Source organism: Pipistrellus kuhlii, unplaced genomic scaffold (genome assembly GCF_014108245.1).
Source record: "Pipistrellus kuhlii isolate mPipKuh1 unplaced genomic scaffold, mPipKuh1.p scaffold_m20_p_3, whole genome shotgun sequence".
NCBI classification, from domain to species: domain Eukaryota; kingdom Metazoa; phylum Chordata; class Mammalia; order Chiroptera; family Vespertilionidae; genus Pipistrellus; species Pipistrellus kuhlii.
In genome coordinates, this window is record NW_023425529.1 from 136,989,463 (window position 1) to 137,061,551 (window position 72,089).

Genomic DNA, 72,089 nt, shown 5'->3' on the forward strand with positions numbered 1-72,089 from the left:
TAATTAAACCCAGACCCTGTCAGCAGGCCAAGGCTCTTTCCACTGAGCCAAACCAGCTAGGGCAGGATATGACATTTCTTAGCCCTCCAGCAGCAGACCTGTTTTTTTCTCCCGAAGTGATGGAAAAAGCCTAGATCACCTTTTTGGATTCTTATTACCTACGTTACCAAGAACACTGTGAGGGAGCTTAGCCAATGAGCGGTCAAAACAGGTGTTTCATCTGCAGCTCATGTGCAAAAGCCCCCCCCCCCCCCCCCCTGCATTGTATCCACTGGGGTAGGGGAGTGCTGCCTGCTCAAAGGTCCTCCCTCCCTCCACAGCTGGGGCGTGTGATGCTGGCCTTGTCGCCAGGGGGATAACGCCAGCATCCCACACTGGCTGCTATGGACACAGCCATCTTTTGTGATGGAGTGATGGTTAATTTGCATATTATCCTTTTATTAGATTAGATTGGCATAGTGATTTATGAGTTCTTTTTTTAATGCTTTACTTTCATGATGCAATGTATTAATGAATCTGTGGGAGGTACAGGAGGATGGAGAAGTTAGGGAGGAAGGAAGTTAAAGCATGAGTCATTTAACATTTTATATTAAAATGATTTATGGAAGTTATAAAATGGAAGCAGTTTTACACTGAAAAAATTGGATTTGATAAATGCAATCCAAAGTAAACGTCAAGGAAGCTGATTTTTAAAAGCATATAATGGAAAAAAAGAGCTTTGTCTCCAAGTTTCATCTCTTACACATGACTTTGAATAAGAAACCTTACTTCTATATCTGTTTCTTTAAAATGGGGCTGTGATATCTGCCCTATCAATAGGTTTAAGAGTTTCATGTAATCCTGTCAGTCTCATAGAGAACAATGTTTATAAATATATTAACCCTCAATATATTATACTAGAGGTCTGGTGTATGAAAACTGCACGGGGAGGGTCCCTAGGCCGGCCTGTGGTCAGGGCCAATCAGGTTCCCCGCATCCCAGCATCCCACCCCCACCCCCAACACAATCTTTTCCTCACTGCTGATTGGGGCCTGCCGGCCAGGGGGAGTAGCCACAGGAAGTTTTGATCTCCAGTTTGGAATGTGCAGGAGGCAGCCAATCAATGATTCTCTATCATCATTGATGTTTCTATCTCTATTTCCCTCTCTGAAATCAATCAAATATATATATTTTTACAATGCAAGGTTTTTAGAGGAAGAAAGGTAGGGCAGCTGAAACCGGTTTGGCTCAATGGACAGAGCGTCGGCTTGGGGACTGAAAGGTCCCGGGTTTGATTCCGGTCAAGGGCATGTACCTTGGTTGCGGGCATATCCCCAGTAGGGGGTGTGCAAGAGGCAGCTGATCAATGACTCTCTCTTATTGATGTTTCTAATTCTCTATCTCTCTCCCTTCCTCTCTGTACAAAATCAATAAAATATATTAAAAAAAAAAGAAAAAAGAAAAAGAAAAAAAGAAAGGTAGGGCAAGGAAGCTATTGACAGGGGAGCATTTGAGACCTTGCTCATATTTCAGATAGGATAACATAAAGTGGTCTTCAGTGGGTGACAGGTGAGGAGTGGCAGTGGGTGGAGCAGGGCATATCGGACTGAGGAACAGGCTGCAATGACTGGGAATGTCTGTGACAGTGACACTGAGTGTGTGTTGGGGACATCGCTGGGATCATTCATTCCCAAGAGGTTTTTGATCCCAGACAAGAGGAGAAACATGGAGATCAGCAGCCCTTTCTTAGCCTAGAAGGTGAGGTGGGGATCAGGATTGGGCTGCTCTGCTTCCCTACAAATGTAAAGAGTGTAACTGGACATGGACGTCAGTCTCCCAGCCAAATCAATGCCCTCTCAGCCCTGGAGGCTGTGTCCTGCCACTCTCTGGCTGTGCTATGGCACTATTGGCCAGGGAGGCTGAAGCCACGTCCCCAAGCACACGTAGAATACAAAGGGATGGGCAGAAAGCTGGAAGCCAGAAGCTAGAGCTAACATGGCACGGCCTGGCAGCACTGCGTCCATCATGGAGTGGAACAGGGAACAGCTGTTGGTGCAACTGGCTTTGGAGTCAGAGGGCTGAGCTTCCTGCACTCAGACATCCTTTGAGGGGTGTAGCAGTGCACCAAGTGGCAGGTGGCCAGGAAGGAGCCTGAACCAGGGCCAGAAGCCGCGCAGCTCATGCTCAACCCTGCCGCTGTGCCTGCTGCCACTGCTTGGTAGTGCTGCTGCTGATTGCCAACCATGAGCCTGACTTCTGGCTGAGCAGCTTCCCCCTGGTGGTCAGGGCACATCATAGGGACTGGTCAACCCGTCATTCTGGTCATTCTATTCATTCTGCAGTTGCTGGGCTTTTATATACATAGAGAAAGATAACCATTGGAATTTATATCTCATAAATTATCTGTCTTTAGATAGCTACATCAGACTATGGTAGTTCAGGGGTCATGGATCTGGAAAGCTATCTTTATTACTTTTTTATTTTGTCATTGATTCTCAACAGACATTTCTGAGGTTAACCAATTGCCCAAAATAATGCACAAGCCTGCTATCTGATTCAGACACTTATACAACTTTGCTGTATTTCTGTTTGTACTGGTTGCATCAAAATTTAGGGCTAAGTAAATTTAAAGAGTTGAATGACAATCTTTTCTTCTGTGAAGTACTGTTTACCATCATTCCAAAGTCTTTCTCAGATTCTTTAACTTACTCAATACTTACTAGGTGTACCAGAGAATAATGCGAATCTTTTTCAATATATGTCCATATATATGCAAATTGATATGTATGCTATTTTGTTGTATTGACAGCAAGCTTCAAAATTTCATATGTCAAATTTGCTGAAAATATTAACATAGATATTTTTATGTTTAAGATGTCGAGTTTCATACCAAAAAAGAGCATTTGAGGGAAGATTTAATTCATTACTTTATTTTGAAGAAAAGTTCCCACATACTTCTGAAAGCTTATGGTGAACATGCTCCATCTCAAGATACTCGTGAACACTGGTGTAAACACTTTAAAAGTAATGATTTCTATGTGAAAGACAAAGAACGTCCAGGTCAACCAAAAAAGTTTGAAGACCAACAATTACAGTCATTATTGGATGAAGATGCATGTCAAACTCAAAAACAACTTGCAGAAAAATTAAACGTTGCTCAGCAAACAATTTTTGATCATTTGTAAGCAATAGGGAAGATTTTAAAGGAAGGAAAATGAGTACCATACCAACTGAATGAAAGACAAATGGAAAACCGAAAAATCATCAGTAAAAAGTTGCTTCAATGGCATGAAAGAAAGTCTTTTTTGCATTCAGTTGTCACTGGTGATGAAAAGTGGATTTTTTTTTGAGAATCCTAAATGCTCAGAATCATGGGTTGATCCAGGTCAGCCATCAACATTGACTGACTGCAAGACCAAATTGCTCCAGAAAGAAGACAATGCTCTGTATTTGGTGGAATCAGGAAGGTATGGAGTATTATGAGCCTCTAAAACTAGGGAAAACTGTTAATCCTGATTGCTACCAACAACAAATAATCAATTTCAACCACACTTTGATCAAGAAACAACCAGAATGTGCCAGAAGACAAGTCAAAGTAATTTTGCTTCATGATGACGTACCATCACACACTTCAATACCAATTAAAGACAAGTTAAAAGATCTTGCCTGGGAAATATTAGCCCACCTGCTGTATTCACCAGACCTTGCTCCTTCAGATTACCACTTGTTCTGATCCATAGCACACGTATTTGCTGAAAAGCACTTAAAAACGTACAAAGAAGTGGAAAATTTGGTCTCTGAATGGTTTGCTTCAAAACGAGAAAAGTTCTATAGGGATGTTATCCACAAATTACCTGAAAAATGGGGAAAATGGGTAGCTAGTGATAGACATTACTTTGAATAAAACACTTTTGATGTTTCTCTTGAAATTATTGTGTTTTCTTTTATTACAAAATCCACCATTATTAACCTGTACACCTACCCTGTTTCCCCTAAAATAAGAGTGTCTTATATTAATTTTTGCTCTCAAAGATGCGCTAGGTCTTATTTTCAGGGGATGTCTTATTTTTCCATGTAGAAGAATATAGTACACATTTATTGTTAAGTGAAAATAAAGGAAATTTATTACCTGTATACAGTACGGTAGTACTGTAGTTGTCAACACAAACCAGACAAACTGTGAATACTACAGTATCAAGAATCTACTCATTTATTCAATGACAATCATGTCATCATCTTCTGGAACATAATCATAACAATCCAATTCCTGAATTTCCTGGTGAATTTCTTGTGACTCCATTTCTTTCCAAATCAGTGGACCAAATCTCTCATGTTTAGCAATAGCATTCTAACACAGAGCCTGGGGGAGGCCTTATTTTCAGGGGGATGCCTTATATTTCACTCAGAAGAAAACCTGTAAATAGGTCTTATTTTCGGAGGATGTCTTATTTTCGGGGAAACACGGTAGTACTTCAATATAATACAATACAGTATATATCTAATGTAGACACAATTTCTACCTTTTCTCTCTTTAAAATTTGCGGGCAATGAGAATTTTTTCTACATTCCATAATTGAAAATATCTTGGCCTATAATACTGGTTTTGACTCAGGATCTCAACTAGATATTGAGGAAAAATAAATCCACAATTAAATCATAGAATTTCAGCATTTAAGTGCCCTTGGCAGTCATTTAGTCCAATCTCTTAGCAATGTTTAAATTCTCCAGGTACTAATAGTAACAGTGAGTATCCATTTCTTGAGCAAATATGCAATAATTAAGGCCTGCTGGAGACAAAGCCTTCTAACATGTCATCTAACACACAGGAAATTGTGTGGCATTTTAGAACTTCTTAATTATACCCAACATATGATATGTCTACATGCATATTTCAAAGCTCAGTTGTAATTTGAAATACTTTTCTTAAAGAAACAAAAAATGAACTCGCAAATAGGGTTTACCCATTCATGTCACTAGATCTGACATAATTTCCCATTCTATAAACCTGTAGTCCTGAAAAGCAGACACATAAAGTTTGGAAGAGTATCCTTAATCAAGCTGAGAACCTGGCAAGTGCTTACCCAAAAGAGGCTAATGAATTATCAGGTTTGAAGCATTTGCCATTACATCTTTATAGATTTTTCTTTCTTTTATTATCCACTTGTAATTACATTCACTTGTCCTATCACATTTTTATATGCTCTGTTCAGAGGTTAATTAACTCAACTATTAAGGTAGGATTTTTCAATATTGAAAAAATAATTAAGGTGTTATATATTTTTTTTCTTGAAGATTAATTAAAATGTAGTTAAGTAGGGAAATTATCAGAGGTGTTTTAAGAGATTAAGAAACCCAGCAGTTTTTCTAATGAATGGTCTGAGGACTGCCAGCATCGGATGGCAAGGATGCTTGTTAAAAATGCAGCTCCTGCCGGGCCACTGTGGTTTAGTGGTTAAGCATCAACCTATGAACCAGGAAGTTACCCTTCGATTTCTGATTAAGGCACATACCTGGATTTTGGGCTCAATCCCCAGTAAAGGATGTGCAGAAGGCAGCTGATCAGTGATTCTCCCCTTGCCCCACCTCTTCCTCCTTTCCCTTCCTCTCTGAAATCCATAAAAATATATTTTTTAAATATAAATTAAATAATTAATTAAATATGCAGCTCTTTAGACTGCAAAGTCCATTAAATCAAATTGGGGGATAATATCAGTAATTCCAACTTAATAAGTAAGTATGATTCATAACTGCATTATAGTTTGCAAAGTATTAATTCAATCACAAATATTTGTCGAATGGCTGCTTCATACTAGGCACTGTTCTCAACTGGAGATTATCAAACTATGGCTCAAAGACCAAATTCAGCTTGCCACCTGTTTTAATATAGCCTATAAGCCAAGAATTAGTTTTATATTTTTTAATGATTTTGAAAAATAAAAAGAAGAATATTTTGTAACAAAAAATTATATGAAAGTTAAATTTTGGTATCTATAAAGTTTTATATCCCACTCTACAGTTATTAATTTTCATATTTATGGATGTATTCATCCTATAATGGCATAGTTTAGCAGTTGTAACAGAGTCTGTTGTGGCATACTCATTTGCTTCACGCTGCTGCTAAGCACAGTACAAATAACAACATTTCAAATGTCATGCATATCACTGTACTGCTGGCATTTTTTTTTTTATTACCAGAATAAGTTTGTCATGTCAAAACAAGAAAATAAAATTAAAGTAGTCTTTGTCGCTTTTAATACACAATTGAGTGTGGATTATTTTGTTATGAAATTATATGGCAAAACATTGAGTTTATTATGCTAAAACAATATACTAGTAGCTGTGCTGAAAGAATACAATAGATTTGAATATTTCCAGACCAAGAACTCATCACAGTATTTCCAACTTGCAGGAGAGCAGAAGCCAGGAAAATTCAAAACAAAATATCTTATCATAGCATTTTTTTTTCTCTCACACAAAATAAAATAAATAAAATGGGTCTAAAACAAAAAAAAAAATTGTATTTGTTAACCATTCTAGGAAATCTATTTAATTAAATCGTGTTTGATATAATAGCCAAACAAACATGCTGAGAGGAAAAAAATTTAATGCTAGCCTATTGCTGAGGATACTTAGTCAAAGAATTGAGGACCTTAAGAACAGATTCAATAGCCAATTAAAATACAAAGCAAATTATTTTGAATAATTTTCCGTGGTTCTTGATGAATTGTTATCACCCAAAGAAAGAGTTGTATTTTTCTCATTAGTAGGCCTGTATAACAAAAATCATATTTTATTATTGTTATTTAAAATTTTATCAATACAATATTTGAAAATCTTACTCTTTTATACAATGTCAGAGAGGAAGGGAGAGGGAGAGAAAGATAGAAACATCAATGATGAAACAACCAGTGATCAGCTGCCTCTTGCATGCCACCCACCAGGGATGGAGCCCTCAACCCTGTCCTGTGCCCTGACCAGGAATCTAAGGGTGACTTTCTGGTTCATAGGTCAATTCTCAACAACTGAGTGACACTTGCCAGGCCATAATATCTTTGATTTTAGCTCTTCTCCCAGAAAGCCTAAAATATTTATTATATGACCCTTTGGAAAAAAAAAAAAAAAGGTTTGACCTCTTCTCTGAATCCTCAACTGAAGATTGGAGGAAAGGACAGAACCCTAGAAATTTTTGCTCCCCACTCAGTGACCAAAACAATTTTTACTTCTCAATGAGTGATGATAACTCATAATTATACAGAGCCTTTCAGTGAATTGAGAAAGGGCTCCTTTGATTGTTATGATGACGATAATTATTATGATTTTGATATAATGTTATGAAGATGTTGTTCTCTTTAATTTTTTTTAGAAATAAATTCAAGATAGATAAATGACTAATCAAAGCAATGACAAGCATTTCAATCAAGTTAATTCTGCCAACTTCTCCATAAAGAAGAGAATCAGTCAACATAAGGGACATGGAGATAACATATAGATTCTGATTTTGTTTGTTTTATACAAAGGAAAATCCTTTTCATCAAACTTAACTTTAACTTTGCACTTTAAAAAGGCTTATTTGTGACATATGTTTATGTTTCTAATGGAATATTGTATTTCAAAAATGAAAGTAACGAAATCACATTAAATAATGTCATTTCTATACATTAAATTTACATAATTGAGCAGGCACAATGAAGATATCTGAAGTACTTATAAATTATTCCTTTTCTTCCTCTATCTTACCTATTTATCTCACTATTGTATAACTTTTTCCATGCCCAGCCCTACTTCCACTGTCTTTTTTTTTTTCTTGCTCTCCACCCCCCCCCCCCCCCTCCTGGAATTGGTCTCTGAATCATTGATTGTGCTCAAGAAATATTTATTAAATATTCAATGACCAAATCAAAATGTGGTCACTTTTGCAACTACAATTATCAGGTTGGTCTCCTTAACCTCATTAACTTTACTCTCAATAACATCTATTTTAGCAATATTTTATTTGTAGAGGTCTCTTTGGGTGAGGCAACAAAAGTAAAAGTAAAGAAATGGGACTTTTTCTAGTTGTTTGCTTTTTTCATTCTATTAATAGACATTGCTGTTAAAAACATATAGTTTTCATAAGTCTTTAAGATTTAATTTCTAAATCTGAGAATAGCTTTTAAATACAGTTACATTCTTGAGCATAATACCTGAAAACAAGAACACTTAATTTATATTTTGAGGATTTAGACTGGCACATATTCTACTTAAGACTTCTTTTAGATCACAATATTGTATCATTTTATCTGAAAAAAAAATGTATTTAAGGCATTACCAAATCTGCTTAAAATGGCCAAAATAGAAAATGTTTATTCGGATTTCTACAGAAAGTATTGAGTTTTCAGCTACTTGTTATTAGCTACTGTGATGGTTTGCATATTACACTTATTTAAGATTATGTCCTTGCTGAAACGTAAATGAGTTTTATGATTTGTGTGTGAGTGTGTTATTTATCTTTACCACTCCCAGCTTCAACCACTGAACTAAATCAAGTCATCAAAAATTGGTTCCTTTTTTCTTTTTTGAGCAAGAACTATAGAACTTATATGTGATGAAAGGGTTTTAACTACTGTTAAAGAGAAAAAGAAATTGTGTGGGTTTATTTTTAAAGTGTGCACTTACACACACACACAAAGTTGTAGAGTTGAAAGGAGAGAAAAAAGTAAAAGTTCATTGGAACCCTGTGATTTATAGGGAAAGGCTCACTGAGCTCATAAAAACCAAAGGGGGAAGTGGTCGGACATTGGGTCAAATCTCCATTCACATGTTGTGTAATAAAAGGCTGACTGTAGCCTTTCAGCCTTGCTTCTAGGCATAGACAATGGCAATTGCAGAGCAAGACTAATAACAGGATTTAGCATAAATCCACCACAGGAAGTGAACAGTTGTACTGGCAAATAATTAGCCAGGAAACATTTTATAGCAGCATCAGGATGCGTCCGTGAGCTTTCAAACTCTCAATGCATTTGGGATCATGAAAACATAATTAGTTCTCAGTGATTGTAATTTTCGTGTGTGTTTGTTGTAGGGCAGTTCTTAGGCCCCCCCTCCCCTTTCTTTTCACAAGCAGGCCTTATTTTTCTTGTCCTAATTTAGCAGCCCCAGTGAGGGTTTTGAAGTCTCAAGGGAGGGATGTAGCATGTTCTCTTTTTCCTCCTGCTGATGCTTTTTTATTGCAAGGTGGATGGTGTTTATTTTGCACAGCTAACAAGTGAGTTCAAAGCAACACATTGCTCTTGAACTCCTGCCAGATTCGGAGAGCTGAAAGCCATCAAAGCCTGACTGATTTGCAAAGGAATGTCAAAATGACCAATGCACCGCGTTTTCTACCGCCCATTTCATTTGACACTTAAAGGAAAGTTAAGTGGGAGTGTAAAAGGAAGGAAATTTACTTAAGGCAGCCCACCCTGTAATGTGAATTCATTTCATTAAAAAAAAAAAAAAAAAATGGGAGCTGTTCACTGCGTACTTCCCATTTTCACCCTCTTTGCTTTCTTTCTGTTACTGTCTTGGTAAAGGCTGCTTATAAACATTATGTTTCTATTCTCAAGTCATCCATATTAAGAATACATGCTGTCATTAGACTTGGCTCTGAAATTCTTGGTGTCAAAGTGTCTGCTTCATCGGATATAGTCACATCAGTTGAAGAGTGGTCCCTGAAGACAAATGCTCAGTCCAGGCCAATATGTTTCTCTTTTCAACACTTGGGGGGGGGGGGGGGGGAATTTCAATCAGAGCCAACAGATCTATGTTTATGAACAAATATAAATTATTGTTGGAGGAAACAAGACTGGTAAAACAAAGTCACAGAGTCAATACAATCAAACATAAGACTTTGATATGATTTAATTTCTGTGTTCTAATCACATTTTATAATCTCAAACTTTATTTAAAACTTATATTGAAAATAGGACATTGACTTATTTTCCCAGAGTAAGATCATCTGCAAATTATTTCCCAAGGCATTGATCCTAAAGCTTCATTCAGATTCCTAATTCTTTTTTTTACCAGTAAGTTTGTGTGATTTATATAAATAGCTATCATCATCATCTAAGTTGAACAATAACCTCACCTTCAAAGATTGTCTCCCTTGGTTGAGTTTTTACCATACATTTCTCTCTACTGCCACCTTCTACCTAAAACTGAACTCCATTTCTCCACATGCTATTGGCCGTTAAAAGTGTACCTTATCTCTGCTATCAGAGTATAAGGTCATCTGAAGGTAAGATTTCTGGCAGTGCCTAGATGCTTGGAAGTGAACTGCTGAGATATGATCACGCTGTAACTATCTAAAAAAGTAAATTCATGTTAAACTGAGTACCATGCTGGAATGGCTGGAGTCAGATGCATCCAGATTTGGAATACAGCTGAAGCACTGACTAGTTTTGAGGCCAAGACTAACTAACTTTCCAAACCTTAGCTTCCTCTTGTATACTATGAAGCTAATAATAGCATCTACATTGTGGTTTATTTTGCTCGGTACTATGCATGTCAAATAGTAAGCACTCAATATGTTAGCTATTGAAAAATCATAGCAGTTTGGAAACAGCATGCTTCGAGAATCAGGAATTTCCTCAAGTGGGCTTAAAAATCAGAAACACCTTGTCTCATAGAACAGGAATCTAGAAGGCAGCCAGGCTCCAAGTTTGGTATGATAAAGTCCTGTTTGGTCTCAGCAATGCTCTTGATACTCTTCTTTGGGTGAATTTTATCATCAGGCTGGCTCCCCTGATGGTTACAAAATAGCTGCCAGCAACAACTGGGATAGCTCTCTTTTGTGTTAAAGGCCAGCAGAAGAGATAAGAAAGGAAAATGCTTTGAGATGAAACTACATGAAGAGTGACTGAGACAACCTAAGCTCTGTGCCCATTTAATGTGAAATGGTGGCATCACTATGTACCCTAATTATCTTACGCTTAGTTTCCTGGGCCAGTTTATAACGAGGGGAGAAGACTTCCATGATTGCTCTGTGCCAACGAGGATCATACTCTGGAGCTGTCTCCCCCCAAGTCACATGGGTGGGAGGCACAAGGGTGGTTGTATAGAGAGTTGAAGTTCTGTTAGAAAAGCCAAAAGGAATGATCAGGTCTATCAGTTAGAGTCCTAGCGGACAGAAATGGTATACTCAAAAAGGAATTTAGTAATAAAGTTCTAATTAAAAGATCTAAGGTAAAAACAAGGTCTTTCTTTCAGTTACCAGGAGCTGTTTCCATCTCTAAATCTGAAAAGAGGAGGGAAAGAAGTAGTACTGGAACCCAGTATAACAAAGGCTGGGTGGATAGGCCCACCAATAGGAGTGTGACCTTTATCAAGGGACTCAGGCAGCTCTCACTCATCCTAAACAACCTTGCAGGAGGTACTTGCCAGAATTGCTGTGGTGTTCCTCTCCTTCAACCCTCATCAATTCTCTAGCAATCATATGTAAATCACATTTGTAAAAATGAGCTCCATTTTACAGATGAGAAAACTAAACCTTAGAGATTCCAATAACTTGCCAATGGTCCTACAGCTCCTAGGTGTAAAGAATGAATTTAAACCGAGTTGCATCTGTCTAATTCTAGAGTCCACGTGCAGTCATTGTTTTTCTATTATTACAAGGAATCTTGTTATTGGGACTCTTAGGAGGCTAGTGCTGACCTTTGCCATAGTGCTTTTTTTTGGAGCATTACAAATGAAGCCTAAGGTATATTGGTTAAAAAGAAGTGAAGAAGTTAACACAGTGACTGATTTTAATAACTACCAAATGGAAACATCACAAATGTTCAGAATAAGAAAAATTTTCAATAAATTTAGTAATAACAGTGTGATGAAATATTGCAAAGCCTTTAAATTTAGGGTGATTTCTTAAAGATTATTAACTGGGATCATACACATTGTAATACCAAATTTTAAAGGTATTAAAAAAGACAGATGTGATATAACTCTAGTTATTAAAAAATACATGAAATATTTTTATGTAAAGGAAATTCAGAGATGTGTTTAAAATGGTCATTTACTCTGGATGTTATAATTTTCATTTTCTTTAAACCTGCTCATAATTTCTAATTTTTCTGCAGTGAATATGAATAATTTTATAACTAGAGAGGATGATGAACATAATTTGTAAAGATTGTTTGTATTTACTTGAACTTCCCTGTGTTCTTTTTCTCTAACATTGTGTGCATGCACATTTACAAGCTTATTCTATACTATATTTCTGATCCTTGTAAAGATGGCCCAGATTTAATTTGGGGCAAATTTTTCTACTTAGTTTATGAGGAATAAAAAGTAACTAATGCTCTTTTAAGAGACATTTATTTCAGGAAATTGTTAAGATTATTTAAAATCACCAGTTACAAGTTAAGCTTCAATTATGTTTAAAGATAATATAGGTGAAAAGCTCATCTTTGCAATGCAGGCTAAAGTGTGATATAACAGTGGATAATGGGTGAAGTATAATTTCACAGTCTCACACCAATTAATTTTGATTGGCCCAAGTGCACTCTGTGATAAAAATTGAATATACAGTTGTGTTGTTTTCCCAGCCCCCTCCTTATTTTATCCCTACTTTTCCCTTTAGACCATTTTAGGAGCAATTTCTCTCCAGATTTGGGGGAGGGGAAATTAACATTTTTGTATGCACTTCTAATAATCAGGTACTAAATTGCTCTCCTTATAGCAATCAAATACCTAACTTGCTGATTTTTTTTTCATACTTTTATCCACAGAATTTTATTGAATTTATTTTTGCTGTATTCGATATAATAAGCAATTATTAGATGCCTTTTATGTGCTAGCAATGGGATAGCAAGATGAAAAAGACAATGCAATTATCTTTGAAGAGCTCACAAACAAGAATAAATGTGAATGTGTGTAGATGCTCACACATGCGTGTGCCTGCATGCCCATGCGCACACACACACACAGGGCTGATTTGGTAATAGAATAATATTCAGGAGTCAGGGAAAAGTTCAGAACACATAATGGCAAGGGATGGTTTTGAAGGCTGAGTAATAGCTCAAAAGGGACATTTTGGTGAGTACCAAGAATTTAAACAAGGATGTAGAAGCACAAAAATACATGATGTGTGTGGGAGATGGTGGTAAGTTTTGTGAGGACTTGAGCCCATGTGAGTTAAGCTCCCCTTATATTTTACATTACAAACTGGGGCTTCTACACTATAATCAGTGAAAAGCCAGGACCAGTCTCAGTCACCAAATCAAATTATTGCAGATAAGATTTTTGTTACAGAAAGGAAATTCTGGTGGCCTGAGAGGAGGAAGCTGAGGAAGAGAAGAGCTGTCAGGAAACTCTCTGAGAAAGAGAGTAAGGGCCTGACTCAGGATCCTGGCATGCAGTAATGTAATAAAGGGGATCTCTCTGAAAGATGTCACTAGGTGAACAAACAAATAAAGGTAATGGAGAAGTTAAGGTGGCACTGCTGTCTCACTCAATCCATGCTTTATAAGAGATATTCTCCAATCATGGGGTCAGCTGTCACATACCTGTTTATATCGCTTAGACTTAAATCTTCAGCATCTGTTATAACCACCTGAATGTCTGTCCCATAAGCACTTCAAAGTTAGCAGATTGGATTAAAGCAGAAATTGTAAATTTCTCATCTTAACATTTCTTAGCTATATACAGTTTGCTGAGAAGGTGGTATCGCCCTGGAGTCCTTTCATTTATCTCCTGTCATCCACTTAATCACCAAGGCTGACTGATTTGTGCTCTCGATTTTCCCCTCTCCCAAATCTGTCCTTGCCTTTCTGCCATTACTATCACTATCTCTGAGTCATCCATTTCCTTAAATACCACTTCTATCTTTTTTTACTCTATCCCATTTATCAAAAACTCCGGCCAATTTTTATCTTCTAAATATTCTATTTAAATCCTACTTGGTTCAGGCCATCATCATATCTCCATTTTATTATTTATGGCTTTGTACTCACCTTACCAGTTCAATTCTTCAACAATTTTTCACCAGGCCTATTAAGGCATTCATAACTGGCTTCTCTGCTTCCCAATCAGTCCATTTTCCACCCTCCTCCAAGCGAATCAACCAAAACTCCTCTGCTCACAACTTTTCACTGTCTCTGTCACCCATGCAGGCCTAGATCTTTAGCAGGACTGACAAAGTCCTCTGAACCTCCACCTTCTTCTCCCACCATCAATTCCTACCACTTCTGATTTCACTATGTACTTTCTAGTTACATATGCTAACAGAGCCAGAAATACAAGTTACCAAAACCAAGGCTATTCAGTCATTTCCTGTTCTTTTATGTGCAACTGTGGTTCTTCAATACCTCTAATTATTAAATTAGAATATATTACAACTCTCTCTAGAAAGCACAGTAGTCAAAGTATTCTTGGATAATAATTACAAATGTAGCTCTAAGACTTTGTCTTTAAGATATTTAAGCTTTAACAATATTTCCACAATTGAGTTATAGAGCAATTACTGTCTCAAGCTAATCTGGTTTATTTTCAATCCTGACAAATGATGATGATCATGATGATGATAGCTACAATTGATGCAAGAAATCTCCAAATGTATAGAGAATTTTTATAAGTTTACTTGAGCCAAGCAATTGCCAATTACTGGGAAGCAAAGGTATCAATGGATTGAGAGATGCTCCTGAGAATATCAGTTTTTCAGCTTATTTTATACATTAGAATACAAGGAGACATAAGGTAGATTACATGAAACCCATTAGTGGTAGATTAAGGGGGCAGGGTAAAGCAAAGTAGGGAAATCTCTCTCTGGGATTGGATAAAAAGGCAAAGTGGAGAACCACATACTTTGTATTACACTGTCAGGTATAAGAGCATTAATAGCTAACATTTACAGCACATAGAAATGGTATGTGGAAAGCAAGATACCAAGAAGGGGTCCTGGGGTCACTTTCTCTAATGCCAATGGTTGTGCCTTTGGGAGTCTGGAAAATATTACTCTGACATTTCAAAGGTGTGTTATCTTACAAGCAAAAAAGACAATAAACAAGCTCATTTAAAGTAAAGATAAAACTTTGTCAAGGCAGATACAGGCCAAGGAGGTGACTACCTGCCATGACCCACTTTTATTTAGGAATTTTTTATGTTTAGACTCTCCTATGTGGTTACTTTTGGTCTCTGAGTTTGTAGGGCCCACCATTCAGGCCTCCCCTGAACCTGTCAGGTTTAGTATGTGGCCCCTTTTTCATCCACACCAGCATGTAAAGGCCAGCAGTGCACCAGCTATTGGTAGATTACTTCATCTATAGTATCAACAGTTCTCAAAATATGTATCATTGTCCCTTTTTACAGATGAATAGACTAATTCTCAAGGAGTCTCCAGTTGTTTTCCAAAACAGTAATAGTGACGATCAATCCCAAAACTCTGTGATTTCAAGTCTCATTCTCTTGCCACCATGAGATGCTACTTAATAAAAGTTATTTAAGGTGTTATAAACAATATTAGGAGAAGCACAATGACTAACACAAGGTGTTATAAACAATATTAGGAGAAGTACAATGATTAACAATCTTATGATGTAAAATAGTGTATGGTCAATTTGATCACTATAGGTTTGGAGTTCTCTTTAAGATAACATTCATTTTGATCTTTCATATAACTTTTCCAGATTTCTACACTCATGAGATAAAGTGCCTTTGCCATCACAACTCTCCAACCTACAATTCCTGGCTTGGCTGATGTATAAGGTGAAACTAGAGAAGAGTGTGGTCAAAATATCATACAGGAGGCATCACATCCTCTAAGTGGTGCTTTAGTTTAACGCATGGCTGTTGAGAATGGTGCGTGTGCAGCAGGTCTTACTTTCTTTACTTGAAAAACTAGCCAGTCGTGAATTTTTAAAAATCTCATGAAATCCAGTAATATAATTTTTAACGTGTACGTTTTTATCATAATGCATACACCAATAATTTTAGGGAAAAGCTTGTGAAGAGCATGAGGTTCTCGTGTGGAAAATTTATTGTCACATTCAAAACCACAATATCGTGTACAATCTTCAGAGAGTGAGTTGTTTGCCAGGGTTTCAGCTGACTTATCTTTATATTGTCTGATTGCCTATTGTAGTAGCCAGGCTCCCAGATAACCCCCAGTGATCTTTACCTATCAGTGGTCACACCCATATGTAGTCCCATCCCTGACTACAGTACCAAAGTAAGTCTGGGTGATGAGCAGCATACAGCAGAGGTAATGGTATGTCACTCTGGTATTAGGTTATAAAAAAGACTGTAGCTTCTGTCTTGGATGAGGAGTTTGTCTCTTTCTGTCTCTGTTGCCCTGTCTTCTTTACACCCCTCTCTCCTATTCTCTTTTCCTTTCCCTCTCCCCTCTCTAATCATCCTCCTCTTCCTCCTCCTTCTCTTCCTCCATCTCCTTCTCTTTCTCCTCCTCCTCCTCCTCCTCTTCCTCCTTCTTCCCCTTCTTCTCCTCTTCCTCATTCTCCCTCTCCCTCTCCCTCTCCTTCACCCTCTCTCCCTCTCCTTCCTTTTTTTCTCCTTTCCCTTCTCCCTCTCCTCCTCCTCCTCCTCCTCCTCCTCCTCATTCTTCCCCTTCCTCCTCCTCCTCCTCTTCCTCCTCCTCCTCCTCCTCCTTCTTCTCCTCCTCTCCTCTCCTCTCCCCTCCCCTCCTCTCCTCTCCTCTCCTCTCCCCTCCCCTCTTCTCTCTCTCTCTCTCTCTCTCTCTCTCTCATCACCTGATCTGAAATGAACTGTTTGCCATTAACATTGAATTTCCATATGATGAGGCCCAAATGGTAAAAAAAATAAAATTTATGGCAAAAGACAGTGGAAAAAAGTAAAGCCTATTAATAACCATAGCTAGGATAGGTAATCAAGTCTTATGGTGACTGCAGTCCAAGCCAACATCTTGACTGTAACCCCTAGAGAGACCCTAAGCCAGAACAAAGCAGATAAGCTGCTTCCATATTCCAAACTCAAAAATTGTGAGATAATAAATGTTTTAAGCTGCTAAGGTTAAGAATAATTTCTTAGGCCCTACCTCAGAAAATTCTTATGAGAGTAAAATAAGAGAAAATTCTTAGAAAAATTATAATAAAAGTACAATTCAATGGTCAACATATCATCATATGTAATTCTATTTTCCATTAGGCAGAATGGCTCAGGTGTCAAAGGGAGACTTCAATGTAACAAATTCATCTTTGAAATTTTTTTTTCAAGCATTAGTAAAATATAATATCTCTGAAATATCATAAGCAGTGTTCACTATTATGACCAACCTAAAATTCACTTTTTTTTTCTGCTTTCACAATGAAAACTGAGGTATAGTAATTTTTTCATAAGAAATAATAAAAGCAATGTTTACTTTTCCTCACTAAGGAGATATTATTATTCTTTAGCACTAATAAGATAATAATCCTGCTGGGACTTTAAAAAATCAACATTACATAAATAATTTGAGCACACACATTAAAATACTGTAGATCCAGTGTGTGACCATCACATATATGTAACCAGAGATATCCCCCAGGAAATATGTATTTATTAAAAATGTTAGCATCTTCCAAATTGAAACTCATATCTCTAATAGCCAATCTATTGAAGGAGAATATAGGGGGCAACCTGGAGGGAAGGGGGTATGTGGGCTAGAAGTCTGACTCTGAACCTAGTTATCCAGTGTTCTACTGCACATTCTTGTTAGCCTATAATTAAGCCACTGTCCCTTCCTTGGGCAATAATCTGTTTTCCTAAACTCTCCCAGTTTATAAGGGCCACAAACCAATAATTTAACAGCTTAGCCAGAGGGGAGGTCACTGGCACCACCCAGGCCAGGCCTTTAGCTGTAATCTCACTTCCATATCCAATCTAACTTAGGTAGGACTGCAAAAGCCTGGAAGTTAGGAAACAAAGAATTTTAGGAATATATATAAGGAGTAATCTCATTGTATAAAATGTTCAGGCTTTAGATCTTTGAATTCCCTGAGCCAGCAGTGCTGCTTTGAATAAAGGTTTCTTTTTTCTTTTTTTCCCCCTGAGTACTCGTTGTATATTTTCTAGTCACCTGGTAAATTCTGCAACACTAAGAAAAAGAAAAAAAAATCATACCATTATGTAAACTAACTTTAGGATGAAAAATTATGATAACTAACAGCAGCTCATGTTTCATAACTTTAAATTCTAAGATTAATGTATTTCAGAAATGATTTAAACTCAAGGATTAATAAAATTCTGAAAGGAGTTAAAAGAAAACTATTTCTGGTAATACATAATCTACAATATGTATTAATATATTCCCCATTGATGACTCATTTTACACATGAAAAACAGTTTTTACAAATCCATTTAGAAGAACCAAAATGTAATAAATAAACCAAAGCAATAAAAGTGCTTTATAAAACTGTAAAATACCACATAAATAATACGTATTATAATACTGATAATGTTATTATTAAAGCAAACCATGAAATGGCATTCAGGGGGAAATGTGGATAGTGAGAAAATAAAAGCTACAGAAAAGAATCAGGGAGGAAATTTAGACTCAGTTATGTCAAGAGCAATGTCCTTCCTAACCACTAAAAAAAAGCATTTCCATTAGAACAGATTTAAGTGGTTTAATGTAGGAAGACCATAATCTGATGGACGGAAATCTATGAAAAGATATGTGAATAATAAAGGAATTAAAAATAGAATGAAGGGCGGAGGGAGGACAAGAAAGAAAAAAAAATGAGTGAAAAGATTCTTCTTAACAATATAATTCAAATTTAAAACTCAAAACATCTGCTTTTTATAAAAATCTGAGGGAATTAACTTACAATAAAGGAATATGAAAAATCTTCAATTGCAAGAAAGAAAAAGAAAAAAGATTATAGGGGAAAAATAAAAAACACCAGCTCAAAAACAATAAAGTTTTCTCTCATTAAAAAGGAGAGCTTCTTTAGACCAGTAAAAGCTGTATGTGCATCTTTCAAAGGGCAACCTTCTGAAAGAATTTAAATCAGACAGTCAATTCATTTGGGATAATAAGAAATTGTATCTATAAAACAATGTTGTTCTACATTTGATTCCCCCTGCCCTAATCCTACCATCATTTAAGAACTTTGCACAATAAAAAGAAAGATTTCTTCTCTTTAAAAACTTAATTTTTTAAATCAATAGGCTTTCTACATGGATTGTTAGAAATACTTAATCTTTTTAATTAGAAAAAAAATCTAGATCCTGAAGTTTTTCAACCTTTCAGTTTTATTTTTTCACTCAAGGCAACAAATTCTTCTTTTGTTAATAATTGCTAATGCAATATTTCCTTTCTGTAAAGGCACCTTTTAAACTGTATTTTCTGGGAATGGTGTCATTTATTTTTTATTAATTTCTGATAATAAAATACATTACTATAAACTTCTTTAGGTTCTGGGGGGAAAAATACCTGATATAACATTTATTTCCTGAGAATATGGTTTCCCCCTCTTGATGTAGCAAAATTCTATTACCTTCACATTCTTAATGGTTTTTTATATCTAGTTATATTTATCTTTGATTTTGCATCTAATAAAAGTATTATTTTCTAACTTGGTTTTACAAATCACTATGTTTATAATATATCTGCATCCCCTTCTGTATCTCCTATGGTATAAAAAAGCAATAATCTTTTCTAAGTTTAAATATTTTGTGACCACAGTATTTCTCATAAGAGTCAGGTTAGCATAACCTGGTTGGGGAAAGAATCATACTAGAAGGAGACTGCAGGAAAAGAGGGTCCATCCAGAGCAATCTAACCCATCAGTCACAGGTGTATAAAGGTTTTGCAGTTCTTTGCTGCCATCATTCCAGACAGGCCTACAAACTTTCAGCTATCTCCAGTACCACAAGGGCTTGAATTGTCTTCTTTACCATCCAAATGGCTGGCTACAACTTTGCTTTAGAAAGTGCTCCTTAAGTGAAGTGAAAAGTTGAGACAATTATTGAAATAATTCAGTTCTAAAAAATGGATTGAGGAAGATCAGCCTTTTTTTTTACTTTATCAAGATTGGTATTACCTACATGGATGAAGCTCATTGCACAATTGCTGTATTGCGCCACCAAATACACACATTCTTTGTGTACTAGACCTGACTTCAGCCTGCTATCTAATACTGACCAGTTCTGGATTTCAGAGGGGTATCTATGTTAACACACAACCGAGATGACTTTTCTATTATCTACATAACTCATTGTAAAGTATTTGGTGAAATGATGTTTTGGAAACTTGGTTGATCATGGCAAAGATTAGTTAGTATATTTACATTAAATAAAAATCATCTATATCCCTTTGTAAGAGTATTTAATATTCTATCTAAATTTTTGGAGATATTCTTGCCTGGCTGGCATGGGTCAGTGTTTGAGCATCAACCTATGACCAGGAGGTCATGGTTTGATTCCCAGTCAGCTATATGCCAAGTTGCGGGCTCCATCTCCATTGTGAGGTGTGCAGGAGGCAAATGATCAATGATTCTCTCTCATCATGAATGTTTCTATCTCTCTCTCTCCCTCTCTCTTCCTCTCTGAAATCAATAACAATATTTTTAAATGTATACATATATATATTGATATTCTGAATATTTACATGTGTCTTCAGAGAGATAAAATTGATGTTTCTCCTCCAAGCTCTATTTTTATCAATGAAAGAAAGTCAAATATTGTTTAGACATGAAAACTGTCTAGCTGTCTCAATGATTTTATAAACATAAAAATAAACTGGAAATAGAATGGCATAACTAAAATAGGGGTATAAGTATTCCATGTAAGTCTCCCAGGGAATATATTAGCCAATCATTGTCTTCAGAAAGGTGTTAGTTTTCCAAAAACTATTTATTGTATAAATTGAATGTTTTTTAGATTTCAGTTCACATAACTGATCTTATTCTATGCTTATGTATAATGTAAATCCTCACAATCTACAAAGTAAGAGCTATTATCACCCCATTCTTATCAAATATAGTTTAGGTTTTCCATAAACATTTCCTGTTTCTGCAATATTGATGTCTCCATAGAGACCTATTATTTCACTTCATTGTCACAACCACTCTGTGATCTACATATGATAGGGATTAGTTTCTCCCACTATTAGTGAGAAAACTTAGGCATGTGATGAGCTCAAGGTCACAGTAGAATTCAAGAGAGATTCAAGGTCATTGGTACTAACACACCATGTGATACCCAATATTAAAAGGCTACATGTTTCTGGATGGGACAGATATGTTTTATTGCTAGGTCATTCATGATGCCAATGTAACTTAATGTGCTATTAAGCAGTCTCTTTTAGAATGAGAAAAACACTCAAACCAGTTATTTACTAAAGTCTAGTTGTTTGAGTGATTTGACTAATTCAGTACAAATAGTACTGTGTCATCTTTATAAAATACATAGACCCTCCTTCCTAAACTGTCCCTAAAATAGTTTCATGGCTCAAAAGTTCAGATTCAATAAAAATGCTCCAAATTAAATGTAAATTTATGGGACACTTGAGGTCTGAGCCTGATGATGTGATATTGTTAGTTTTATTTCCTTGCTGATTTCACTTTCTTCACTGTTTTCCAGGGCATACATTATCTTGGTTTTTCTCGTTCAGAGTTGCATCTTCTGTTTTCTTTGCTAGTTATGTTTCATCTTTCTAACCCTTAAATATTATATGGTCCCAAGCCTCAGCCCTAGAATATCTTTTTATTTCTCTCTGCAGCATTCTCTATCTGATCTCTATTCTCATGGCATTCAATACTATACAGAGGCTCATAAATCTCAACTGTAATCTCAGTCATACCCCTTAACTTCATATTCACATATCCAATCACCTACTCATCGTTTGCATGTTTAACAGGAATCTCAAAATCAAAATGTAAAAAACTCAAATTTCTGATTTCCTGCCAACCCTGCTCCTCCTATTATATGTTTCTTTTTTTCTCCAGTTGTCTCAAGCCAAAGCCTTTGGAGTGAGCTTTTACTGTCTTCTTTTGTACCTTATATTCAAAATATCAGGGGATCCTATTGTTACATTTTACAAATAAAGCCAACATCCCACCATTTCTTATAACCTCGTTATTTTCCTCCTCTGCCACTTGGAGCCACTTTTTCTGTCACTTGGATATCTGTAATCATCCCTTAACTCCTTGCTGAACATGGGCATGGTTTCACCTGGGAGTTATTTTCCTCCTCTGCCACTTGGAGCCACTTTTTCTGTCACTTGGATGTCTGTAATCATCCCTTAACTCCTTGCTGAACATGGGCATGGTTTCACCTGGGAGTTTGTTAGAAATGCTGAATCTCAGTCTACTTCCTAGATTTACTGAAGCAGAATCTGCATTCTAACACAGAGAACCTGCATTCCCCGTGATTTGTATGCACTCTAAAGTGTAAAAAATTTCATCATTACTGATCTGCATCTCTTCCCCATAAACTCTACAGTCCATTTTTCAACACAGCCACAGCCAAAGTAATCCTTTTAAAATGAAAGTGATGTATGTTTCTTTCACCACTCAATACCCTTTAGATCTTCCTATCTTACTACAAGTAATAGCCAAGTCCTCACAGGGACCAACATAGATACCTGCACCAACAAACCTCCTACCATTTGGCCCTCAACACCTACAAATTGCATCATTTCCATATCCAATCAACACGTTTGCAAATAATTGGGTATGGAAAGTTTCTAAATCTTCTGGGCAGCAATTTTAAACATCTCACATTATATCTTTCTTCTACAGACATATAACTTTATTCTTAACATTGAATTTGTGCTGACTTCAGTTTTCACTCAGAGAGTACCTTTAATTTCTAGAAAACACCAACAGAATTTCTGAACACTAAGTACATTCTTCTAAATGTTTTAAGATGTATATTTTTAAAGAATCTTTACCTTCTACAGAGATATTGAAATACATATAGATGTAACTATATAATGAGTGGAATTTGCATTGAAATAATGTGAGAGGAGGAGAAGCAAATCCTATCCAATAAAAGAGTAATATGCAAATTGACCATCACTTCACACACAAGATGGCCACCTACATGTGGTAAAAGATGACTGCCCCATGTGGACACAAGATGGCCTCCACAAGATGGCCAGCAGGGGAGGGCAGTTAGGGGTGACCAGGCCTGCAGGAGAGGGCAGTTAGGGGTGATCAGGCCTGTAGGGAAGAGCAATTAGGTGCAAACAGGCTGGCAGGGGAGCAGTTAGGCATCAATCAGGCTGGCGGGTAAGTGATTAGGAGGTGAAGGGGATAGAGGCAATCAGGAAAGCAGTCAGGGGAACAATTGGGAACCAGAAGTCTTGGACTGTAAGAGGGATGTCCAACTATCAGGATCGGGCCTAAATGGGCAGTTGGACATCCCTCAAGGGTTCCCAGATTGAAGAGGGTGCAGGCTGGGCTGGGGGACATACACCAGGCCTCTAGTACAGGTATAAATGAAATAAGATTGGTCAAAATGGGAGTTGCTTGATAGGTATAGGAAGATTACTTATATTTTCCTATCAATTTTTGTATATGTTTGAAATTTGTCAAAAATGTTCTTAATGAAAATACAAAATTAGTAAAATACTTTTCTTCTTTTTCCTGATAACAATACAATTATATGATGTCCGAGTTTAACTTTTGTGGTAACAATGAACAAATATGCCAAAATAATACCCGAATAATTGTTGTCCTCTGTGCTTATGATTTTTTTCTCTCTCAAGGTCTGTCTAGATCATATCTCCTTGATAAAGGTTGTTCCAATTAGCTTTCTAACAGCATATCATTTTAATGCAAAATTCTTTCCCCGTGGAATTAAAAATAATAATAATTGTAACTACCTTGAACAGCATTAAACATTGAGGCAAATTACTGTTATAATTTGTGGAAGAATAATGATATCCTATTTAATTGAGAGCACTGGATTTTCTAATGCATATATTTAACTGTTTTCCAGGCACAAAATGTGCACATAGTAGGCAGTCACCAAGAGTTAGCTGACTAAATGATTAAGCACATTAATACTGATGGCTGTCAAAATTGTATTGGGCAAAATTGCATTTTTCTCAAATGATCACATCACTAAAAGAATGTATATTTCTCACCTTGGAATGGCAATCCAATGTTTGTTTCACATTGCACTCAGGATAACAGATTTTACAATGTTGATTTATGTGCAGGAGGTTTATTGGAATGTACATGAGAGAAAAACACCTGTAAAAGTGAGGGAAGCAGGATTGGGCCAAAGGAGAAATGGCAGAGACCTCAACCCATCCTACCTGGAGCTTTGGAGTTGGGTGGCCCCTCAGTTCTCCCAAATCAAGACAGGGAATCAGATCTTTGTACCCTTGCAGAGAGCAGCATAGAGCAGTGATGACTTGCAGACTTCACCTGGGCTCTCTACCAAGGGCAATGCCTAGAGAAGGAGCTAGCTGTGATATACCAGCAGTCAAGCTACAAGGCCCAATATAATATGCATTTTGCATTTGTATTTGAAGTTTCATGGCAAAAACTATTCTATAATTCTTGTCTTTTCACTTATTTCTTAACATGACCTATGCCCCAACCATATACAGAATAATTTTTGTTTAGAATAATATTGAACTATTTCTTAAAACTTTTTTCCTTTCTTAAATATATGCGATCTACTTTTCCTTCTCCTTAGGTATCTTGTTCCTTAACCCTATTTGTTCTTTTGTTCTGTTTTGTTTTCATTTTATTTTAGAACTTTTTTATTGTGTTTAAATATATGTATATAACCATGTTTATCATTTTAATCATTTGTAAGTACATGATTCAGTCATATTAAACACATTCAAAATATTATGTAATTATTATCATTATCTATACCCAAAACATTTTCATCAATTTCAACAAAAACTCTGTACTCATTAAATAATAATGCTTCCTTCTCATTGCCTTTCAGCCCCTCATGATCTCTATTCTACTAATTGACTAAGAATTTGCTTATCCTAAGTACCTCATATAAGTGGTATCATACAATATGTGTCCTTCCATATCTGGCTTATTTCACTAAGTATGACGTCAATACATCAATGGTGGAGCATATATTGGAGCAAAATTTCTTAAAACTAATAATATTCCATGATCACATACACCACATTTTGTCTATCTGTTCATCCATTGCTGGATAGCTGAATTATTTGTCTTTTGGCTATTATGAATAATGCTTCTATGAATTTGAGCATACAAATATCTGTATAAGTTCCTGCTTTCAAATGGAAGGGAGGGAGGAAGAAAGGAAGAGAGAAAGAAGAGAGAGAGAGAGAAAGGAGAGAGAGAGAGAGAGAGAGAGAGAGAGAGAGAGAGAGAGAGAGAGAGAGAGAGAGAGAGAGGAACATTTTGTGAGAGAGATACATTCATTGGTTGCCTCCCACATGCACCCCAACTACCAGGGCTGTCCCTTTCCTTTTGAGAAACCACCAAACTGTTTTCCACAAGAGTCATATAAGCAAAAACACTGCTATGAAAGATGTCTCCAATTGTACTGCCTATGTTTCTTCTAGAATTTTTATGGTTTTGTGAATTACATTTAAGTCTTTTATCCATTTTTAGTTTATTCTTGTGTATGGTGCAAGTTGGTGGTCTAGTTTCATTTTTTTTTTTTTTTTTTTGCATGTACCTGTCTAATTTTTCCAATACCACTTATTAAAGAGGCTGTCTTGACTCCATTGTATGCTCTTGCCTCCTTTGTCAAATATTAATTGACCGTAATGGCTTGGATCAGTTTCTGAGTTCTTTGTTGGTCTATATGCCTGTTCTTGTGCCAGTACCAAGTTGTTTTGATTACAATCACTGTATAGCAGCGTTTTTCAACCGCTGTTCCGCGGCACACTAGTGTGCCGTGAGATGTTGCCTGGTGTGCCGTAGGTGCAGACAAGACAAGAATTTTATAATTTTTCACTATTTTGTTTACTTAATATTTCATAATAAAGTAATTATAAAATACTTTCTTTGTGTTTATTTGATTCCTATTCAAGAGAATTACTTTATATATAGTCAATATAGGCACAGAGTTAAATTTTTTAACATTTTCTAATGGTGGTGTGCCTCGTGATTTTTTTCATGAAACAAGTGTGCCTTTGCCCAAAAAAGGTTGAAAAACACTGCTGTATAGTATAGTTTGATATCTGGTATTGTGATCCCTGCAACTTTGTTTCTCTTTCTCAGGATTGCTGAAGCTATTCAGTGTCCTTTTTGGTTATATATACATTTTTGGAATACTTGTTCTAAATCTGTAAAATATTTTAATAAGGCTTGCATTGAATCTATAGATGGTTTTGGGTAGTATGAACATTTCAATTATATCTATTCCAATCCATGAACACAGTGTATGCTTCTACTTGTTTGATTCTTCCTCTATTTCTTTTTTTCAATGATCTATGGTTTTCTGTGAATAGGTCTTTTATCTCCTTGGTTAAGTTTATTCCTAGATATCTTATTATTTTTTTATTATAATGGTTTATTTTGTTTTCATTTAATTTATTATTGCCCCCAGAAAAGAATGTTGCTTAGGGAAAATAATATAAAACTGCTTGATGAGTTAGTTAAAAGTACTCAATGATTTGTGGGGGGGTTGTGTTTTTTTAAATAGAAATGGAAGAAAGTGCTGGTGAGGATGTAGAGAAAAGGTACCCTGCTGGTGGAGTACAGACTGGCGCAACCACTATAAAAACAGTATGGAATTTCATCAAAAATTAAATATGGAACTGCCATTTGACCCAGTAATCCTATTTCTGGGAGTCTATTCTATGAGCCCAGAAATACCAATATGCACCCAATGTTCATACAGTGCAATCTACAATAGCTAAGATCTGGAAATAGTCCAAGTACACATCAGTAAATGAATGAATAAAAAAAGCTGTGGTACATCAACATCATGGAATACCATGCAGCTTAAAAAAGAAGGATCTCTTAGCATTTGAGACAGCATGGAGGGACCGGGAGAGAATTATGCTAAGTGAAATAAGCCAATCAGAGAAAGACAAGTATCCCATGATCTCACTCATGTGGAATCTGGTGAACAAAACAAACTGATGAGCAAAATAGATTCAGAGACATATAAGCATGGTACAGGCTGTGGACTCTCAGATGGAAGGTGGGGGTGGCTGGGTGTGTGAGGAAAGATTAACTAAAGGATTTATTGTATATGCATATATGCATAACCCGTAGACACAGACAATAGGACAGTGAAGGCATGGGGGTGGGGGTGCAGGATGGAGGGAGTCAATGGGGGGAAAAAGAGGACATGTAGACTTCCAACAATAAGAATAAATTCTTTAAAAAGAAAAAAAGAAAGTAATTCATATTAAGAGTTTTATAAGTTGAAACAGGCTTCCTGTGAATCATGTGTAAAGTAGTTACAAAGCAAGCAATTCAATAGAAATGGAATTGCCAAGTCATAAGAGATTCACAGATTGCTCTCAGTTGAGCTGCTGAATTGATCTATGGTCTCCACATCCGAGGAAGAGAATGAGTATTGTCTGTGGCACAACAGAATAATCTTATCCCAATCAGTCTGATCATCTTTCCTCTCTCTTTTTCCACCTAAAACTTTTGGGAATGAGCTTTATATGAGGGACAATAAACAAAAATGTAAAAGGAAAAAAAAAAAAATCTCTCATTTTCAGTGTCTCTCTTTTCTCGTGGATAACTTTTCTCCCTTTTGGCGCAACTTCTCTCATTACTTTGCAAGCTCTGGTGTTTTCACATTGACTTGCCCCTAGGAAGCAAGCCTGGAAAACAAATTCATTGTAGAGAAATAAGTGATTTCAACCCAAGGGAGCAACCTCAAAACAATGAGATTTTGATACAGGGTTAACTGGGTAAATAGTTTTTGAGGATTGGATGCTCTCCAAGCCTTCCTATAATTCATAGCACAAGGGTATCTAAACTTACCCTCCATTTGAAGGATTATTATTCTCTTCTCGCTGTAGGGCTGTCAGTTTCTGAGCGTTCTCTTCCCAGTTCTGATCGCCTGACTTTATAGCCTGGATATCCTGAAAGAGCAGGATGAAACAGATTCTGCACTCAAGGGTCCTCAATCTTTTCCTAAAGAAGAACTGCTTTTGACTTCTACTTGGAAAAATTACACTAACAGAGCCAAATACTAAGTTGCTAATGAGATGAAGAATGAGCACAGCCAAGAAGAAGAGCCTGGCAAAGTTACTCAACTTCTAAAAGTGGCAAATCAAAGAGGGAAGGCTCCAAGAACAGCAGGGAATGTCTCAATATGCCCATCAGAGCTCTCCTCTAGCCTGAGGACTCTTGTTTAACAAGCTAGACATAGGAATACCCTGACATTGGGTCCCTAAAAAAGAACAATTCTTCCAAATCAAATACAAATATTTCCTTAAGTGTATTCCTTGAAAGACATCGTGGAGTCTTAATGACTGCCTCACTCCTTAAAAGCTACTGCTCTTCTCCAACACTTTGATGTCAAAAGTTTGTACTTTTTAAGGGTTTTAGCATAGTTTCCTCAGAGACTATCAGACAATTCCTAAATAACTCAGGATAAGTTCAACAACTCTGCATGACTTCTGAATTTCATAAGATATAACAATAATCATAACAGAACTTAGGACTCATATAAAAAAAAGTTTAACTTAAAGCTCATTTAATAAAGGCACCATTTCTTCCATAAAATTAAACTATAATCACTCTTTGAACTTTATCTTATTTTAAAATGTTTATTTTCCCTAAAATTAATATGCAAAAGAATAATAATCATATGAGATTTTAATAAATGCATTTTAAAACTATACTTAGAGCTTGATGGGCATGGCTCAGTGGTTGAGTGTCAATCTATGAACCAGGAGGTCAGAGTTTGAAGCCCTGTCAGGGCACATGCCACGGTTATAGTCCTAATCCTCAGTGGGAGGCATGCAGGAAGCAGCTCATGAATGATTCTCATCATTGATGTTTCTATCACTCTCTCCCTCTCTGAAATCAATAAAGTTATATTAAAAAAATAAATAAATAAGACTGCACTTAGAAATTGAGAATAATGTTTAAAAAAAAAATGTCACACTCTTGCTGCCAAGAATAGATTTTTACTAATTTCCTCTTTATGGAAAGCCGAAAGCTATAGTTTTCTTGAGAAATTTTTCATACTTTGAAGGTAGTTGTTAATAATTTATAGATGTCAAAAATTTGTATTTAATTCAGTAATTCTTAGCTTTTATTGTTTTCTTTCTTACATTGGATATTCATTTTAATTAGACATGTTTTCCTCAGAAGAGTCCTAGTACTGCATATTGGAGTACTGCACTATTTTTCTAAGTAGCTATTTACACATTTGATTACTATATTAATCTTTTGTAGTAAGCAAGGTAGGATCTTTATCTTTAGTCTATATATATTTTTTTAAAAAGCAAACATGAATGGCAGCAAGATTAAAAGACAGAAGGCTAGAAACACATTAAACACTATCACCCAAAAAATGATGGCTAATCTTAAAATTTATTAGTGATATAAAATGTTTAATGTTTCCTATTTTCATAATACATTCATAGAGGAAGCCAAATCTATACCTACCCCACTTTCAAAATGTATGCATTTTCACACACTGACTCCCTTCACTTTGCTTTTAGAAAATGAGCACTTGAGAGTGAACCGTGAAAAGATGCCAACAGACTGTACCAAAAATTAGTGAGAACCATATAGAACCAGTTTCCATCCTTCCTTGCCCCCCTCTCCTGATACCCACGAGGGAGTGGGGGGAGACCCAAAAAACCAACAGGCTTGTAAGCACCCAGCTATGGCCACAGAGCTGTTTGATTGCTTAAGCTGGGTGGCCAGACAATAGGACCAGAAAGAATGGCCGCTTCCTTCCTTCCTGTTGAGTGTTCTGCCTGAGTGAGCAAATTCAATAGCACTTTGCTTCACAGCAACACTAGGCTCTAGCATGAGGGAAAATCAACAAAGAGCTATTCTAGGGCATTTCCAAACCCACCTAAGCCAAGCCTCTGAGCTATAGAACCATGGGGGAGGGGCTGGCCACATTCAGGCACCCTTGGCGGGTGTGCATGAAGGCATGTAAACATGCAGCTACTGTTTATATTAAAGGCTGCTACTTACCCTACTCTGTGCATCTGCAATTGCCAGGTTTCAGTGTTTTCCACTTTCTAGTCTACAATTCTCTGAAAAGTTTCAACACTTGTCTCATTGTGATAACAAAGACAAAATTTGTATGGACAACTGTGATGTCATAACTCTAGCATCAGCTTAAAAGCTCCTCCCGTGAGCCATCCTTTTAGATCCAGGTACATAATGATTTGGCCAAGTTGGCAGTTAAAAATGGGAACCAGAGAGACTGTGAAAGACATTAAATATTTAATGCTACATAGTTCTGTTTTTACTAAAACTAAATTTCTAAGTTAAAATAAAAAAATTTATTGTCTCTAAAAGCACAGATATAGTCTGAATTTCAAAGGTTTTTACAAGTACCTCTGCTGCATTTACACACAAGAGAAATAGCATTGACGATGGTTCTTTTCAGATTGGTTCAATGTTTTATAAATGTATAACTTGTGTATGTATATACCTATGTTACCAACATTTTGAGAAAATATGCCTCTAGATTACCTGTCAAAAATTAAGTATCAGAATAGTGCATTAGCTATTTTCGCCCCTCCATGTAAACTGTACTCAGAATAAATTATGTCAGTAGGCTGAATTTTTAGGGGTGGTCCCCAAGATTCCACACCCTCGCTGCTGGGACTCATGAATGTGATGAGACATGACTCTCTTGATAGTGTTGTTATATGGTACAGTGGGCCTTTAAAAGGGAGATTTTCCAGATGGCTCTAACCTAATCCCACAAATCTTAAAAAGCAAAGAACTTCCTCCAGATGCACAGAAAAGAAAGTAAGAGAGATTCAAAGTACCAAAGGCCTTGACAGACCATTGTTGGTTTGAAAATGGAGGGAACTACGTGAGAAGGGATGTGGGTGGCTGGGAGGTGCTGAGGGTGACCATAAAAAAACAACCATAGGGAAACAGGAACCTCCATCCTATGGTCCTATATGTACTAGAAACTGGGTTCTGCCCATAGTCTGATTTGGCTTGCTTAGAACATGATTTTCCCTCAGAGCTTCTAAATATGGGCCCAGCCTTGGTAATCTTGATTTTGCCCTTGTGGGACCCTGAGCCAAGAATTAAGCCAAGCCCACCCAATGCTATATCTACTGAACTGTGAGATATTATTGATAGATAGATTTTATTTTAAGCCAAGAGTGGCAATTTGTCAAGGCAGCAATAAGAAAATAATATATCTGGATCCAAGATGGATGGCAGACAGAATGGCAGTGAAAAAGAGAGTGTGAATGAGTGAGAGAAGAGAGGAGAGTGCATGGACATGTGGGGTGGGTGTGAATGTGTGAGTGAGGGATGGTATATTCCACAGGACTGTTGGAGACTGATGGACCAGGTTCCCCTATCCAGGAAGCCTTTACTACCACTGAAATATCTCCTGGGGTGGCCGGCTCTGCCACAGAGACTGTGCCATCTTGAGTGGGAGAGTGGCTGTGGCTGGGAGCCCACCCTCACCTTCACCTGGGGAGACCTCAGACACCACCTGGGACCCTACAGCCACATTAGCCAGGGTCCAGCTGCCATGGCTGTGAACCCATGAACACCGAGACTCCAGCCTCTCCGACCATGGGCTCCTACAAAGTTGTCCAGGGGGAGACAAAGTGGTGGCCAAGCCAAAACCAGTTTGGCTCAGTGGATAGAGAGTTGGCCTGCGCCTGAAAGGTCCCGGGTTCGATTCCGAGATCAAGGGCATGTACCTTGGTTGTGGGCATATCCCCAGTAGGGGGTGTGCAAAAGGCAGCTGATCGATGGCTCTCTCTTTGATGTTTCTAACTCTCTATCCCTCTATGTTCCTCTCTGTAAAAATATATATAAAAAAGAAGACAACATGCTTTAAAAAAAAAAAAAAAAAAAAAAAAGCGGTGGCCAAATAGGTCAACAGGTCTGTGCCTTCTCACGGGGCAGATAGAAAAAATATCTGAATCAAATAACATCCACCAGGAATTGGTGAAGTAAAATCAGCTGGAGAGGCAAGCCATGGACAGAAAAATAGTCTCTATTGGCTTAATCATATATCTAATTTTCTCTACCCTGCTCCAAATTCATGCACCCTTCTCTTTTCTCTTTCTTTGCTAAACAATTATTTTCTTGTTGTTGTTGCTTATTTGATAGTTTGTTTATTTTTTGGTTTTATTTCATGCTTTTTTTCTTCTTCCTTTCCTAGCTTATTCTCTTTTTCTAGTAATAGCTTAATTAGTTTCACTCACCAAACTCAGGCTTATCTGCTGCCTACTCTATTTTCCTTTTCCAAAATTGATGAATATAAAGATAGATAGGTTAAAGAAAGGGGAAAAATTTTGACATATAATTTTTATATATTTTTTAATATATATATTTAATTACTATTATTTTTAATTATTATTTATGATTACTATTATTTTTAACTGAGTATTTTGTTTTTTACTTTTCTTCATATACACTCATTCTCTTTCTATCTTCTCTACACTGAATTGTGGTTATTCCCCATTCATTCAATTTTTTTACCTTGCCTTCTGGAAATAAGGTCTGCCTTTTCAGATTTAGCTCCCCTCCTTTTTTTCTGGGGGTTTTTGTTTGCATTTTTGTTGTTGTTGTTGTTTAATTATTGGTTTTGTGGAGTATATATTTGTGGAGTATATATTTTAAAAATCTATATATTTTTCTTTTCTCTTTCTGTCTTTCCCCTTATTTTTTCTTCATTTTTTTTTTAATTCTCTTACCTTTTTTTTTCTTTTTCAATATCATTTTTGTGCTCTTTTCTCTCCCCTAATTCTCTTTTCTCTGGTAGTCCCCTTTAGTTGGGTTATTGGTGTCGTGAATACATTAGTGTTTGGTTCCCACTGTATCCTGTCTTGCTGAGTTTTATTTTGTGCCTTTTTGTCAGTGTGAGCCACATAACCAGAAACCCAGAGAGGAGTAAAAATGGGGAGACAAAGAAACAGCTCCCACCCAAAAGAAAAGGAAGAACCACCAGAAAAGGAAGTAAACAAAATGGAGGCAAGTGATTTGTCAGAGAAATAATTCAGAGTAATGGTCATAAGGATGCTGAAAAGGATGGAAGACAAATTTAACAACATGTGTAAGAACCAAGATGAAATGAAGAACCAAGGAGAAATTAAGAATGACCTAGCTGTAATAAATAACTCAATAGAAAGCATCTACAGTAGATTAGAAGAAGCTGAGTTCCACATAAATGAGCTAGATACCACGTAATACATGTAAGTATATACTACATAAACATTAACATCTATTTTTATTTCTATTTATAATGCTCTATGCTGAAATCCGGAGCCCACACCAATACCTTCTATTCCAATTCCATATCACAGGGTGAACTGAATATTCTCCTTTTTGTTATAAGTAACTTCCTTATGAGTAAGTAAGCGATTCTGAGATTGCATGTTCCCAGGAATCAGAATTTACCTGCTGGAATATCTGGGCTGTTAACTTCAGAATTTCTTTGTCCAACTTTCTCTGTCATCTCCAGTGTTGCTTTGTTTTGTTTTTGCTATTTTCTGTCTATTTTTCTAATCTTCCATAGTTTCTTGTGCATAACCTTAAGGTGTTGCTTGTTGTTTACTCTGCTGTAGTATTACATTGAAAGGGTGCAGAATAAACTTCTCCAAAATGAGTCACTTTGGCATATGTATTATTTTCAGCAAATGGCAATCAAGACCCAGCAGATTCAAGAAAAACATTTACCTCTCCCTTAACTAAAATATAGAAGGTGTCCTGGCCCAGAAAGAGAACTATTACCAGAATCAACTTTAATTTGAATGACCAACTTGTATAGTAGGAGAAACATTTAATTATCAACCATCTGCTCCTCTTATCATCCTGTAAATTACTCCTTTTCCTCATTGACCCTGTGCCCTATCCTCTTTCTTAGCTCAAGATGGCATAGAAGCCTCAATTGACTAACTTGTCCTTGGGTCTCATATCCTTAGGGTGCCCCTCAACTCCTGAGTGAATATAAATAAGTCATCTTTTCTCTCAAAGAACAGTTTAGACAACCACCATTTTGGACTGCGTGATTTGACAGCCACCATGTTGGCCACGTGGCTTGCAGCTCCCTGGGAGCCACCATCTTGAAATGGCAAAGGTCAACTCCTCCCTTTGAATTAGCCAATCACTAAAGATTGTGTACCTGAGTTCCAATCAAAAGTGAGGGACAGGTCACCTGTGTCAGGATTAAAAAGCCAAGCTGACCACCTGCTCAATGTGCTGTGCTCCCAGACCACATGCTGTGCACCCTCCCTGCAGGAATAAAGATATTTTCCTTGCTGCCTGGCTCCCAAGTATACTTTGTGTTCTACCAGGACCCCCGAATTTGGGGCTCACTTTATTTCTTACAGTTTGGGAGAGTGTCTGGGATACTGTTTATCATCGTGGGGAAATAGGATCTCTCTCCTAAGGAGGTTCACCTCTCTGCCAAGTTGCAGCAGCCTCGGTGAGAAGGGACAGCCATTACTCTTGATCTGACTGTGAGCTCAGGATTGAGAGTCAGCCAGCAATGCATGAATAACCCAAACAAGACCTGTGGCAATCAGGTAACCTCATGCATGAGCCAAGGTGGAAAATTGGACTAAGTACTACTTTGGTGATTGTGTATCCTCAGAGGTTGGGTATATGTGACTGGGATGTGTCTTAGACATAAAGTGACAGAGTTCTGATCTGTGGTTCTGTTTTCCTGAGAATGAAGCAGCCAGAGAGGGACGAAGCAGATCTCGGGTAGCTCAGGCTCACAGTCTTTCGTGATTGGCTAATTCAAAGGAAAGGGTTGGCCTTTGTGCACCTGAGCTCAAATCAAGATTGAGGGACAGGTCACATATATGAGGATAAAAAGCTGAGTAGACCAGGTTTATCCAGGAAAATCCATTTCAGAGTATTGCTTAAACTCTAATCCCAAAGCTGACTTGGGTGATTAGATAAGAAGCACATTCCTTTCTGGTGTCCTTGAAGACTACAAGTGTCAGGCTAACCAGAGTCTTTAGATCTAAGTGTTACTTGTGTTCATTTATTGTGAATTCCTGTATTTGTTGTATAAAATCCACTGGTATTGAAGATAAGTCTATTAAGCATATTATAGAGTGAAAATAAACACAACATGGGAAGGCAGATATTTATTGCTAGGTTAACTTAGTAAAACTGCAGAGGCATTGGGGTTGAATAGCCAATAACTACTTACAGTATTAGAAAAAAAACAGCAATTCCCTTTTTGATATTTTTAAAGCTATTTAATTTTTGAAATATTTTTGTCATTCTGTCTTTTAGAATTAAACTTATTTTAAAATAAAAGAACTGAGGTGTAAAGAGTTCAAAGACATGCCAAGTCATAGAGTCATCCTTTAGTTCAAAGGCTGTCCATAATGAAATGTCCTTAACAGTTTAAACATTGGTGTCTGATTTCTGATCTTCTACTGTAGAATTCTGTTCACCGAATTGTGAGACCCTGAATAAATGCCTTTCCTCCGCTAGATTCCTTTCTTAACTTTTTTTTCAGTGTTGAATGGTATGATGTACTCTCATTTTCATAAAGGGCCACACAACTTCTAACAATTACTGATCAAGCAAAGCCAGTGACATTCTATGCCATTGTTAGAATGTTTAATTTGGGTAAAGCTGGCAGAAAAATGAAAATCTCCCCTAGCTTATTAGTTAATAAGTACACTTCTATTGTGGGTCATAATGGCTTCTTCCAGTGAGTGTTTTGGCAACCCTTTCAGTTAATTAAAAGCTAGACTACATGTACTAATTATTCATTATCGAGCTGTCTTCTTTCAATGCTGTTTACTCCTTTAAAAATATGAAGGTAGAATTTTATTTTGCTATACAAATGGCAGATCAGAAGTATTTTTTTCATTTAATCTTACTGAATCATGCCCTCAGAAACAGAGTGTAACTAAGTCAGGGTATTAATATTTGTAAACTACAGAGATGTCTGGTATAATTATTTTAATTAAAATGACTATAAACATTTTGTCAAATTCTGTTAATAATGGAGAAAAATACTATCCTTTTATTTTGATAAAATGTTTGACATTTTTCTTCTTCCCCTCTGCCCCCCCTCTACCCAAAACAATACACTTACCCTTTCCATGAATTATAAGAGCTCTCATATGCTTTTGAAGGTCTTGCATATTATTATTCTTTAGTTATTATTATTACAACTAATCATTTCCCTAAATCCACATTTCACTTTTGGCTAACTAATTTGATTCAAATGTGTGTGTACACACAGGAGTTTTAACAGGGTGTCCTATTTCTCAAAATCAGGAAACCTTTGTTAGAAGCTCAGTAGGAGGCATTCAAGGTTAAAATTCAGCTGGACTCTCTGGGCAAAGCCAGCACCTTCACTCCCACCCCCACTCCAGTGCTCGGTTTGCTTCCCTCCCCTCCCCTCCCCCAGAGCAGGAAGCTCATCAACATGAGCACACAAATGCAAACTAACCAGCCAGGCCTCTCCCTAGGAATACAAATTAGGGGCAGGTAGTGGAAGAGCTTAGAAAGCTGAAATCGGTAACAATGAAAAGGATGAATAGATGAGAGACCTAAAGTGGGGTGAAGTGTTTAGCTTTTGTCATTTAAAATGACGTCTTTAACTCTTTGCCTTCTAGAGACTACCCCCTCACCAAATAATAGAGCTTTACAATCAAGAGTTCCTGGGTTAAAAAAAAAAAAAAAAAAAAAAAGGTATCAGGTTTCTTTTTATAAGGTATAATGATAAATTTAGATATTGGTTTCACTAGGGCCTGTGTCTGACAAAAATTCTTTGAGAGCCTATGACATTGAATCATTTACTAGCAGATTTTTTATTAAAGAGAGTGCGGGAGAGAGGGGGAGAGAGAGAGAGGTTCACATGCACTTCCTTTTTTTCCTCTTGGTCACTACTTTCAGCTCAATGCAAATCATGTTTTATTTACTGCATTTACACTTGGCTGAGTTCTGACTTGGGGGTTGAGTTTGGCTGGAAGCTTGAATCTTATTTCCTAATTAGCTCTACCTTATATAGCAATCAATGACCTTGCCATAGCTTTTGATAATAATTATGAGATCAATGGCCAAGCAAGTTTTTTTCTAGGTTGCTAAAGCTTCAGATATCCCATAACTGAGGTATCTGGGAAACAATAATTTGGGCAAAGCAACACACACACACACACACACACACACACATACACACGCACACATACATGTGCGCGCACACACTCAGACTACAATCTGAATATTTACACCAGGTGATATCTCAAATCGTTAGAAACAGAACTACAGAGTAAGAAGATGCCTTGGAGCCTTAATATAAGCCAACCAAGAGGCACTGTAGTAAGTACACAGCTTAACAAGTAAAAGCCAGGGCTTCTCTTATAACAGCTTATTGTGACTTAGAGCTAAATGTTTTTGTTTTAATTAAGAATGTTAAGATGAATTTTCTAATTTGGAAAGAGCAATCCTTACTTTAGCGCCACTAGAGACGGTTAATCATATATTATAATTTATTAAATATCTCTGTGTGCACTTCAAACCACAGACTCATGCTCACCCCTGATCCTTATATTTTGGTAAAACAAGTTTGGACAAACAAGAAAAAGCTATATGTTACTGAAGCTGAGAAAGAGTTAGTAAAATATAAATTTTAAGGTAACTAAGATGATAATTTATAAAATTGTCTTTAGGGGAAAGAGGATAGGAAATGAACACATTTGAGGAGGGTCATGCCTGTAAGGATATTTTATATCTATTATGGCATATTAAACATATTTCCATTTTATAGGTGGGGGGGGGGGAGAGCAGGGCCTCAGAAAGTTTCAGTTTGTTATTTTGTTTTTTGACATTTCTAACTAAAGCCAATACATCATCTTGTTCCCCCTTTCTTTTATTTCTCTACATATAAGCAATTATTGAGGACAAAAAAAAAAAATGGTCTTTTTTTCTCAGTGTCTTGAATGGTCCCATTTATAAGTGCTTAAATTTTTTGAGCAGTTTAAGACTACCACACCAGATACCTGTGTTTCCATAGATAAAACTGAGGTGTTTATTCATCATCTTTGATTTCACACACTGGTAACACTGTTGAGTTTCTGCTCTGAAATCTATCAACAGTAAAATCCATAAGACAATCATTGTGAAATAGGCAGGTTTAGGGAATTTTTAAAATTAAGAGGGTCGATGGAAAAAACATAGGGCTGCAGAGTTGCAAAAGTTTGCATTTCCATTAAACAGGGAAGTTGAGAGAGGCATACATTATATTTCCATAAGACAAAGTAATTGGGAATTGCAAAAGGCCTATGTTAGGTTCCTGAAGGAGGAACGCATGAGGCCAGAGTGGTAAGGGATTATGAATTTACTAGTGGTCCAGAGCATCAAATTCATGCATTTGAGGGGAAGGGGTGTCCCTCAACCTGGACTGCCCCCTCTTCAATCTGGGACCTCTCAGGGGATGTTCAACTGCCCTGTGGGATCAGGCCTAAGCTGACAGTTGAATACCACTGTCACAATCCTGGACCACTGGCTCCTAACTGCTCACCTGCCTGCCTGCCTGATGGCCCCTAACCATCTCTGCCTAGGCCCTGCCAACATGGTTTTGTGCTGAAGGAGGTCTGGAAGGGCTTCCAAGAGGTATTCCGGTCTAATTAGCATATCACCCTTTTATTAGAATAGATTAGATTTTCTGCACACCAGTGACGGGAGTCAGAGACTTCTTTATGCATACCCAGAGGGGAGATAATGGAATGTAGTTACCTCAAGTGAAATGTGGTCTTCAGCAAAGGGACTGACCATAATGAAATGACATGAAAACTATTTCCTGGGGGAGGTTTATCAGTTTAGTTGCTGGATCAAACCTAACAGTCTAGATTTACAAAATAAAGAAGGAAGAAGAAAGCCCAGCAGGAATAGGAGAACATTGAAGAAGAGGGCCTCACTTGTCCCCTGTGAGGTTTGACCTTTGAGCTCAGGAGTTGCAATAGTGAACACATCAAAGGGAATATTGACCAATCGGAGGGGACATCAGGGCACAGGAACTTGCAGACTTTATAAACTGTGGAAGGAGGGACTCAGTGGGACTCTTCCCCTCTCCCCACGTGGGAGTGTGTGCTTGTTCTTCAATAAATTTCCACCTTTGCCATACCACTTTCTGCCCGTGGTTTCATTCTTCAACTCTGTGGACAAAGAGCCCAAGGAAGCCATCCTGCCAAGGGGAACACGTGTTCCAGTCCAAAATTCCTGTATTAATCCAGATAGGTAGCTCTAAGAAAGATATCCTCTGAAAATTATCATCATTTTGTCAAGGGATTTTCTTAGAAAGTCTTCTTTAGGTTGACATTGGGATTGGAGAGCAAAAGCTTATCCCTCTGCCACCCATCCCCTTGTTTTGTTTCATGTTTATTTCTAGATATTTTTAAAGAAACCCCCTTTAAAATTCTGTTGCGAGAGAATCCAAGATGGCTGCACAGGTAAACACCTAGCCGCAGCCGCACACAACAATTTCAATAAAACACAACTAAAATATAAAATGGACATTACCCAGAACTACAGGAAAGTCGACTGATTGGAAATTCTACAACAAGAAGCAATGAGAAAACCAGAAGGAAGAGCGGAGGAGCTGTAAAATCCTAAGGTACGGAGACACACGGTGCTCGAGGAGAGAATGGAGCCGGAGAGGACGGAGCCGGGGAGGAGGGGTAGCTGAATGCCTGGCTGGCGTTCCCTAGCGGGAAGGAGATAAAAGCTCTGACTGTGCTGGGCCCCAGTTCCAACTGCTCTGAACCCCAGTTCTAGGCCAGACCCCGAGGACCCAGGCACATCCATAGGGAGCTGGGCTGTAAGGCGGAACCCCAGGGGAGCAGCGAAAGGAGGTCCCAGAGGCAAGCACATTGTGCTCAGAGAAGGGGTGGTTGGCTGTCCTGGCGGGAAGGAGACAAAAGCTCCGGACTGCTCTGAATGCCACCTCCAACTCCACTTCCAACTGAACTGAACCCCATTTCCAGCCTTAATGGGGGAGAGCCTAGACTGTTTGGTAACAGGCGAAAATCGAGGGCACCTTTCTCTCAGAGGTGCTTGCAGCGAGTACTGAAGGACCTTGGGGATTACTGAGACTCAGGAACCGCATAGGGCAGGGATGATGGAAGCCAAGACTGTAGGCTCCACCCTGAAACTCCGCCCCATCAGGGAAGCTGCGAAAATGCTGAGACAACATAGATCACAAACAAAAGAAATGGAGGACAAAAAGCGACTGGATATAGAGTTCAAATCTACACTTATAAGGTTTTTCAAGAATTTCCTAGAAAAGGTCGATAAGACCTATGAGAATATGAAAAGAATCACTGGTGTGCAGAAAATCAATAAGAAATGTTAAGGGATCAACAAGAAATAAAGAATACATTGTCTGAAATAAAAAATATTATACAGAGTCCTAAAAGCAGAATGGAAGATCGCAAGAATCAAGTCAAAGATTTGGAACATAAAGAGCCAGAAGACACTCCTCCACGAAGCAAGAAGGCAAGAAAATTGAAGATAATGTAAGAAACCTCTGAGACAACTTCAAGCAAACTAACATCAGAATTATGGGGGTCCCAGAAGATGAGAGAGAGCAAGATATCAAAAACATACTGAAAGAAATAGTGACAGAAAACTTCCCCCACCTGGTGAAAGAATTAGACTTACAAGTACAGGAAGCGCACAGAACTCCAAACAAAAGGAATCCAAAGAGGACCACACCAAGACAAATCATAATTAAAATTCCAAGAGCAAAAGACAAAGAGAGAATATTAAAAGCAGCAAGAGCAAAGCAGGTGGTTACCTATAAAGGAGCACCTATACGATTGACAGCTGATTTCTCAACAGAAACCATGCAGGCCAGATGGGAATGGCAAGAAATATTCTAGGTGATGAATAGTAAGAACCTACAGCCAAAGATAATCTACTCAGCAAAGCTATCACTCAGAATCCAAGGACAGATAAAGAGCTTCACTAATAAAATAAAATAAAAAAAAGCTAAAGGAGTTCATCAACACCAAACCAGAATTATATGAATTGCTGAAAGGGGTTCTTTCTGAAGAGAAAGTAAATAAAGATAAAAATTATGAACAACAAATACGTAACTATCAACAAGGAAATCTAAAAACCAAAGAAATTTAAAAAAAAATCTGATGAACAATATTAACTGGTGAATATAATAGAATCAGAGGTATGGAAGGGGAGTGAACTGATGATTCTTGGGGAAAAGGGGAGAGGGGGATGTGGGAAGAGACTGAACATAAACTGTGCACCTATGGATGAGGACAATGGGGGGTGGGGAAAGGGCAGAGGGTGGGGTGGGAACCTGGTGGAGGAGAGCAATGGAGGGGAGGGGAAGGAACATTTTTAATAATATGAACAATAAAAATTTATTAAAAAATAAATAAATAAAAATAAAATTCTGTTGCGTATGAGGACAATAGGGTAGAAGTTAATCGATAAATATGCAAGCTTTAGAGTAAGATATAGTTTGACTGGATAACTACACTAGGCCCTTATCTTGTTTTCTCTTTCTAGTTAGCTTGTGTTCATTTTGCCTTTCACTTACTTACAGAATTATCTTTCTAAAACAACAACATAAGCAACATTGAAAATGTAATTTCCCAAGTCAGGTAGAATTTGAGGCCCAGAAATGTTATTGCTATATTACCTACTCTCCTAAATGATTCCTTCATAACTTTCCTTTCTCTTTCATGAATCTGCTTCCCCATCCTCAATCTCCCTTGGTGATTTGTTATATATTTCACTGAAAAAGAAAAAAAGAATTCCCACAAAATATACACTTACCTGTGTTTGGCTCCCTATTTATCTTTTCTCCCAATTCTATGAATGATCTGCCCCTACTCCCAACTCAATATCTTTTCCTTTTTATAAATCCCTTTCATTGCTTTATAGACAATGATCTAGGAAACTTTTGACTAAACAATTTCTCCCTCTACTGAATGATTTTCAATAGCATTTCTACTATACTAAACTACTGTTTCTCTGACATTAAAACAAACAAAAATTCCTAGAGTCTAATTATTCTTCCAATTACTAACCCATTTCTTTCCTTCCCTTTACAGCAAACCTCTTTTATTTATGCCCACTGTTTCCATTTTTTAATTACCATTCTCTCTTTAACCTCAACACTCCATAAAAAATAAAAAATAAAAAACTGCTCTAATCATATCACTAGTAGCCAACACATTATTGAATCCAATGGCCAAGTCCCAGACCTCATTTTATGTGTCCTCTCTGTAGCATTTGACCCAACAGAGTTTTCCCTCATTCTTGAAATTTCTTTTTAGCTTCCAAGACACACTGGCCTCATCCTATGTCTCTGGCTGCTCCTTCCCAGTCTTTTCGCTAATTCCTTCTCCTTATCTCTACTTGTAAAAATAAAATGCCCAAGGATTCTTTGCTACAGTACCTTATCCAGTCTCATTGACTTAAAATACATGAATTAAATGTATATCTCTAAACTACATAATCCTATACCCAACTGCTTCACAATATTCTCTTGTAATCTCATAGATATCTCAATTGTAAAATGACCAAAATTACACTCTAAATATTCCCTTTCAACCCTGATTTTCTTACATTCATTGTATCTCTAGCTACTTCTATTCTTTCAATTGCTATAACCAAAAATCTGGAAGAGGTTCTTCACTCCCTTCTTATCCAATCCACTCATAAATCCTGTCTGCCCAACCACCTCTAAAATAGAGTTGGATCACTTATACTTCCACTCTGACCCCTCTCGTATAAACTACCTTTGTCACTTTCCAACATTATTGCAATGGTCTTCCAACTGGTCCCTTTGCTTCTGCTCTTGACCTATTTTGGTCTGTGTGCAGCACAAGAACGCTTCCTGTCTCTCAAAGGCTGCTGTCAAAGTCCACTCAAGGCTCATAAGGCACTGAATGATTTGTCCAGTGTATCTCTGGCCTCCTCTCCTTCACTTCCTCCTGTTTACCCTGCTCCAGTTTCTTTGTTCCTCTTTATGGCCTTTCACTTTTTCCACTTTACCTGGGAATTCTTCCTCCAAATACCTATATGATCTTTACCTTCACTTCCTACACATATTTATTTCAATGCCACCTTCCCTATAAGGCCTTCTCTGTCTCCCCACTATACCATTCAGCATTTGCTGTATTCCTTTGCTGCTTTATTTTTCTCCCTATAACTTATTATCTAATGTACCTAAGAAAGCTAAAAGGCTAATTCCAATGTAACCCTGATGTTTGGTGGGGTTAGGGTTAGGGTCTAGCAATCTGAATCTGTGCCAGTAATCTAATGTACAATCTTGATAACCTATAATAAGTCACTGCCCCTTTCTCCACAATCTGGTCTTGCAAAAATGTTTATCTAATGTACTACTCCCATTTTAGAGAAGCCATAAACCATGAACAATACACTACCCCTGGAGGGGGTTATCAGCGCTGGTGCTAGGTCAGGCCCTTAGATATGGTCTCAAATTTGCGCACTGCGCCTCTAGTAATTTAATAAGAGCTAATATTTGAAGCTTTTGATAGAGTAGTTTTGTAGAATGTTTATTCATTTAATAAAGGCCATTTTATTTATTTTATTTAAAACCATTATGTGCATTTTGTTGTTGTTATCACAAAACTTCTATGAGGTAGACACTGTTTTTATTCCTTGACCCTTAAAGAAACTGAAGCTTGAAGAGATGATGTGTCTCTCCCAAGGTCATGCAGTTAGTTGCAAATCCAGCTCTCAACTTCTACCTGACTTTGGAAATGATATTTTCAATGTTGCTCATGTTGCTGTTTTAGAAAGATAACTCTAGCAGTCAATGAAAGACAAAACAGGCACAAGCTAACTAGGAAGAGAAAAGAAGCTAAGAGTCTGGAACAGTTAACAAGGCAAGAAATGAACATAGCCTGGTGTCACATACTGACCAAGATGAGGATGCAAAGCAAACAGATGTCAGAGTCATTTGTGAGATTATGTTGACCAAATTTGGACATTCATTGGATGTGAAGGATAAGAAGAGACAAGAGTCAAAGGTGATTTTAAAAATAGCTCAATTGACTAGGCAAATGATGATAACATCAACCAACACAGGGCAGGCATGCAAAAAAGCAGGTTGTAGTGGAATATTTATAGAAGTGGTTGGAACTGAAGATATAACTTTTAAAATCAGTTTAATTTTAATAAATAATACCAATACTATAGGAATAGATATCCTGACTCAGGGAGAACCTATAGAAGATGAGATAAGGAAACAAGCTAGAATCCTGGAAAAATTCTCAAATCCCAGGTATACCAGTGGTCAAAACAGGTACTCTGAAAGTTTGAAGAAGTCAGAGTTTAATTCTGGCTGAGGGTGTCAAGAAGGCATTTTGGAGGAGGTGGGATTCACAGTGGATTTTTTTTTTTTTTTTACTTGAGAAAGAAGAAGGGAGAGAGAAAGAGAGAAATATTGATTTATCATTTACTTACTTATGCATTCATTAGTTTCTTCTTATAAATGCCTTGACCTGAGATAGAATCCACAACCTTGGCATATTGGGACAATGTTTTAACAAACCTGACCAGGACCATTGTAGAATTTCTTTTTTAAATTTAGCTTTATTGTTGAAAGTATTACAGATGTCCCTTTGTTTTATATCTCTTCCCTATCCCCCCATTGACTTTCTGCCCCTGGATCCCTCCTCCCAGGCCTTCACCACTCTATTGTCTGTGTCCATGGATTGTGCATATATGTATATAAGTTCCCCAGTTAACCACTCCCCTCCCTTCTCCTCACTCCCACCTTCCCTCTAAAATTCGTCATTCTGTTTCATGCTTCTATGTCTCTGGATCTATTTCATTCATCAATTTATTCTGTTTGTTAGATTTCACATATGAATGAGATCATGTGATACTTATTTTTCTCTGACTGACTTATTTCACTTAACATAATATTCTCCAGGCCCATCCATGCTGTTGCAAATAGGAAGAGTTCATTCTTTTTTACTAGTACATCTGGGTAGTATTCCATTGTGTAAATGTACCACAGCTTTTTTTATCCATTCATCTCCTGATGGGTACTTGGTCTGTTTCCAAATCTTAGCTATTATAAATTGTGCTGCTATGAATATAGGGGTGCATATATCTTTCTGATTGGTGTTTCTGATTTCTTAGGATATACCCTGTTTTCCCGAAAATAAGACAGTGTCTTATATTAATTTTTTCTCCCAAAGTTGCGCTAGGTCTTATTTTCAGAGGATGTCTTTTTTTTGGAAACATGGTATTCCTAGAAATGAGGTCACTGCACAAGTATACATTCTCACTAGCAGTGTACTAGGGTTCCCTTTTCTCCACATTCTCACAATACTTGTAGTTTTGTTGATTTGTTGATGATAGCCATTCTGACAGGTGTGAGGTGATACCTCATTGCCATTTTAATTTGCACATCCCGGCTGATCAGTGACTTTGAGTTGATCATGTCTCTTGACCTTCTGTATGTTCACTTTGGAAAAGTGTCTATTTAGGTCCTTTGTTCATTTTTAAAGTTGCCTTCCTTTTGTTAAACTGTATGATTTCCCTATATATTTTGGAAATTAACACCTTATCAGATTTATCATTGTCAAGTATGTTCTCCCGTGCAGTGGGCTTTCTTCTCATTTTGTTGATGGTTTCTTTTGCTGTGCACGGCTTTTTACTTGGATGTAGTCCTATTTATTTTCTCCTTGCTTTCTTTCGCCGTAGATGTATCCCTAAACATATTGCTACAAGAGGTGTCTGAGATTTTGCTGCCTATGTTTTTTGAGATTTTTATGGTTTCATGACTTAACATTTAAGTATTTTATCCATTTTAAGTTTATTCTTGGGTATGGTATAAGTTGGTGGTCTAGTTTCATTGTTTTGCATGTATCTGTCCAATTTTCCCAACACCATTGACTATCTTGACTCCATTCTATGTTCTTGCCTCCTTTATCAAATATAAATTATAAGTATTGATATAATAGCTTAGGTCAAATTCTGAGTTCTCTGATTTGTTCCACTAATCTATATGTCTGTTCTTGTGCCAGTACCAGGCTGTTTTGAGTACAATCGCTTTGTAGTATAACTTGATACCTGTTATGATTCTTCCAACTTTATTCTTTCTTAAAATGTTGTGGCTATTAGGGGTCTTTTTTGGTTCCACATAAATTTTTGGAGTTTTGTTTTAGATATTTGAAATACACCTTTGTTTTTTGTTTTTTTGTTTTTTTTTTTAAATATATTTTATTGATTTTGTACAGAGAGGAAGAGAGAGAGATAGAGAGTTAGAAACATCGATGAGAGGGAGTCATCCATCAGCCGCCTCTTGCACACCGCCCACTGGGGATATGCCCCCAACCAAGGTACATGCCCTTGACGGGAATTGAACCTGGGTCCCTTCAGTTTCCAAGCCGACGCTCTATCCATTGAGCCAAATTGGACTCGGCACGCCTTTGGTATTTTAATAGGGATTGCATTGAATCTATGGATTGCTTTGGGTAGTATATCTATTTTAATTAAGTTGATTCTACTAATCTATGAACACGGTATATTCTTCTACTTGTTTATATCTTCCTCTATCTCTTTTTTCAATGTTTTGTAGTTTTCTGAGTACAATTCTTTTACCTCATTGGTTAAGTTTATTCCTAAGTATCTTAATTTTTTTGTTTCAATGGTAAGTGGGATTGTTTTTATTTTTTAGTTTCTCTTTCTGAGAGTTCATTATTGATATATAAAAATGCCATTAATTTCTGGGTGTTAATTTTGTATCCTGCAACATTGCTAAATTCATTTATTAAATCTAGTAGTTTTTTTTATGGAGTTTTTAGGATTTTATATGTACAATATCATTTCATCTGCAAATAATGACAATTTTACTTCCTCCTTTCCAATGGATGCCTTTTATTTTTTCTTCTTGTCTGATCTCTATGACTGGGACTTCCGGTACTATATTGAACAGGAGTGGTGAAAGCAGACATCCCTGTCTTGTTCTTGCTCTTAGGGGAACTGGTTTTAGTTTTTGCCCATTGAGTGTGACATTGGCTGTATGTTTGTCTTCCTGCACCCTAACTCCCCTTTCCCCCGAGAATGGCTTTTATTATGTAGAGGTATATGGTAATCCTTCTATTCCTACTTTGCTGAGAGTTTTTATCAAAAAGGGTGCTGGGCCAAAACCACTTTGGCTCAGTGGACAGAGCATCGGCCTGTGGACTGAAAGGTCTCAGGTTCGATTCCAGTGGGGGGGCACATGCCTTGGTTGCGGGCACATTCCCAGTGGGGGGTGTGCAGGAGGCAGCTGATCAATGTTTCTCTCTTATCAATGTTTCTAACTCTCTATCCCTCTCAATTCCTCTCTGTAAAAAATCAATAAAATATATATTTTTAAAAAGGATGCTAGATTTTGTCAAATGCTTTTTCTGCATCAATTAGCATGATCATGTGATTTTTGTCTTGCAATTTGTTTATGTGATGTATCACATTTATTGATTTGCAAATATTGTACCAGCCTTGCATCCCCAGAACAAATCTCACTTGGTCATGACATATAATCTTTTTAATGTATTGCTAGATTTGGTTAGCTAATATTTTGTTGAGGATTTTAGCATCTATTCAGGCGTCTTCAAACTATGGCCCGCGGGCCACATGTGGCCCGCAGAGGAGTCAGATCTGGCCCGCCAGGTTTTTTGGGCAGTGAGCGCAGCCGAGGTGTTACAGTAGGAATTAGTAGTTCATATAGTCCGGCCCTCCAGCTCTCTGAGGGACTGTGATCTGGCCCCCACTTTAAAAAGTTTGAGGACCCCTGAATTGTTCATCAGTAATATTGGCCTATAATTCTCTTTCTTTGTAGTGTCTTTATCATAGCTAAATTTATGAGAATGCTGGCCTCATAGAAAGAGTTTGGAAGTGTTTCTTCCTCTTTAATGTTTTGGAATAGTTTGAGGAGGATAGGTATTAGTTCTTTGAATGTTTGATAAAACCTCCCTCATCCAGACCAGGGATTTTATTTGCTAGAAGGTCTTTTTATTACTACTTCAATTTCATCAGTAGTTATCAGCCTATTCAGGTTTACTGATTCTCCCTGATTGAGTTTTGGAGGATTTTATTTTTCTAGGAATATGTCGAGTTTGTTGGAAAATAGTTGTTTATACTATTTATTTATTATTTATTTATTTATTTATTTATTTATTTACAATCCTTCGTATTTCTCTGAGGTCAGTTGTTACTTCACCTTTTTCATTTCTGATTTTGTTTATTTAGGTCCTCTCGCATTATTTTTGTGTGTGTGTGTGTGTGTTTTTTTTAAATAAATCTTTATTTTTCAGATTATTACAAATGTGATTCTCTTCCGCCCCTCAATTGCTCCCCTCCACCAGGTTCCCCATCCCCCATTGTCCTCATCCCCATGCCCCATTGTCCTCATCCATAGGTGCACAGTTTTTGTTCAGTCTCTTCCTGCACCCTCACTCCCCTTTTCCCCGAGAATCGTCAGTCCACTCCCCTTCCATACCTCTGATTCTATTATATTCACCAGTTAATATTGTTCATCAGATTTTTTTAATTCCCTTGGTTTTTAGATTCACTTGCTGATAGTTACGTATTTGTTGATCATAATTTTTATCTTTATCTTCTTCCTCTTCCTAAATAACCTCCTTCAGCAATTCATATAATTCTGGTTCGGCAGTGATGAACTCTTTTAGCTTTTTTTTATTTGTGAAGCTCTTTAACTGTCCTTTGATTCTGAGTGATAGTTTTGCTGGGTAGATTATTTTTGGCTGTAGGTTCTTGCTATGTATCACCTTGAATATTTCTTGCCATTCCCGTCTGGCCTGCATGGTTTCTGTTGAGAAATCAGCTGACAATCTTATCGGTGCTCCTTTATAGGTCACTACCTGCTTTTCTCTTGCTGCTTTTAATATTCTCTCTTTGTCTTTTGCTCTTGGAATTTTAATTATGATGTGTCTTGGTGTGGTCCTCCTTGGATTCCTTTTGTTTGGGGTTCTGCGGGCTTCCTGGACTTGTATGTCTATTTCTTTCCCCAGGTGAGGGAAGTTTTCTGTCACTATTTCTTTCAGTATTCTTTCTGTATCTTGCTCTCTCTCTTCTTCTGGAATCCCCATAATTCTGATGTTGTTTCGCTTGAAATTGTCCCAGAGGTTTCTTACACTATCTTCAACTTTCTGAATTCTCTTATCTTCTCCCTTCTGCAGAGGAGTGTCCTCTGGCTCTTCGTGTTCTAAATCTTTGTCTTTATTCTTGTGATCTTCCAGTCTGTTTTTAGGACTTCGTATAATATTTTTTATTTCAGACAATGTTTTCTTCTTTTCTTGTTGATCCCTTATTATTTCTAGTTGCTCCCTTTTCATATCCTCATAGGTCTCATTTATTTTATCAGTCTTTTTTAGGATATTGTTGAATAACCTTATAACTGTAGTTTTGAACTCAATGTCCAATCTTTTCTTTTCCTCCATCTCCTTCCTTTGTCTCCTTCCTCTTGTCTGCATTTTAGTTGTTTCCCTGATTTGATGGAATAGCTTTGTGTTCTAGATGTTCTTGTAGAGCCCAGTAGCACAGCCTTCCCAGTTACCTGCGGTGGACAGTCTTGGTGTAGCCCTTTGTGGGCTGTGTGTGCAGTCCTGTTGTTAAGCCTTGCTTATTGTTGGTATCACTGGGAAGCTTTGATCTCCAAGCCAATTGGCTGTGAGGATCAGCAGAGTCTCAGCTAGGAGGGCTTCTGTACTCTGCTTGGATAGGGCGGGGTCTCGGGGTGGCGCAGACAATCTGTCAGTCTGGCCTTAGAAAAGACCTGTTCTCGGAGAGTTTCAGAAGATTGGTTGCAGGCACGCGCACCTCTTTGGTAAAGGCACAGACAAGCTTTGGATTCCTGCCAGTCCCTTCTTAGAGAAAGCCAGCCTCTGGGAGAGCTTCTGTGCTCAGCCACAGATGGGGCGGAGTCTCAGGTTGGTGCAGACAAACTGTTTTCCCTTGGGCTCCTCCCCAAGTCCTGCAGTAATGGCCTCTGGCTTCACACACCTCTGAGAGATCTCTGCCCACTGCCTCATAGTCTGGCCTCTCCCTGTCTGGGGCCGTCTATCAAAGCAATAGGCTGATTCTGTTTTCCTCTTGAACAAGAAAGCCAGTTGCGCATTAGCTGTCCGTCCTCTCCACGCACGGGGAGTAAGCCAGCAGCAATCTCGGTCCGGCCCTTCCTCTCCGTATCGGGATTAAGCCAGCGCCTTTTCGCGCACACAGTTCTTCGTACCTTCACAGTTCCTGAGGTTTAGCGTGCCTTCTCTTGCCTTCCCAGATGGCAGAGCCTCCTCTCAGCTAGCTGTCCGGAACTTCAGGGCAATGCTTCCCCTGTTTTTCAGTTCTAACTTCAAATTTGTTGTGGTAGGCTGCATTTGGGTGTCTACCCTATGCCGCCATCTTGGTGTCTCCTCGCATTATTTCTTGATGAGTCTGGATAGAGGTTCCTCTATTTTGTTTATCTTTTCCAATAACCAGCTCTTCATTTTATTCATCTTTTGTATTTTTTTTAGTTTCTATCTCATTTCCACTTTGATCTTTATTATTTCCTCCCTTCTGATAGCTCTGGGATTTTCTTGTTCTCTTTCTCACTTTTTATGTTGTAGGGTTAGATAACTTATTAAAAGTTTTTTGTTTTTGTTTTTTTGTTTTTGAGGTAGGCCTTTAATGTTATGAACTTCGCTCTCAGGATTGCTTTCACTGGCCACAGAGAAATTTAAAGATTCAGTTGAAAGAGCTGTAAAAGGTGAGAATTCCATTCCAAGAGAACAGTTTGAATAATAGTTGATGAATGCCACTTCAGGAACTTAGCGTGTTCACGGGAGGGATAAAGTTGGGGTGGGAAGGAGAGAAATTGTGCAGTGGTTGGTAGAGCTGGATCTTGAAGGGGTTAACTTGTAGAGAATGTGTACTGATGTGGGAGAACTTTGTGCAGGAGAGTTATGTGATCATTCTAAGTTTCAGGAAGAAAATTTGTAGAAGTCTCTCCATGGGAAAAGAAGAGCTCTAACCTCTTCTACACCAGATCTCCAAATGACTGCAATGTGTTAAGGAACTAAGGAGGGGTGCCTTAGTCTTTCTTAGGCTGAAAAGGAGATGGAAGGATATGTTTTCTTTTTCATAAATCCTAGGAAATCTTTAACTCAGACCCCTTTCTGACCCACAAACTAATGAAACGGACTCATTAATCATATAATTATGAAATATCTGGCTTTTAACTTGAGCAAATTTATAAACTAGTTATGACAACATTTCAGAAGAAAAATATCTTTCATCATTCCTGTAACTTAAAGAATGAAATCTTAAATTATATATTATTTATAGTGTTAAAAATTTGGATATTACTCAAAAGTTTGCCACTCTGAAGAATAAATTATTTGTGACTTTATAATTATACTTCAGATATGGTGTATTTACTTTTACAAGTAGATAAATTAAAATTAATTTTTTTTCTGATCTAGGAAGTTACATAGCTTCCTTTATTTATACATCTCAATGATTTGTGAAACATATTTTTATGCTGCATTTTATTTTTTTAAATGCTCTAAGAATTGCTATTCCTGGAAATAGTTCTGTTTATTCAACACTATTAAGTTTTCTTAAAACAACTTAAAGAGGTCTTTCCATTGTGTTTTGCTTTTCAGTTTATATTTTACACTTTTTTTTTCTTCAGAAATACTAATATTGAAATGTGAATTTTCAGGGGAATATAGAAATGATACTATCAAAAAGGCATAAAAAAATAATAAAAAGAACCAGGAAGTATTACAGTAACATTTTGAATAAGGATGTTCTAAAGCTTTTCCTGTCCTTTGTTTGCTATTTTCAGAAAGGGTTAGAAGTTTCACTAGCCAATGTCGGCAGTTGTTTAGAGAAGTTTTCACAGGAGTTTGGAAGGAAATATGGCCTTCCCATGAGAAAAGGGGAATAGGGATTCTGCTGGGCTGACTTTAACCTTACGCAACAGAAACGGAAATGGAAACTCATTCTTCTGAGAAAATTAACAACAGTGTCCTGCACTCTCCCTGGAGAGTCTGTTGCTAAATTTGTGTTCAGCAATGTTCATACTTGGATCATATTACATAAAAGAAAGGTCAGGGGTGTTTAAGGCCGTTTATTTTAACAGCAAAAGCCTCTGTGCTCAGCTTGGATAGGGTGGAGTCTCAGAGCAGAGCAAACAGCAATGGCTTCTTGTCAACCCTGTCCTAAGAGGCTCCTGTGTCTCAGTGTCCCATGGTAATCGCTGCAAGCACCTCTGAGAGAAAGCTGCCCTTGAGTTTTGCCTGCTGCCAGACAGTCCACTTTCTCCCCAAATGCCTCTGGGTCCCCAGAGTCTCCCCCAGAACTGGAGTTCTGAGCAATAAGGAGCTTGTGTCCCCCTGCTGCTTGAGAAAGCCAGCCGCAAACTCAGTTGCCCACCCTTTCTGCTAGCATGCCTCTGTACCTCTGCCTTCTGCAGTTCCTCTGAGTGCTTTTCTCTTTCCTGACAGTCCAGTTTTTCCCTGAATGAGTCTGGGTCCCCAGAGTCTCACCCAGAACTGGAATTCAGAGGACTCGGGAGCTTTTGTCTCCCTTCCACTTGAGAAAGCCAGCCGCACACTCAGTTGCCAGTCCTCTCCGAGCATGCGCATCTCCATACCTCTGCCTCCTGCAGCTCCTCTGAGTCTCCATCTGCTTTTTCTTTCCTTCTAGTTGTAGAATTTCTACTTAGCCAGCCTTCCTGTGGTTCTGGATGATGTCTGTTTTGTCTTTTAGTTGTAGTTTTGAAATTGTTGGGCAAGATAGCAGTTTAGGTATTTACTTATGCTGCCATCTTGGTTTCCCCTGAAAAGTAACCCTTTTAAATATAGAATAGCACTTACTCACAATAAATTTATTCACTAAGCTAGAGCTATTCACTTAAGCAAATCTCCTTTAAATTGACAGCCTGTCTTTATCTTTTTTTTTTTTAATGGTATAATAAATCCAGTAAAATAAACACCAAAGAATATTCACTTATTCTAAGTTGAAAATTTCATATTCTATGTTCATGGATAACGTGGAGGGTTGAGAGTTCACTTTTGGGAGGTAGGAATAGTTAAAGAAATTGAAGAACTGCTTCTTTGTAACTAGATAGGAAAATGATGCCAGAGTTTGGCAATTGCCAAGTTTTATTTTGCCCTTTACTAAAAATAGAGCCTTTTATTTCTGTACTGCATTTTAGTGATCATGTATTAATTCAATTCTCCTACTTCACATGAGGCAAACTGCATTAATGACTTGCCTGCTGTTACATAGTTAGCAACAGTCAGTATCAGAATCCAGTTCTTCTCATGATTACTCTGTTTATTCCACATTTTATCACTTATGAACAATACCCACAAGTACCCTTTGTAGAGGGATAGCTTCACAGCCAAGGTGCAAAGCATTTGTGTAAATTATTTACTCTCAATAATTTACTATATTTAAACAAATGAACAAGATATTTATTTGCACAATCAAACAAGTAAAAAATAGTCCAGTTTTATAAAGCACCCTTTCATACATACATATACATATACATATATATATACATATATATATAAACACAGACACATATATATGTATATATACATATACATATATACATATACATACATACATATATACATATACATACATATATACATATATATATATATATATATATATATATATATATATATATATATATATATATATATATATATCTTAGAAACCTGGTGCAAGGATTTGTGCACCAGTGGGGTCCCTCAGCCTGGAATGCATCCTCTCGCAATACAGAACCCCTCAGGGGATGTCAGATAGCTGGTTTTGGCCCGATCCCCACAGGCCTGATACAGACAACCCATCCTATGTTTTGAGTGTCTGTTCCCTGGTGGTCAGTGCATATCATAGCAATTGGTTGCTTAGAGTTTTATATATATCTAATATATATATTAGAGGCATGTTGCAGGAAGATTCCTGCAGTAGGGCTTCCTGCAGCCTGGCCTGCTTCCCTCCCTTCTCTCCCATTTCTCCTGCTTCCTTCCCTTAACCCCCGCCACACCTGCTTCCCTCTCTTCTCCACTGCCCTGCTTGCTTGCTTGCTTCTTTGAAGCTTCACTCCCTTCTACAGAGCTTGGTTTCTTTCTATGCTGTCTTCAGTCTTCGCTCCGTGCCAGGATATTCAAATTAATCATCATCTTGGTTTGATTAATTTGAATACTCATTCCTGATTGGCTGGTGTGCATGGCTGGTGGGTGTAGTGGAGATATGGTCAATTTGCATGTTTCTCTTTTATTAGGTAGGACAAATATGTATAATATAGATAGATGATAGATAGATGATAGATAGGTAGGTAGGTAGATAGATAGAAGATAGATGATAGATGATAGATAGATAGATAGATAGATAGATAGATAGATAGATGATAGACTGATTTCAGAGAGGAAGGGAGAGGGAGAGAGAGATAGAACATCAATGATGAGAAAAACATCAGTGCTACCTCCTGCACACCCCAGACTGGGTATTGAGCCTGTAATCTGGGCATATGTCCTGACCAGGAATCAAACCACGACCTCCTGGTTCATAGGTTGACCCTCAACCACAGAGTCATCCATGACAGCAGGGCAAGGCACCCTTTCTTGATGTGCCTTTGTTGCCCTGGAATTTTATCTGTAAGATATGTCCCTGCTTCATGAAATTCCAGGTTTCCCTGAAACCTAACATCTTTATCATTGTTTTTCAGTGAGTATTTTATACTCATAGATTCCAGCTCCTGCAGGTGAGAGAGAGAGAAAGGAAATCTGGGATAATATAAATAATACAATGACCTTGGATAGGACACACTTTACTCACTTTGGTCTCCTTATACCCATAGATTGCATTATTGACCATAGGACTAGGTATGTGGGAGGGTGTAAAAAACATTGGCTCTAGCATGAATGTATATCCTTCAGGAGGTCCAGGACCCCATGCTGCCATTGTTTTACATGCATGGCTGGTCTGATAGGACTAGATCCCAGCATTCCTCTTTATGGTGCAAGGCCAGACCCTGTCCTCTGGTGTAGGAGGATGTGTTATCAGAGGCTAAATTTGTTCTCTAAAGACATAACAGTATAATTATGTTCCAGGAAAGAAAGGGTTCCCATTAATTATATTTGGCAGAGACCGTGCAGGACATTGAGATTGCTAGAGCTTGGAGAGTTTTCACCATGTGATTATGCCTCAGGTAATACCATCACCCTAGTAGTGTCTCAAAATTAGCCTCAGGGTTCTATCAAGAATTTAAGCTAATTCTCTGATCCATGAGCAATCCTGGGTAATGCTGGTCACCCTAGGAGAGAAACAATGTGACTCCTCCAAAAGGGTGTTGATTTCATCACAACCCTTCCTCATGAGCAGAATGAGAAGGACACTAGAGCAGGAAGAGAATTAAAAGGCAGTTATTCAGCCACCATAACTTGCTTAACCACAAATCCAAAGCTAAAACATCAAAGCTATCGTATCAGTAGAGGCACAGACTGTCACATCAGAGATTGATTTGATTAGGAGATATGAAGACAATTGGAAATAAAAAGAACTCACATTTACCAACCACCTACCAGGAGCTAGGTGATGTGCTTAAAAATGCACATCCCTTATCTTACCATGAATTCTTATAAAGCATGAGAGGTAGTACTTTTTCCTTCAATAAAGATAAAGAAACTCTGAGAGGTTAAACACTCACCCAGGGTCACACAGTTTTCTTCTGGTAGAGATCAAATTAGGATATTACAGACTTCAAAGCTCATGTTCTTTCTGGGACACTGCACCAACAAATAAGTAGAAGAAATAAGTAAACTGCACTACTTATTTTTGTAGAAAATTACTCGTTTAGTAAAATAAGCAAATAAACTAATAAATAAAATGATTCAGAGGAGTGTTATAGTGTGCTTCCTACCAGCACATATATTTCCTGTAAAAGTTCAACCTACACTGACAATATTGACGTGACAATACTGTAGTTTAATCTGTTGTGGTTCCACGTGGAGAAACAGGAGTGGGAGCAACTGAGTGAAGGAGAGAGGGCGGTAGAACCAGGCACCTGACCCTTCCTTCCTTCTGGCTAAGATGCTGGTAGGTCATTACCTCATGCTCAGGGCAGTGAGTGCCACAGGGAACATCAATATCTTTCTCTCAGAGAGATTCCCCAGACATTGATGTTTAAAATTTAAAAGTAATTTCTTTCTTGGCTATATAAGTGAAAAAAGGCAGACAGAGAAAGGTAAATACCACATGATTTCACTTGCATAAAATATAAAATAAACAAAATAAAAGATACAAAGAACACAGTGATGGTGGACAGAGGGGAGGGGGCTTGGGGCTGTAGGGTGAAAAAGATGGAGTTAAGAAGTACAAATTGTTAGTTACAGAATAGTCACAGAGATGTAAACTATAGCATAGGAAATATGGTCAATAATATTGTAATAACTATGTATGGGACCAGGTAGGTACTTGAAATATCAGGAGACCACACTATAAAGTACATGATTGCCTAACCACTATGTGATACACCTGAAAATAATACAAAATAATATTGAATGTAAACTGTAATTGAAAAATAACTTTTATATATTTATTATTATTATTATTATTATTATTAATTTTTTTACAGAAGGGAAAGGAGAGAGCTAGAGAGCTAGAAACATCGATGAGAGAGAAATATCAAACAGCCACCTCCTGCAGGGATATGGCCACAACCAAGGTACGTGCCCTTGACTAGAATCAAACCTGGGACCCTTCAGTGCACAGGCCTACATTCTATCCACTGAGCCAAACCAGTTTCAGCAAAAGTAATTTTTTCTTTTCTCAATGTCTAATTATCACCATTATAATACATTTAAAAATGAATGAACTAGAACCTCTCTTGTATGAAGTACTTTTGCTATTTTTTTATATGTGTGGTTTTTTTTTTAATTGATTTCAGAGAAAGGAAGGAGAGGGAGAGAGAGAAGAATCAACAAAGAGAGAGAATCATCATCGACTGGCTGCCTCTTGCATGCCGAGGCTGCACCCGGGGCACATGCCCTGGCCAGGTATCCAACGGTGAGACCCCCTGGTTCACGGATAGACGCTCAACCACTGAGCCACACTGGCCGGGCAGTACTTAGTGTTTTGACTACCTGCTAAACAAACATGGGTCAAAGAATCAAGGTAAGGGCTGCAGAACTAGTGCTAACTCCTATTAGTAGAGAAAGGGACTGAGAAAATTTTAAGGTTTTCTTCTATAAACTTTCATAGTTTTGCTTACTATGAAATTCAGCTGCTGTTTTATATTAACTCATTGAATTATGCAATTAAACTTTGAATTGATTAGACTGTCCTGAAAACCAAATCAATTACTCAGTGACTCCACCCTCATTTTCTTCTCCACTTCTGCTTAGGAATCGCACCTAGCAGGCTGCAAGATGTGTGAGCTCTGGGTACAGAAGGCAAGGAGAAGAGCCAGGCACCCATTGCTGCAGGCCTTATCTAAGAACTACTGGGAGGCAGGACTCTGGGTTCTTCCATTTTACTACAGTGACTGAAGGCAGCTTTTTTATGTGTCTAAATGGGACATAAATTATTGTTAACTTGAAATAGAACACGGTGATTTAGCATGGCTTTAATTGGATTTGGGCAATAAAAATACCCTTTGCTACTGAAAAAAAGGAATGCAAAATTTGAAAATGAAGGTTATATAACCTCTTTATGGCAAAAGAGCAGTCTTTTGAAAGGTTGTCTTTCTCACAACACTGATTTTATATTCCTAATGAGGCCTGGGAGACAAAAATCAGCTTTTGAAATGTTTCCACTCTCTTCAGTGTTCTCTATTTAATTAGAATTACTCCCTATACTAATCTCCCCAGCTAGCAATCTAATAGCCATTAGCAGAATTTATTTACTGTTTAAGTTGCTACTTAAAGTTTAGGCTGGGTTCCAAGAATTTAAGCAGGTAACTAAGAGAAGGTTTGGCATTTTAAGTCAAATCCATGTCTCATCTGTCCTTTCAATGTATGTATAAGAACTTTCTTTGTAAAAAAAACAAAAAAAAACAAAAACAAAAAAAAAAAAACACCAAAAAACTTAAAGTCCTAGAAAAGCAGTCCTGTTTTTTTTTTTTTGGGGGGGGGGGGGGGGGCGGGGGGGTGAGGGTGAGGGAGCAGGGTAACAGGACAAGCAGATAATTCTATATATCTCGATATACCTGCAGATCTGTTGAACTTGGAAAACGTTTAAGTTGATTCTTTTTTTTTTTTTTTTTTTTTTTTTTTTTTTTTTTGGTAAGCACATTGCAGAATCTTTGAGCTTAATAATATATGAGACAGACAGCAAATTAAAACAATAAAAATGGATCTGTCATACCCAATAGGCAGCATCTTTTCATTTTCTGTAGGGGAGAAAAGAAAGCTATAGTAGTAGCCAATCTAGAATTTTGGAAGTTCACTATTTTAACTTCAGTATATTTTGGGGACAACCAGGTTCTATCACATTCAAATAAAATACAAAATTAAGTGTTTTAGTTTTTAAGTCCATAACTCCTATTTTTTAGATTAGTCTTATTTTTAGATTTAGAATCACAAAATAATTGCATTCTATAGTTATTAGGGTTAAAAAAATCAATTAAAGTTAAAATGGTATGTTTTCAAATGATAGCTGACCAGAAATTTAATGAAAGTTTTTGAGTAAACTATTACATAAATTGTTCTTAAATTTAAGGACCATGAAAGAACTATTTTATGTTGTTCAACTTTCATGATTTTGGTTCATTCATTGTAACACAGAGAAAGGTTCAAAAATGTATTTTCATGGCTTTCTCTTCAGATATGTTTCCAAATTAAGAATTTGCATGACAAAAATAAAAAGGTCTGTGTATTCTTTTGTAGGATTAGAATTTCTGAGAATAACTAGATGATATCATGACTAATGAACTGATTTGAAGGAATAATAGCAGTGGTGATGATAATTAGAACAAAAATGCTATTAGGCCTCATGTAAGAAGTTAGCTTGGAATATCCTAATTTTAAATAATAATTTGTTGCCCATGTATAAAGATGCCAGAGCAAAAATATTATCAATGAAGAATGCATTTAACAGCTATTTTTCTTCAAGCACTGATAGAAAGAAATAACTGTGATATAAGCAAACTATCAGACTTGGAATCAAAAGTCTGGGCTTGAAGCAATTTTCACTTGCTTACTATGTAATTTGAGCTTATTATATGATTCTCCCATCTATAGAAACTCTAATTTTCTCTTATGTAAAATAAGAATATTAATGTCTGTCCTACAAGCATCTCAGGGCCAGCTGTGAGGATCAAAAGTCAAATGAGATACTGTATGTGAAAGCAACAAGTCAACAGTAGAGTACTGTAATGTAAGTCATTACCATAAGATGTAATGAGTTACTATAATTTACACAGATGTGGCCCTAATTTCCACATTAAGGTCTCTGTCTAAAAGTCAGGGTATAAAACAGAAGTAGGATACATTGCTACATAATCTTATTTAATCTAAAATCGTTTGATTTCTATCCTGCTTCACTCTACAAAGGAAGTGCAGTGGCTGCCTAACAACCAAAGCTGCCATTCATTAAGTGCTTAGTTTATTGGCATGCATTCATGCCACAAAACATTGCAAATCCAAGGCATGTGTTTGATACTGGGGACAAAATGGCCCTTGCCTTGTCAAGGATTGCAAAAACTAACTTAATAAAGGCAGAGGTGATATGCCATAGTTTTAATTGTGAAACAATTTACAAAATGAATAGTTTTAATCCCTCTTTTATATGTGAGTAAATTGATGCTCAGAGATGTTGATTAACCACCCCAAGGCCTCTAGCCAACATGAGATGCCATCAAGTTCAAACGTTAATGATTTTGACTGCTATGTTGGTATTGCATCAAAATAAAAATGTTGGTGCTTTCCTAGAGACCCACTAAAGCTCTAATAGGTAGTTCAGACATTAAATTGTTCTATTATAAAGTTATTTACATACACAGTGATATTATAAATATATCAGTTTTCAGAAAAGTATTTTATATTTTTTTAACATGGGCTTTCTGCTTAATACAGGAGGTTTAATGTACCATTTTTTAAAGTCCCATCCTTTTGTCACCACGCAGTGAGTTCATGATGTATTGATGAAACAAATCAGACATAACTATTCTAATTAAGAACCAAGTGTTAAAGAAAAAAAGAAAGGAAGGAAGGAAGGAAGAAAGAACCAAGTGTTTCCATGTTTCCCTAGGTCCTTTTTGCTTGTGATGGTGAGTTTTATATGTCAACTTGGCTGATTCATGGTATCTAGATATTTGGTCAAACATTATTCTGTATTTCTGTGAAGGTACTTTTTTTTTTTTTTTTTTTTTTAATGAGATTAACAATTAAATCTGCAGACTATGGATTGCCCTCCATAATGTGGGTGAATCAGCTGAAGGTCTTAATATTTACATACTTCCTCCATGAAAGAAGGACATTTTGCCAGCAGATGCCTTTAAACTTGAACTGCAATATTGGCTCTTCCCTGATTGCTAGCCTGCTGGTCTCGGCTGCAGCTTTGGGTTGCCAGCCTCCATAATCACATGAGTGAACTCCTTAAAATAAGTATTCTACTGGTTCCTTTTCTCTGGAGAACTTTGACTAATGCTCTACTCAAGGGGTGATCAGCAGACCCACAAGATCTCAAGACTAGTACCACAGGGAGCTTTTTAGAAATGCAGAATCTCAGACCCCTCCCTTGACCTATTGTTCAGAATCCGAATTTTATCCGGATCCCCAGGTGATGGGTGTGCACAGTTAATTTTGAGAAGTCCAACCTAGGATGATCAGAAATTCAAGTTGTTTTATTCTCTCTTTTCCCCCTCCTGCTGCCTTTTTTTTTTTTTAAGTATATCTCTACTAGATTTGGCATCTATCTTCAGGATGTTTGAAGGTAGTTTTATTTTCAGCTAGCTGAGTACTTTGGGGCAGTGAAGGAATTAATGAGGGAAATCATTGATAGTTTCATTTGACCACTACCAAAAGTTTAAAAAACTTGATAAAATTTTGTCCAATTTTGTGATCTAATTCATTGCCACCACTAGGGAAGTCTAGTCCATATTTTTATTTGGATTGATGAGGTAGATGCAGAGACTGCTCAGCTATCAAAAAATATTTTGAAAGGTCATGAATGTCTAAAATAAGAAATACATACATGTAAAATCATAGTAAACCTATCTCTCTAATGGTGAGATTGTGGTTAATAAAAGCCCATTCATTCAAATGAAACTTACAGAGCATCCACATTGAGCCAGGTATGGTGATGAATGCTGCAGACACAAAGAAGTCCTCATCCTGTCTTTAAGAACCTTATAATTATTTTAGGAGAAAGATAGTGTAAGTATAAGCAATAACATGATATAATTGCCCCTCAACAAATGGCCATGAAAAGAGGAAAGGATAAGTTTTTCTTTAACTAAATTCTTACTTTCAAATTCATTCCACATAAATTAATCAACTGAGTTTTTCAAAATGGCTACATCTTCATACCTCTTCTTTCTTAGACAGCATCAGAAACTTTTATTTAATCCATTCATTCTTTTTACTTTTTTATTTAATTAATTAATTCATTTATTCATCAAATAAATGAATGAATTAATTAAATAAAAAAGTAAAAAGAATCTCCTCCTATGTTTTGAGGGCGCAGCACTCAAAATCCAGCTGTAAACCAAATTAAAAAAATCTAAAGGAGAGGAAAAATGAAATAATCACACAGATAACTATATATCTACATTTATAATATGTGCTATGAGAGAAAAAGCCTGAATAATATGACAGCAAATCACAAGAGGACATTATCTAGAATCGGGGTTAGAAGGAGATTCCCTGAGAGGTGACATTTTCACTGAATCTTGAAAAAGTATAAGAGTATATCAGGTGAATGGGTGTGGGATGAGGTTAAGATTCCATGGAAAGGCAGTAGTATTTGTGAAGGATGACATCAGAAAAAGAGGGAGGCAGACCCTTAGGGCTCGTGAGTAAAGGAGCAAAAGAATAAGTATTGGAGTGAAGAACCAGATTATTCAGGATCTTGAAAGAAATACAACTTTGTTCAAAGAGCAAAAGAAATTCATCATCAAATCTATTTAACAAGGAATCAGTGTTTAGAATAAACTTTTGAAGGACCACTCTTACGGTCAGCTGGAAAATGTTATGGAATGGCCTAAACCGATTTGGCTCAGTGATGGAGCGTCGGCCTGCGAACTGAAGGGTCCCGGGTTTGATTCCGGTCAAGGGCATGTATTATACATTGGTTGCAGGCACATCCCCAGTGGGGTGTGTGTGTGTGTGTGTGTGTGTGTGGGAGGCAGCTGGTTGATGTTTCTCTCTCATCGACGACTTTTCTAGCTCTCTATCTCTCTCCCTTCCTCTCTGTAAAAAATCAATAAAATATATACGAATATAAAAAAAATGTTATGGAATGGCCCAAAATAGACTTTGGGAGACAGGTTAGTGTGATAGTCAGATTCCTCAGAGTTGAGACCAAATCTATCTTCCTAGTCTTCATTTCTACTTCTCCCTTACATTCATGTGCAGTTGAGCTGGATTGGTCCATTCTTAAACTCCCCTGAACAAAACTTTCCTCAGTCTAGATTTTTGACTTTCCAGAACACTTCCTCACCACCGGTTTTTTAAGAGCTAGAAAAAATTTAATCTATCCTTATACTTTGAATATTGCCCATTTCTCTAAATATCACAACTGACATATTTCTGTACATTTAAGACACTGCGGGTTGTAAGAGACACCAACATTTTGAACTATAAGTAAGTTAATAAATTCATAACAAAATTTTAACAATAGTCTGTTGAGATGCATAAATTGGTCATTTCAGCTTATCATTGCTTTAAAATTTCTCTCATCTTGTGGGTCTCTCCTTTTCTTAGGTCCTATAAAGCACATAGTTGCTTTTTACAAGAAGAAATATATTGTAATAATTTATCCAAAATGTATTAAAAGCTCATACATCTCAACACTAAAAACCCCCACAAAAATCCAATTAAACAATGCATACACTCTTCTCTAAAGGGGACAAACTGATGGCCAATAGACATATGAAAAGATGCCTAATGTCACTAATCATCAGAGAAATGCAAATTAAAGCTGTAATAAGATAACACTTTAGACCCATCAGAATAACTATCTATCATCAACAAATTCAGAAATGACAAGTGTTTGCCAGTATGTGGAAAAAAGCGAACATTATGGTAATGGTATGGAGGTTTCTCAAAAAATTAAAAATAGCCGAGACCGGTTTGGCTCAATGGATAGAGCGTCGGCTTGGGGACTAAAGGGACCCGGGTTCGATTCCGGTCAAGGGCATGTACCTTGTTTGCGGGCATATCCCCAGTAGAGGGTGTGCAAGAGGCAGTTGATCGATGACTCTCATCGATGTTTCTAGCTCTCTATCTCTCTTCCTTCCTCTCTGTACAAAATCAATAAAATATATTTTTTTAAAAATTAAAAATAGAACTGCCTTATGACCCAGCAATTTCACTTTTGGGTACATATCTAAAGAAACCCAAAACACCAATTCAAAAGAATGTATGCATCCCTCTGTTCATGCTGTGTTATTTACAATAGCTAAGTAGATATGGAATTAACTCAAGTGCTCATCAATAGGTGAGTGATGAAAAAAGTGGTGGTACATATCATAGTATACAATATTACTCGGTCATAAAAAAAGAATGAGATTTTACCATTTGCAACAGCATAGATGGACCTAGAAGGTATATGTTCAGTAAAATAAGTCAGTCAAAGAAAGACAAGTATCATATAATTTCACTTATAGGTAGCTAAAGAACAAAATTAATGAATAAAATTTAAAAAGACATACAGAGCCCTAGCCGGTTTGGCTCAGTGGAGAGAGCAGTGGTCTGCAGACTGAAGGGTCCCAGATTTGATTCCTGTCAAGGGCACATGCCCAGGTTGCAAGCTCTATCCCCAGTAGGGGGGTGTGCAGAAGGCAGCCAATCAATGATTCTCTCATCATTGATGTTTCTATCTCTCTCCCTCTCCCTTCCTCTCTAAAATAAATAAAAATATATTAAAAAAAGAAAAAGACACATAGATAAAGAGAGCAAAATGATAGTGGCCAGAGGGGAGGTGTTTTGAGTGACTGGGTTATAAAGGTGAAGGCATTAAGAAGTACAAATCAGTAGTTACAAAATAATCATAGGAATGTAGAGAACAGCATAGCGAATATAGTCAATAATCTATACTAATAAAAGAGTAATATGCTAATTAGACTGGATAAACTGGATGTTTTCTGGACAAAGCCATGGTGGCAGGGGCTGAGGCAGAGGCAGTTAGGGATAATCAGTCCAGCAGGAGAGCACAATTAGGGGCATCAGGCAGGCAAGCAGGTGAGTGGTTAGGAGCCAGATTGTGAAAAGGATGTCCCACTGTCGGCTTAGGCCTGAACTCTGCGGGATCAAACCTAACCTGGCCGTTGGACATCCCCTCAGGGATCCTGGATTGGAGAGGGTGCAGGTGGGGCTGAGGGATCCCCCCCCCACCCCCTCCATGCATGACTTTTGTGCACTGGGCCCCTAGTATTGTAATAACTATATAAGGTGTCTAGTAAATACTGGAAATATTGGGGTGGAAACACTTCATAAAGTAAATTATTTTCTAACCTCTATGCTGTACATCTGAAACTAATACTAACTAATACTGAATGTAAATTCTAATAGAAAAATATAATTTAAAGTAAAAGAAATGCTATACTTGAAGTTCAAAAAATCAACTGAGATTCAAAATATGATTAAATATTCTCTAGTACTTATTTTGTACCAATACAAGGGTTAATATTTCACACATGTCTTTTCAACCTTCACAACAACCTTTGAGTCACGAATTATCTTTTAGATGAAGACATTAGGCTTAGAGAAGTTAAGTAACTTGCCTATGGCTATACAATTAGTTAAATAGCAGAAGAGGGCATTTGCAAAGGGGTTTGTCTCTAAAGCTCATGAACTTGAAGTACTGCAGGAATGTAGGTGTACTGAACTTACACTAATATTTACAAATGTAGGACATCTTTCCACTAGAAGACTTTCAGACACTTGGCACTCAGAATGAAAATTCCAAAGTTATGTTTACAGTGATCTCCCACATCTTTGACCTCGCCCTCCCTCATTCAGCTGATGGCCTTTATTGCCATGTGCTACAGTTTCCCCTCTATTCCTTAGTTTTCTCCATTGCAAACTCAGTAATATGGACAGTTTGAGCTGAATACTTCTTTGCTATGGGGTCTGTCCTGGGCATTGTAGAATGTTTAGCAGCATTTCTGGCTTCTACCTGCAAGATGCCAATAGCTACTCTCTCCAACCCCTAACAAGTAAAAACCAAAAACGTCTTGAGACTCTTCCAAATGTCCTCTTGGGGATCAAATTTCCCAGGACAGGAAGCGCATAATGCTACCAGTCATTTTTCGATGACTTAGAACCTAAATCATAGATTATTAGCTTCCAAAGGCTGTTAGCATCATTTTTAATTTAATTTGCTAGTGCACACAGATCCAGTGAATGCTCTTTCCCCCGATTACTCTAATGTCTGTGACACTTAAGGTTGTGACAAGTAATTGTACCTGGGCCTGTAGTTTTGCTGGTCCATGTGGCAGGGCAAAGACCCAGTAGACACATTACTGGGTGATCCTGTGACTTTGCACAGATAATTAGAATCACACCAAGAGTGCATAAAAGCATCCATTTTGAAAGTTTAAAGTATAGTGTTAACAAATGTTGGGAACTGAATCAAATAGGCTCTCTCCTAATTGTGTGCATCAAAATCCAGGTGAGCCCTAGCTGGTTTGGCTCAGTGGATAGAGTGTCGGCCTGCAGAATGAAGGTGTCAGCTTTGATTCCAGTCAAGGGCACATGTCCAGTCAAGGGCATTCCATCCTGGTGCAGGAGGCAGCTGACCAATGATTCTCTCTCATCATCGATGTTTCTATCTCTCCCTCTCTGAAATCAATACAAATAGATAAAAAAAGAAAAGACCTGGATGCAAATGTTGATTGTGTGGATGCTTATGCTCCTGGATTCAGTTCCTCACAAGCAGAGCGATGCGGCAAAGACGAGCATCTCTTGGGCCAGTGGTCGGCAAACTCATTAGTCAACAGAGCCAAGTATCAATGGTACAATGATTGAAATTTCTTTTGAGAGCCTAATTTTTTAAACTTAAACTATATAGGTTGGTACATTGTTATTACTTAATTAGGGTACATGGTATTTCGTGGAAGAGCCACACTCAAAGGGCCAAAGAGCCACATGTGACTCGTGAGCCGCGGTTTGCCAACCACTGTCTTGGGGCACCTAGTCGTTAGTGTGCCAACGCAGCAGATACTAAATGAATCCCAAGGCCCTTTCCACTGCTTGATGTCTGCTAGGCCGCTGGGTCACTAGCTTTATAATGTTCACAGTGACCATTAGATAGATGTCCATCCTTAAATGCTGTCCTGAATTCACAAAGATGACTTTCTAACAGGAATGCCTGGAACAGTCTTATGGTGTGACCAGCCAGGCACAAGGCATACTTTGTGCCTACTTTAGAGCTGGTTTAGGGATCACAAAGAATGTGCTGAGCCTAGGAAGAGCTTGGAGAAATAAAGGGTGATACAGAAATGTTGGTAACCAGAACACTGCTTGACTGTAAGCCCTACTGATGCAAGTTAATAAACCAGACACTATTCAGAGCACAAAACCATTTCAAAATGGAATTTGTATTAACTTCAGAATCACGAGGACCTGAACCACATGTTTTTTTTGACAAGGGTAGAATTGCTCCAAAGTTTACCACTTCCTTTCACACTTCCACAGACACTTTTTTCTCAGCTTAGTTATCCCCAACTCATTCTTCACAAATATTCATTCTACTCTATGTACAGAAGCAGGCTAAAACTATGGGTTAATGACAAGAAGTGAATTCCAGCAAAACTGGATTTGCAAGAATGGATGGACCTTTCCAACTTATTTCTTAAATAGCTTTAAAATGTATTTTTCAACTGAGGTTTTTTAGGGAAAGGTATTACTGGATTTTGAACTTTTAAGAATAAACCTAGCAAAATATAGCTGTCCAACTATGAATCAAACATCTCTACATTTCATTTAAGGTTTAGAAGATTAATAAATTTGCAATGTTATTGCATGAGTAATACTAATTCTGCTCTCCTAGCAAAAAAAAACTCTGGCTATTTAGATAGTGGTACCCATTGCCTTAGCTAGTGTGGCTCAGTTGGTTGAATGTTGTTTCATGCACCAACAGGACATGGGTTTAATTCCCATTCAGGAAGGGCACATGCCCAGGTTTTGGGTTTGATCCCAGCCAATGGATGTCTCTCTCTCTCTCTTTCTCTTATCAATAAAAACATATATAATAAATAAATAAATAATTGCCAAGACCTGGAGACCAAACCCACTACAGAATGCATTAGGGCTTTTTCCAGTATCTGTACAGTACTGTGATGCCACCTGGCTTGTGTCTTTATTTTAAAAGTCCTGTCATACATTAAGAGTTGGTAGCTCTTTCTTTTTGCATTACATCAATTAGTCCTATCATTCATATGAAGTAGCATTCAAAAAACATTAGTTAACTTGGAATGCCAAATTATCATGGCACAAACTCATTCCACGTGGTCCATGTATTAAGTTAAACAGTTCTGTGTTGGAAATGTTTTTGAGAAACCCACTCCTTCTGGTATACTGAAGCCTTACATCTCATGTAGCCAAGCCAGAGGCCAAGGCTACAGTCTTCATTCTAACCTCTTCTAATAGTTTACTTAAAAAACATTAGTTGCAAATGAGACTGGCTTTTAAAACTTCTTTGTTAATAAAAGTGTAGTTTTGAATAAAAATGAAAAACATTTGCTAGCTGTGGATAAAAAGTTTGTTAATCTTTTATTATTATTATTTGCTTTATTTCTATCTCCCTTTCCTTTTTCAACGTTATATAAATATTTTAGGTTTAATTTTTTTTTTTTCCAGAGAGGAAGGAAGGAGAGGTAGAAACATTAATCATCAGAGAGAATCATTGATCAGTTGCCTCCTTCATGTCCCCTACTGGGGATTGAGCCCGCAACCTGGGCATGTGCCCCGATGGGAATCAAACTGTGTCCTCCTGGTTCATAGATCAATGCTCAACCAGTGAAGCACACCGGCCAGGCTAATATTTTAGATTTAATTTCGTACAAAGGTGTACTGTCATTAGTGGTAGTCACATGGTTGTCTCTCATAAAATCCAACTATATTATATATATAGGTGTTGAGAGCCATGTGGAGTATACACACACACACACACACACACACACACACGCACGCACGCACGCGCGCGAGTGCACTCTGGTCTTCAATGTGTTTAGACCCACCCTTGGTTATGTCAGAGAAATGAGACAATTGTCTTAATTTAAAATAGAAATCAGGATAACTTTTGCCCTAATGAACAATGAAAACCAAACATTGGATATTGATACAGCATTGTCATTAGTTAATATTCTACTTTTATCTTTTCTTTCCTCAATTATAATATTCTGCACAAGATGACAATCTTGCTTTTGACCTACACTAAACACTAAACAGTTTCCAAAGTTTAGACTTTTGCACATTAAAGAGAGGAAGGCAAATGGACAATTGTGGCTATAACTGCAATTGAAACTCTAAACTTATTAAACCTTTGAATTTTGACCTATATGCTCAAAAGTTAATAAATTACATCAAACCCAACTGACTATCAGATACCTCAGAGCACTGTGCGAAGAGCACATTCACTTTTCTGACATCATCAGTGTCTTAACTTACATAGCCTGGAGGTCAGCAGTCCCAAGACACAAGTTGGTTGGAGAAGGAAGTTATGCCAGTTTGGTTGGGAGTACCTGCACCAAGTTTTCACTTTCTTTTTTCAGACAACCCCCAGAGCATGCTCCAACAAGGCAGAAATTTGGTAGGGCCTTATATAACATCTCCTCAAAACACATAAATGAATGTTTTAAGTAACCTTCAAGCTGTCACTCTTAAAATTAATCTCAATATAAAGAATGTATAGGTTTCCAAAAAAAATAAAAATGTAAGAAGCCAGAAAAATATAGTTAAGATTTCCATACATGTTTAGCAGTCAAGTGATGTTTACTGCATCCTTTTACTCTGAACCTACCACAATATCAAAATAATGAGTATGATTTTAAACTCAATATCTAAATTCATGAAAATTCATACTTGAGGTGTTATTCCCATCTCAGTGCGATGACTTTGCAAAATTTAAAAATTCCCTTTAACACACTGAAGAGCACCAGCTGTTCTTAATGTTAAAAACATAACAATTTAATTTTCTATATTCTGAAAATGAATTCCATACTGGTTTTTAGATAAACTCAACATTTAACAGGTTGGGAGCTTATTGAAAAATCCAATTTTCCTACTTATCTTTAAATAATTTTCATCAGGACTTCATAAATACATAACACAAAACCCTTTTCTCACTATGTTCAACCTAGTGAATGATACTTTGACTCCATAAAAAAATTTTTAAAAAGGAAAATTAGCAATTCCGTTGTCAGTTCTTAAACTGCATCTAATCAACCACTAGTGGAACAATTACAAATGCAAATTCCTAGTTCAGTTGGATGGCTCAGTTGGTTGGAGCTACATCCCATGAACCAAAAGGTTGTGGGTTTGATCCTCACTCAGTACAGCTCTGTACAGGTGGCAACTGATGTTTCTCTCACATTGATGTTTCTTTCTCTCCCTTTCTCTCCCTGAAAATCAATAAGCAGATTTTCAGTTATGATTTAAAAAATGCCAGTTCCTAGGCCATACTATCAGACTATCAAGAGACTGTCAATAAACACCCAGTGGGCTCTGCTGCCATTTGTTTAAAGAACTTTGAAAACTGCTTATGCAGTAAAAAAAAAAAAAAATCTTACTTCTTTACCGAATTTCTGTTAGTACATATGGCAGTTTTCAGTGAATAAAGCTAATTAATCAAAATTTTTGTGCTTTACAAACCTTGCAAACTACCCAATGACAGTAAACAAGCCACCTGCCCAATTTTTCAACGTTCTTCTTCCTCCTAGAGCATTTTAGGGGTTAAAATTTAGGATTATTAGAATTGCAACATGTAGTATCCTGAAAAGGGTAAATAATTTCTAAATTATTGTAACCTTCCGTTTTTTGGAGTAAGTTTTGAGGACATTGAAAGTCCTTACAGCTATGTGTTGGTTTAGGAGACTATATAATTCCTTGAAAGCCAGTTAAAAACAAAACATAAGACAACCTGTACTAAGACCTCTTAACCAGAGGAGGAGCTTTAGAACAGGAAATGAGAGATTAAATAATGACAGGTAAATCATTTCCTAGACTTCCGGAGATTCTTGGCAGCAAAAGGTTGTGCCTTTGAAAGAAAAAAAATCATCCGCCAAAAAGTGACTGATTAATCAAGTGACTTATTACAAATAAAAAAACGCCTGCATTTGTGTCATGATGGGCTTGTAGCAGCTTGCTATGTTTGCTCCCCAAAGATAACTGCAAACACAGACTTATTGTCATGCTGAATCTTTTTCTCAGAGTAAAATTCAACAATTTTCTGGATAATTTGATTAAATAAGACAGGGCCCTCTCACATTATCCTGTTTGAGCTTGAATTAGTATGCCAATATAGGATGACATTTCATGATACTCTTTACCTGAATCAAAACAAGCTATGTTTTCCATGTCTTTCCTAACATATTTGGAATCATGGTGATAAAACAAATCTTGAGTCTAAAACCAAACAGACTGAAAAAACAAAAACAAAAAAATCATAGCCATGATCAGCTTGTCAAGAAAACATTTTGGCCTCACTTGCAAGCATTTCTGTGTATTCTGCATGCCTGACAGAGGATATTCAATAAATGTTTATTGAGCTAAATTCCTTTCTCTGGTCTTGAATTAGCATTTGTGCTTAGTACTGGATGATATAAAAAAAAAGTCTAATTGTTAACATTTTAGAGTCTCCTAAATGAATCAGTTTGGGCAAGCCACCAAATCTACCAAAGCAGATGGAAGGACAAGAGCAATGATATAGCCAGAATAAGTCCCCATGATTAATACAGGTAAGTGTGTCAAGTGCTCAGTTATTTCTCTCCCAATTGCTAGAATTATCTCTGAAAATCATCAAATCTCCAAGATACTTTATCTGCAGTAATTACAGATAAAAATAATCTTATAGATAAGTGAAACGATTTCACTGAAATGCTTAGCTTTAACATAGAATGTGGTTTGGTTTCTTTCACTTTGAAAAAAAAAGGGGGGGAGGGGGAAAATAAGACAAGAGTTCTGTTTAATTTCAAACGTTAATATATTTTCTATTTTATATTGAACATTTGCACCTGTAACCCCTCATTTGCAGCAACTATCACATCCTCATAAAAGGGGCAAAATTTGTAAGATGCCTCTTAAAATAAATATTCTTTTTTATAAAATAATAAAACTTCAAATAAATATTCTTTACACTAAACAATATGTTGAAAAAAATTAGAAAATAAAGGCTGAATTTTACTGTAACTGTACAATATACATGAAGTCCAAAGGGAAATCAGAGTCTGACAATAAAGGCTTTCTGTAAGGCAAAATACAATCTAAAAACATACTGATTGATTCACATTCTTCCGAATGTACAACATATTAGTATAATATTTTGTGACTGTGCCAAGTAGCATGGCACAACTTGTTTTTCACAGTTGCAAATATTATTGTATATACAAAAATATAGCACATTATCTCTGAAGAAAACAATGGGGAAAAAAGTCATTTGCTAATTTACAAATTTCGCAAGGACTATTCACAAACGAAACATTTTGTCTAGGAGTGTCTGCTGCCTTAGCTTATGCAACATGTGAGTCGTCAGGTTCTGTAGCCCCATACCTCGAGTTCTAACAAGCTTATCAGTTAAAATGGCACATGGACAAAAAAGCATTTCACTGCAAACAGCAAAGAATACCCCAACCCTCTATTAACAGTGCCAAGGTTATAACTGTTT

At 37.2% G+C, this 72,089-nt stretch overlaps 1 protein-coding gene across 1 annotated transcript in view; it reads right to left on the bottom strand.

Annotated features, from left to right (window-relative positions):
- Positions 1-71,389: 71,389 nt before the first annotated feature.
- Positions 71,390-72,089, bottom strand: part of SPRY2 (sprouty RTK signaling antagonist 2) — a 5,094-nt gene continuing 4,394 nt past the window's right edge. Inside the window, exon 2 of the mRNA XM_036456793.2 lies at positions 71,390-72,089. This exon is cut by the window's right edge and continues 1,103 nt beyond it. The gene's annotated coding sequence lies outside the window, so the exon portion shown is untranslated.